Genomic DNA, 72089 nt, shown 5'->3' with positions numbered 1-72089 from the left:
CCTGGTCCTGGGCTCGTGAGCTCCATGCCCTTGGTTGAGTCAGTTAACATCTCTAAGCTACAGTTTTCTCATCAGTAAAATGAAGACATAATCAATATGGAAAAAAATCAGAATCTGAGGGGGACTAAATTTCTGGTTATTGAAGAGTATTTTAAATTTGAATTATACAACAAAGAACATCATACAATTTTTACTACTTCATAATTCTAAATGAGAGCTTCTACTATTAAAACTAATGCATGCACGTACACACAAACACAAGTGCAGACACACTGGCTCTGCTCCACATACATCCCCACGAGCACACACACAGAGTCATGTACCACACACACACCCATAACATACAACCACACACGTCCTCAGGCACGCACACACACACAACATACAGAACCACAAACACCCCAGTTGCGCGTGCGCACGCACACACACACAGTCATGTACCACACACGACCAAAGGTGCTTGCGTGCTCACACACACATCTTACACACTTTGGCGTTATTCTAAATCAATTTACAATTGAGGGTCACAGTGTCCATTGTTTTATCCACTCAGAAGTTCCTGATTTTGGAGAGTGAAGCAGGAGCCCTTCCTCTCTGGAGAGGGTCTTTACCACTTACAGTCTCAGTAGAGCCAACATAACTGCTCTGGACCTTTGGAAGTGCAGGGCCAGAGCATACCTGGGAGCTCACATCCTATACATGTAAACATGTTAAGTGCAGTAGGTTCTAAACTCCTGCCTTTACAAATATACATTCATTATAAGGGGGAAGGCCAGGTTCAAATTTAGAATTCCCAGACACAGGGGAGTCCAGCAAAGAAAGAGAGCATGTGGGGAGAGCTGATTCCCAGTCTCTGACCACTAGCCTGACCCTTTTCTTCCCAATGTTGTGTCCATCCCTTGCCACAAGGGGCCTTGGATGTGCACAGGGGGACACTCAGACCTCACGTCCAGGCTCTGCTCATACCCTCTATGCAAACAGCTGCCCTTTGGCCTCTCTGTGAGTTCTGGGAATCTGAACTCCGGAGAGAGCTGGTGCAGGCACTAGAAATGGGTCAGGGGCTGCTGAGGCAGGGGATTTGGGTTCCTAAGTTTCTAGAGCATGCGATGGAGCCAATGACCATGTCCCCTTGGCCCTGCAGACTCCACCCCATGGAGGGCGTGGCCAGAATAAGTGTCAGGGCCAGAGGGACCCTCTGTAGCCCAGGAACCAGGGCAGCGGGCCCCCTTGCTGTGATCTAAAGTCAGAAGCCCTAAGGAAAGGCCTGAGGAGACTGTAAGCTATCTTCATTCCCATTAATTAAAAAAAATAAAAGTATACCACAGGCGTGGGTGGAGAGGGTTTTGTTAGAACAAGGGAAGGCACTTGCCAAGGTCTGGCCATAGAGGGCTGGTGGGTTTGCCAGGTTCATGAGGAACCAAGAGGCCGTTAGTCTCCACTGGGTCTAAACACCTCCTGAATTCCTCTAGGTGACACTGAAATGCAGTGAGAAATGGAACTCTCTTAATTTGTTAAAATCTTCATGGCGAGACATTCAAATCTCTCCTCATTCTTGGCTATGAAAGCACGAAAAACACAGGCCAGAAACTCATCAGCCTGTTGGTTGTTTCACTATCAGTCTTGTGCTCCCTCTTGTAGGAGCCTTTATCACAACACCCAGGGCTGACCCGGCTCAGGATTATAGCTGATTTTCCGCAGGTGGCATCACCTGCTGGTGACACGAAGCAAGCACGTTAGCCGCCTCCCAAACACTGAGTCTCCTCCTGGGAGGAGCCTGCAGACCCCCAGTCTAGCCTCTGCACCACGATGCTCCTTAGTGCCACTCTCCTCTTGCTGCCCTGGCCTCTAGCTCTGGCCAGAACTTCGCCGGATTGTCGATAAATGTCACCCATATACCACGTCTAAGCTTGGGGTCCAGATGTGACCATGGTACTTATTTTCTTCCCATCGATGGATTGTTTGATATTTGTGTAATCATGTCGGCAGGAAGGCCAGTACCGCCCTCTTGAGGCATCCCCGAGCCACCTGTCTGTAACTGTCCTAGCGCCCCAGGGGATCGTGTCTAAAGCCTGGCACTGAGACACGATGGCAGCTGGAGAGACAAGAATCCACTCCTGCTGTGGCTTCTGCTGAGGCTCGGTGTGGCCATAAAAATGGATCCCACAAGCACTGACGTCACTTGATTCGCTGCAGGGATGCTCCCACATGGCCCCGTTCCCCCCAGAGACCGAGTGCTTTCTGCTTGTTCCCGAAGGCCCCACCCCCGTGGGGGCACTGGGTCCAGTGGAGCGTCCAGCCTGGTTCCCCGCCAGCCCTTAGGGCTTTGGTGGGGCCTGGAACATCAACTACCCTCCCCTTAGGGGCCCGTTTGTCCTTTCCAGCCAACAGACCTAGGTCATAAGCACTTTAACTCACCTGAGGGTGTTTTCCTCACTTCAGGGGCAGTGAGGACGGGGCTTCTTCACACTCCAAGTGCCCCCAGTCTGGATGCAGACAGCCTGGCTCTCCCCTCAGTCCTGCAGGTCCCGGCCACACCTCCTGCTTGTCACTGATTCTGTGCTGGGTTGGCTTCCAGGACAAGAGGTGCACTCTGCCCCCCGCCATGGCCCCTCCAGCGGTGACAGAGGCGGTGGACAGGCAGGTGAGCTGGGGCCTGACACCGGCCCGCAAATCAGTGCCCCAGAGGCTGCTGGTGACTAGAGGGACCACGGGGCAGAAGGCAGCATGGGATGGGAGGAGGAGGAAGGTTCAGGATAAGGAGATGAAAGGGGGAACGGATAGCACTGTGAGGACCTCGACCATGAAAGGGAAGAGAAAAGACAGTGACAGCTGGAGCAGTGTCGGCGTTAAAAGATGCGGGCTTTCTAAAAACTGACAACATAATGCCATTTGCAGCAACATGGATGCTCCTGGAGAATGTCATTCTAAGTGAAGTAAGCCAGAAAGAGAAAGAAAAATACCATATGAGATCGCTCATATGTGGAATCTAAAAAACAAAAACAAAAACAAACAAACAAACAAAAACAAAGTGTAAATAAAGGACAGAAATAGACTCACAGACAGAGAATACAGACTTGTGGTTACCAAGGGGGTGGAGGGTGGGAAGGGATAGACTGGGATTTCAAAATTGTAGAATAGACTACACTGTATAGCACAGGGAAATATACACAAAATGTTATGATAACTCACAGAGAAAAAAATGTGACAATGAGTGTGTATATGTCCATGAATAACTGAAAAATTGTGCTGAACATTGGAATTTGACACAACATTGTAAAATGATTATAAATCAATAAAAAATGTTAAAAAAAAAGATCTGGGCTTTCTCATTTAATTTTATTAATTACCATTACATATAGTGACATATACTTATTTGATTAAAGACTAGGTGCCATGTCAAATAACAGGATATAGTATGTTATTATTTATTAAATAATACATAATAATAGATATACTAGCATATTATGCTCTGTTTATTTATTATTAGATAGTATATAATACATATGTAGGTATTTATATACATAATATATAATTCATGCATCTATATAATATATAACACATAACAATTTAGGATTATGATTAATATATTTTATAACAAGATTACATAACAATAATGATGTAATATTACCCATTGTACGTCTTGGTTCATGACACATTCTCACCTTAGGTGCCTGTCAGAGGTATTTATGTATTAAAATTTATATTTTAAGAAACAGTTGTGAACCTTTCACCCAGCATCAGAACAGGACTATTGACAGTGACATACTGTGTCCTATCCTGCTCTTGGCCTCTTCTCACAGGAAGTAACCAGCATCCTGAATCCTGGCTTACACTTGCCTTGTGTTACTTTCACACACACAACATTTAAGATCAGTTAAAACAAGTGAACAGCAGGTACATGCAACGAAGTGGATGAATCACACACTCCATGTTAAATTGAAAAAGTAAGCCCTTGAAGGTAGCCGATAGTGTGCTATGCTTTTAACTGTGTATATATATGTCAACTAAACTCACTGAATTAAGAACAACTACAGCTAGCGTCCAGGTGGGAGAGGGAAAGAGAAAAGGTGAGGTGAGCAGATTTGCTGCAGGTGAGCGAGTTCCTTTCCAGTGACATGCCATTCTCTCTGAAGCAGGAGGCAAGGCCATCTGCTGGGAGTCAGGGAAGAGACAGAGGGAAGCTTAGAGGTGTGCAGAGAGCAGAGAACGTTGACACCACTGAGTGGTAAGTGGGGAAATGTGCTCACTAGAGAAATCCTGGAGGATTGCCTGGCAGTGGCAACATGGTGGGCATTGGTTTATTGTCTTGGAAATCTGTGCTGGGAGAGCCTGCTGCCTGCAGGCTCAGAACAAGTAGAGCTGGGTGAACCGAGATGGAAGTCGGCCTGGTGAAGAACTGAAAAGGTCAAGGCTCAAGGGGGTTTTGTCTGTCATAAAGAGAGTGCTGACTGTGGATGCAGAGCCGGAAGGTGGGGAAGTGGAAGTAAGAGGAATGTGGACAGGAAGGAAAGCAGACGAGTCAGCAATTGATGCCCCAGTGAGGGTGAAGGAGGACCAGGGAGGCTGGTGGAGAAGCAGCTGGACGGCTAGAGGTGGGCACTTAAAGGAGAGAGGCTGGACCTGGGGTGGAGACACGCCCGGGTATGAGCCCGGGGGTAGGGTGAATGGGGGGTGGCTGGCTCAGGCTGATGGAGAAGAAGACCCTAAAATGACCATACTGGGTGGAGGAGAGAGAATGAACTTTGGCGTCTTGTTGGTAGGAGGCAAGGCAATACAGAGCTGGTGGTCCAGGTGCTCCTGGCTGAGAGAGATGAGCAGGGAGGCAAGGGTGGCAGGCACTGCTAGGAAAGGATCTGGGTTTTCCATGTGCTCCTACGATGGTAGGAGCAATCATCTGAAGGGGGAAGGTGAGCACAAGGAGGCCAACCCAGCCTCCTGATCAAACGGGGGGGTGTGAGGGGGCAAAGTGTCAACTCCAGAGATGGTGGCCCAGGAAGCATGGACCACGGGTGAAGTGAGGGGACACTCAGAGAAGAGAGGGAGAAGAGTCTTCTGGGTGTAGGGGGAAGAGAGGCCCCAGGACAAAGGAGCACAGAGGCACAGTGATGAGGATGGACTGGCTCTATGGTGACAGTGCAGGGATGGCTGGATCTTTGTCCTGAGGGCTTAGATTGGGGGGACTACAGGCCTCATGAGGACTCCCCTCTCAGCAGCCTGGACAGACGCTCCCGCTCCTGAGAGCTGTGTGGCCACCACTGTTTCCGGAGGGGCTCTGCCCCCATCTTCTCTTATCAGACTTTCCTGCCCAGCCCCCGACTGCCAGAGAGGGAGCCTGGGCCTCGCAGCTCTTTCCTGTGGAGGGACACAGGCTTCTTGGAGAAGCAGGCTGATCTTTCTTTTCTCTGTAACCCAGGGCCTAGCTAAGCGCCAGCCCATGCGTGGGCCACGCTGAGGCTCGGATACTTACTAAACTAAGTAAAAGCAGTAGAATAGCAGAGCTGGAGGAAGTGACCACTGAGCTCACATAGTTCACTACCCACACCCCCATTCTACAGATGAGGAAACAGAGACCAAGCGGTGAAGCACCCTTGGCCAAGGTCATGCTGCTCCTTAATGCTGGCCTGTGTCGGGCATGCCAAGTGATGAGCTGCAGTGAAGGGCCTGAGAAGGGGCTCTGGGGCCAGACAGCTTGGGTTCAAGTCCCAGCTCTGCTATTTACTAGCTGTGTGATTAATGACTGTCCTTCCTGTAAAGTGCCACCTCATTGGTTTGTCATGAACACAGAGTTCCTGGAACAGCAGGACAGAGTTCTGTAAGGGTTTGCTGTTGCTTTAGTTACTATTATTATCACCAAGTGAACCCTGAAATGAAGAACAAAGACAGCAAGAATTTTTATTTTAAAGGATTTTAAAATCCGATGATGAATGTTTGATTTAGTCTATTCAAGTTTACATTTGACCCTTACTAACAACTACAGAATGGATGACTTTTGAGGAAATGTTGCTTCATGTCTTTAATTCTCACTAACGACACAGGCTATTCAACAGGAAGCAGTTTCTTTTCCAGGAAGAGGGACAAAATGTTAACAATATCTCTGTACCTCTCGGTCCCCATTGAGTTGGTTGTGACCTGTCAACCCAACTTTGGGGAAGTGCCCGCTCCCCCTGGGCTCACTGCACTGCCCCAAGGCCTCCAGGGGGCGCTGTACCCCCACACGAATCCAGTCTCTTGGTTCATATCTTTGCTTCAGATCCCTCAAGGACTGCCCAAGCCCCAGGGCCCCATCTGCCCCGCCAGCCTCGTCTGCTGGACTCCAGGATACCTTCCTGGGTCTCAACCATCCTCTGTTCCTACGCCCTCCCCACTACTCTTCAATTTGTCCTTCAAGTGTGGGATCCTGTGACTCGCCACCCAGCAGGGGTCTCGCCGTCCTCCACCTCGGGGAACTGCATCGTCCTGCACGGTGCCTAGCGAACCCGTGTGGAGGCAGGAAGAATACAGAACAACAGGTGCTCAGAGGGGCTGCCTTTCCCACTGCAGGGGCCCTGGAGAGCTTTCTCCCGGCTGGTTATTCACAGGCTCTGAAGCTGTGGAATCTCGATCTCACCAATTTAAAGGGCATCATCACTAATTTCAAAGGCAATCATTTTTTCAGTAGCAAAAGGAGAAAAGACATTGTGCCCCGCACCTCCAACTTTCTTCCTCTGCCTACAGAGGTGATTCTCACTCTCTGGGCAAGGGTAGAAAGCAACACACAGAATATTATTTTTCAATGTTTTTTTCCCACTGTGAAGATTGCTTTCCCAGAACCGATGAAGGCTAGGATGGTTTGGCTTCCCTGGACTGAGGATACAGAGGCACAGTGGGGAGGGGGTGGGGAGATAATTCAGCATAATTGAACCAAACAGAGACATTAAAAGGTTCTACTCTAAACAGAAAGGAAGCAGGATGCTATAGAATTGGGAAATCCATAGTTGAAAATGCAATAACGAGTTACAAGAGAAAAAACATGAATATGTAAAAAAGAAAAAAATTACATCAAAATACAAAAAGGTGGGAATGGGAGACGGTAGCAAGAAAAGATAGATTTTTTTCTTTCTTTTTTTTTTCTCATTATTCTTAGGATGTGTTGGAGCCTACGTGATTACCAGTCTATAGGAAATAGATATAGTAATGGGTTGATATACTTGAAAAATAAGGTAACCACAAATCGAAAGCATACAATAGAGTCGCAAAAAAAAAAAAAAAACAAAAAGAAACAAACTCAAAATGGCTTAAAGACTTAAACTTTAGACAAGACGCTATAAACCTCTCAGAAGAAAACATAGGCAAAACATTATTTGACATACATCTCAGCAACGTTTTCCTAGGGCAATCCACCCAAGAAACAGAAATAAAAGCCAAAATAAACAAATGGGACCTAATTAAACCTATCAACTTTTTCACAGCAATAGAAACCATAAGCAAAAAAAAAGACAACCTATGGAATGGGAGAAAATATTTGCAAAAGATGAGACTGAACATGGCTTAACTTCTAGACTATATAAATAGTTCATACAACTTAATAAGAAAAAAAATAAACAACCTAATCCAAAAATGGGCAGAACAACTAAACAAGCAATTCTCCTATGAAGATATACAAATGGCCAATAGGCATATGAAAAAAGGCTCAATATCGCTCATTATCAGAGAAATGCAAATCAAAACTACAATAACTTATCATCTCACGCAGGTCAGAATGGCCACCATTCAAAAATCCATAAACCATAAATGCTGGAGAGGCTGTGGAGAAACGGGAACACTCCTACATTTTTGGTGGGAATGTAATTTGGTGCAGCCACTGTGGAAAACAGTATGGAGATACCTCAAAAGCCTAAAAAAAGACTTATCATTTGATCCAGCAATCCCACTCCTGGGCATATATCCAGAGGAAACCTTCATTCCAATAGATACCTGCACCCCAATGTTCACAGCAACATTGTTTAAAATGGCCAAGACATAGAAGCAACCTAAAGGCCCACTGACAGATGACTGGATAAAGATGTAGTATTTAGATATAAAAGAATATTACTCAGTCATAACAAAGAAGGAATTTATGCCATTTACAGCAACATGGATGGACCTGGAGATTATCACACTAAAGTGAAATAACACAGACAGAGAAAGACAAGTATCATATGATATCACTTATATGTGGAATTTTTAAAAATGATACAAATGAACTTACTTACAAAACAAAAACAGGCTCACAGCCTTAGAAAACAAGCTTAGGAGTTTGGGATTAACAATTACAAACTACTATATTTAAAACAGACAAACAACAAGGATTCACTGTAGAACACAGGGGAAATTGTTCAGTATCTTGCAACCCATTATGGAAAAGAACCTGAAAAAGATTAGACTATGTATATGTACAACTGAATCACTATGCTGTATACCTGAAGCTAACAAAACAGCTGTATATCTGAAACTAACAAAACATGGTAAATCAACCACATTTCAATTAAAAAAAAAGATAAGCTCTAAATACCTTTATTCAAAGAAAATCTTCAAGTCTTACCTCTTACAAAAAGTAAAATGGGAAGCTTGAGCAGGACCAAATTATACTGAATGAGAGGTTACATACCTTCTCCAGCACGTGGCCCATGCGACACACACATTGTGTTTTCCTTCAGCTAAGAATGGCCCTTACTGCCCAGGGAGAGAGTCCTGCTGGGACAAGGCCTCTGTGGCAGTGGCCTCCTTGTCACCGCTCCATCTCACCAGGAGGCCAGGGTTTTAAGAGGGGAGGGAACACAGAGCTCATACACTTCAGATCTATTTCCTGAGAAAAACTGGAAAGATCAAATTCACCTGCAGTGTGGGAAACATGAGCAGGGCCCCTAAGCAGACTGACAAGCCTGAAGCAAGACGGCCCAATGTTCACATCGGAACCAGAACAACAACCGTCTGGCCCCAGTTAAATGATCATCATCTTACCTGCAATGAACTGTTCGTACTCAGTGTCAGGGATGTTTCTGTTGAGACTTGAGAGATCAAAAAGTCAGACCAGGGAATCCGGACCTGGTGGATGTCCAGGCTCTGCCAATGGTAGAGGCGGCCCCAAGGGGGTATCACCAGCACCGACTCCTCCATTTTCAGCAGGGTCTACAGGAGGAAGGCGATGTGGATACAGACGCTCCTACAGAGGCTGAAGCCCTCTAGAGGGTTGACGTCACACAGAAGGTAACTGGCAGGGAGCAAAGGAGATCGGGTCTTCAGGGCCAGGCCTCTGCACAGGAATCCTGGCTAAGATAGAACAGATACAACGGGAATCCCTGCACAGCACATGGCCTAGACTCAAGACACGTTCAGCAGCTTCTGGTTTGTATAGTGGAGGCACTGCCCACCCGTCTCCATGTGGCCAATTACTTCGAGTCCGGGAGCACATGCAGAAGACATCTTGACATCTGTCTAACAACGCTAAGCACCTGACTAGTACCTGAGCACCCGTTCTCCAGGAGCTCTCAAGCTTTTTGGCCTACAGACCCCTGTACACTCTTAATTACTGAGGACTCCAAAAGGCTGTTGTTTATGTGGGTTAAATCTATCAATAGTTCCTGTGTTAGAAGTTAAATAAGAACTTTAAAAAATGCTTATGAGTTCATTTAAAAGTAATAACAACCTACTACCTGTTACCATTAATACTCTTAAGCAAAAAATAAGTATATTTTTCTAAACAAATATCATTAATGAGAAGAATAGCAGTGATTTTAATTTCTGCAAATCTCTTTTGGACTGGTGAGAGCTGAATTCTTTCTGCTTCTACATTCCCTGTTTTGTGATATCACAGACCAGTTTTTCCCTGGAAAAGCCCACAGGAAACTCGAGAGTGCAAGAATGTGCAAAAGGAAGGTGACATACCGGCGTTTCTACGAAAATAGTCTTGCATTTCAGGGGCCTTGGACACACTTTGATAACTGCTGCCCTACCCTAGGCGAGACTCTCCTACACAAGAGCCAGGCAAGGGTCCTGGCTTCTTTAATGAGTTACCGCAGCAACACCCCTCCTTTCTATGTGTTAATGTTTCCCACAACCTCCATTAGTGCAGATGAGGATGTAATCCTCAACTGGGGCCTCTAATCCCAGAAGACTGCCAACCTTGAGAGGGAGGGCCCATCTACCATCCCTACAGCCCGCACAGTCTATTTTGAATCAAGCCCTAGATAACTGCTAATCGGCACTGACCCTTGTCTTATTCCTGAGGTTTATCGAAGGATCCAACAACTGGATGGAACTGAATTTCCCTGCAGATAAACAAGGCTGATAAACCCCACCGTTCCAACATCTGATTCTGGGGCTCTTCAAATCCCGGGTAAGGCCCCGCTTCATAAAAGACGGATCCTCCGCCTGCCCTTCCCGGGGGTTCTGGGAGGCCTCGGCCACCCAGGGCTACCCGGACTCGCAGTCCCAGCCCCAGCGCCCGAGGGGGAGGAAAGCCCGAGTCTGTGCCCCAGCCCTGTCCCCCCGTCCCAACCCGCTCCCCGGTACCACAGCCCCTCCCCGGCAGCCACACCAACCCGTATTGCACCCCGGTCGGTGTCCACCTGCCCCGCCAAAGGCGTGGCCGTATGTTTACCGTCTGTGGGACTCCGCCCCAAACAGGATGTCGGCCGCCGACGAACCAGGCCAGAACCAGTCGCCCGGCCGAGCAAGCCGCCATCCCCAGCAGCAAGCACCGCCATGGTCCCTGGCAGCTGCACACTTCCGGAGCCCGCTGCCCACCCCAGAAGCTCAGGCCGGCGGAGCGCGTCGCATGTAGCCCTGGCAACGCCGCGGGGCCCTCGCCTAGCGCTTGCGTCTGCGTCCTCCCGAGGCTAGACGTGCGAGGGCAGAACTTGCGGAGCCAATGGGAGCCAGGGCGATGCCAGGACGCGGGTGGGGGGAGGCTTATGGGGCAGCTGGGTGGGGCCGCGGTAGGCGGGGCCACACGGACGTCCTCACCTGCAGGTGACCCCGGCCGGAGGCTGGGGCGTTGCTGCCACCTGTGGGCAGGGCGGCGCAGCGGCGGGGCAGCGGGGCAGCGGGCAGCGGGGCAGCGGGGCGGGGCAGGGCACCCTCACCTGTCCATGTGCGGGGCTCAGCCTGGGCTCCGCGGCCTCCGCTTGCACCGGACGTGGACCCAGGCTGCCGGTGGGCAAGATAGAGGACTGAGCCCAGGCACGCACGGCTGGCCAGGTAGGGCACCTGAAGTGAAGATCCACCAGGCCCGCTGCCGGCCTTGAGTTCACGCTGCTGGGAAGTTTCCAAGGAGAAGGGATCTGTCCCAAGAGGGGAGGTAGGGCAGGGGTGCCAGAGGCCGGGTGGGGTGCGGTCTTACAGGAGAGCCATGGTGAGAGGGTGCAGAGCAGCCCCTGTGTTGGCGGGGCTAGGAATTTGGGGTATGGGGTGGGGATGGTGTGTGCCATGCTCTGTGGTCTCCCCAAGAACTCTCACCCCCAAGCAAGGGACCCTGCTCCCTCCACCCTTCACTGCATCCCCTGCCTTCCCCAGCACCACCGGCCCTGCCCCCGGAGTGTCCCATGACCTCTCCCCACACCGGGCACTGTCCCTGTTATAGGTACTGAGCTCCTGGTGGTTCTAGCCTGAGGGTGGTGGCTGTATGTGACCAGTTATTACACCTGGAGACTTTGTATGAAACCTCAGACCATAAGGCAGGCGTGCACAGAGGCCCCTCAAACAGGATTCCCTGCATGGCCCTCCCCACCAAGCACCCACAGCGCAGCTGCCACACCGAGCCAAGCCTGCCAGAGGACCGCTGGTCCCTCTCCTCCTGTCCCTGAGCAAGAGTGCACCGCCCACACTGCTGGGTATTTAGGGGGCCTTAGAAGAGCAGCTGGTATTTTCATAAGCAAATATTTGCTCTTTTGGGAAGATTTGAATGCAAAGGGATGTAGGGTATGCTTTTTCTGTTGCTCTGGAACTGGTGACTAGGATGCAACCTTAAGTCAAAGCAGTTTTTAGAGAGAGCCGCAAAATATCTAACCCAAAGATCACTGTTCCCCAGCAAAGGCAACACCACCTGGCCGGTGGGGTCCTGGTCCCTCTTTTTGGAGGTTGGGGCTTGCACCTTCCAGCTGTGACAGAGCCCGAAACAGCTCTGAACACGCTCCAACAGGCTTTCCCAGCAAAAACTGCCTTTACTTTGAATCTGGGTGAAGTAACCAGCTGAGAAACCTGGGAAAATCTTCCTGGGTGTAACCAGGCCGTTTATGCTGAATGAAAGAGCGGCTCTCCACATGCTAACATCTTAGGACTGAATGTGTGTTGAACCCTTCATGCATGTAGCGTGTTGGGAACAGCGTTTCATGGTGAGGGGAACTATATAACTTACATGTTTATGGGGAAGCCCTCACTCCAACAGGCTTTTACTGCGCAAACTGCCTTTATTTTGAAATTGGCTCTTGCTGAGAAATCTTGGTAAGCGTTCCTAGGTGTGACCATGCCCATTATGCTGGATGAAAGAGCGGCTCTCCACTTGTTCACATCTCAGAAATGAATGTGTGTTGAAGCCGTCATTCACGTAGCATGTTGGGAACACAGTTTTGTGGTGAGAAGAACTATGTGAAATAAATGTCTATGATGAAGCACTTGCTCGAACTGGGTATTTCAGCGCATACTGCCTTTATTCCAAAACTGGCTTCTCAGAAGACCTGCGGTCTCCACTGCAGGTCTGTCTCCAAGCCAGGAATGATCTGGGAGAGTTTTTATCAGTCTTTAAGGGAAAAAAAAACAAACAAATCTTTAGACAAATTACTGAAAGTAACTTCCAGCTTTCCCGGGAAAGCCCTCTTTCCAATGTTTAAGGCTAGCTGACAGGGTGTCAAGTTGCCTAACCACTCACATCTGAGCAAGTGCTACCTCTCTCTCCAGCTCCCCGCAACAGCCACCTGTGGCAACTTGGCCACAAGAGGGCAAGAAAGCTCTTTCCCCTCGCCAGCGCCAGCGTGGCTAGGGAAGCAGTGGATGCTGAGGGAAAGGGCCCCGCCCTGAGGTTTGGGGGGCCTGCAGCCACAGCCAGAGGAGCGGGGGTTTTCAGAGTGGCCCAGCAGGGAAACCAGGCAAAGCCGCCTGCCCCAAGTCTTCCCTGCTCAGAGAGCCCCATGAACTGCTTTTGGCCCCACTCCCCACTTGGGACCCCTGCAAAAAGGTACAACGGGAGCCACACCTGAGAAGGCAGAAGGACGGCCCTTTGGCCTGTGGTCCCATCAGATGTGTCCTGTGAGACCTGTGGCCACATACCTTCCTTGTCTCTTCAGGTCACTGAAGGGTCTGTGCTGGGCACCTTGGTGGTCAGGGACATGGGAACAACTCTAAACTCTGAAAAAGGACAGAGAGACTCTTTCTGGAAGCAGGGATTCCAGGGAGACGCCTTGCCCAGAACAGGGGGACTGTGTCCTGAGTAGACCCCTGGAGGCAATGTGGGGCTGTGGGGTCCTCTTCAGAGAAGGGAGCAGGTGTGCTTTCCGGGGGTGGGGTCCTGCTTTGTCCAGTCATGTCCTTGTTTAAGACTCTTTACAAACACCTCCCAGTCCACCTAGGGGTGGCCCCAGGGGTGGGGGAAGAGGAGGAGAGTGAAGGGTGCAGACTTAAGGCCGCCTGACCCACACAGGGAGCCAAGGGTCAGTGGGAAAATTTTGGGAGTCCAGTGCAAGGGTGGAGGACGAGCACTAAGAACATGTCAAGTCGTGCAATAAAGTGACCCATGACCACAAGACACAGGCGGCCATACACCAAAGAGGGAGACAGAAATTTTGACCCAGGCTCTGAGAATCTTGAGAGGGGCTGGAGGGTCCCAGGAGCCCTGAGGAACAGCTCTTCTAGGGTCACAGACATCCCAATACACACATTTCTCATGGATGCTTTTTGGGGTGCAGAGTGAGTAACCAGGATCCTGAACTTAGTATGGAATCCCACCCCCATTTCATCAAGGTTCCTGGACATGCACAGGGTAGCTGACTGTTGTGGGGGTCACTGCAGGACTACAATCTTCTGGTGTGGGCTCTGTGACCACAGAAACCCAGGGGGATTTCTTAACGGGAGCACCTGGAGACCATGCCTGCAAGGACCACCCTCATGGGATGGCCAAGGAGCCCGTGGTACCCAGGTCACCAAGTGACGAAGTTGTGAGGCTGCCTGGGGTATCCTGGGGGCATGTAGATTTCTGTGGTCAGCATGTGGGCCCAGCACTTCTGGATGGCCTGCACAAAGAGGGGCCTGCCCTCCTGATGATGACTTCTAACACCTGTAGGGAAACTGCTCCCAGAGCTCCTGGAGGTCCATATTGAGAGTGTCCTGCCAGCCATGTGGAGTCAACTTCCCCTGATGCAGAGGCAGACCTCTCCGTCTTGAGGCCCAGGGAACACGTGGCTCAGGTCCTACCCGTGTGCCCTGGACACACAGAGCCCCGAGCTCTGGCTCAGACTAGGGTGTGGTCGTGTCGGGGCAGGAAAGGCCCAGAGAGGAGGCTCATTTAGGGACAGAGGCCACTCTGCAGGGATGCTGGACCTGGCAGCGATGCACTGCTTCAGAACTCCTCTGGGCTGGGTTTCCAAGCTGTGGGATGGAAGGGCCCCTCCTTCCTGCGGTGCAGTGTGGGAACTAGATCCATCGTCAATGTCAGCCCTGAAAATGGAGGCTGTGCTACCTCCATTCCTGGAAAGAAAAATCAGGCCCCTCCAGTCCAGGTGACTCAGAAAGTCATTCAGCAATGTGCGGGGTCCCCAGTTAAGGCTTTGAATTAGAGCTGAGCGGCTCAGGAGGCCAGAACCCTGTCCGTCACTCCAGGAGTAGTCTTTCTGCTGGGGAACAGGATCCTCACAAACATCTGTGTCTTTCTGGGACACTCCCCTCTGACCAGCTGGGAGGCAGGGTGCAGTTGGGGGAAATCGTTTTTCCATGAGCAGAGGGCCACCAAGTGGTGGGGGCACAGGAGACTATGAGAATGAGTCCCACAGCCTTTCTGGAATCAAAATACTGGGAAATGTGAAAAAGTGCATAATTTGTTTTATTGAACAGGCTGCTTATGTACGTTTGGAGGGCCAGGTTCAAGGACTCTGCATCCCTCCAGGAGAATAGCCTCAAGAGAAGAACAGACAGAGCAGGAGGAGATCTGGGGTTTCTCCCAGGAATGAGGCAGAACAGGGATTTCTGCAGGTTTGCAAGGAGTCGCCAACCACTGAGCACGGGGTTACAACCCCACGTGACCCCTGTCGTATTTGGCTTGGGTCTGGGTCTGGCCTGCTCATATATTCTTCCAGCTGAATTCCAGAAACTCAGAGGGTGGACTTAGAGGGTCTGCGTTTGGAATCTAGTGAGGAGGTGGAGGGTCCTTTATCTTGAGTCCCTCCAGCCTAATCACCTTAGCTGAAGCCCAACACCCCCCAGGCCCCCAGGGTGGCCGTGGAGGGAGAGCAAGCCTGGCAGGTGACCTAGGGGTCCCACTGCTGTGTCCCTCCCTTGTCTTCATTCCCTTTCACCCTGGAAGGTGTGATTGTCTCGTGTCATGGTGGCCACCGCAGTGTCCCTCCCAGCAATCTCTCTTCTCCATCAGGTGGGGTTCCCACAACTGCTCAGCCTTCTCTCTGCATGGATGCTGAAGGACCAGGCCCACCTGAAGTTCTGAGCTTGAGCAGTAGGGTGGAAACAAAGAAACCAATGGAAACAAAGAAGCAAGTGATGGTGGCAAATCTCCCCACCACAGAGAAGCTGCCCTGAGTGGAAGGGAGGGTGTGGGCATGCCAATTTGTTTCCTGTCTCCCAGTGCTCTTAGCTTTCTTATTGCAGACCTGCATGGTTACAACAAAATGATCTGCAAAACTGAAAATATTTCCTCTCTCGCTTTTACAGAAAAGGCTGGCCAGCCTCTGGTCCCGGTACCAGGCAAGTGATTGGAGTTCCTTTCCAGCTTGGAAACATCTGGGCAGGCCCAGGTTTGCAAAAGTCTTTAAGAGTAGTTACGGAATTTTGCTTCTAAAATTCTTTACAGCTGTATATACTTCTGAGATGCGGTTGTGCTGTGTAATTCTGAGCCGGGATTTTCTCAAACTGTTTCTCACTTCTTATACCAGACATTCCTAAATTCCAAGGGGAATTGCATATTAAGGAAGCCATGGAATTTAGGAAAAGGATACAGATCTCATTTCCTTTTAAGCATCGATGTACCTGCATCACGGCAGTATTGGTTATGTGTTATTCATAGGGGAACTAAATAGTAACCAGATTAATAGAAAATAGGGGATTTTAGGTACACAGGTTCATCTTTTCAAAATTTTTTGTAATGTTTGCAGTTTAAGATGACCATTCCTGAGAAACAGGCAGCCTCTTAGAATGAAATAACATTTCCTCTGAATCATACTTAATTTTTATTTCATAGAGAGCAGGAAGTGTAATCACACATCACACACTTGGGGACCTCAAAGATAAAATTTAACTTTCTGGGAGCGCACTCCCCCGTCTCCCCCTGCTCTTTTCACTGTCCCATTCTCCCTGGAAGGCTCTTTCTTATCTTCTGCTCATGGCTCCAGTAACTCTTTCTTCCTCCTCGTCCCTCAGCTGGTAAGGTTACTTTTCTACTTTGAACAAGCAAACAAGCCAACAGAAAAGAAATTTTACAAGCAACTCCCAGCACATCCGCTCGCCTTCTGATGTCTGTGACCTCACTCTCTGTGCCCCACCTCTTATTACAAGTGACATCTAAAGCCAGATACTCCAAAAGTCCCCGGGGCCCCTTCCCTCCCATCTTCTCTGGGTTATCACTCCCAAAACCTTCCTCTCTCTCACAACCTCATCTATTTTGTTCTCCTGCTAGTTGGCTCCTATCAGTATATAAACGTCCATCCTCTTAAAAGGAACAAACAGCACTCCTTGAACCTAATTCACCCCCACCAACTGCCACCCTGTGTCTTTGCAGCAAATCTTTAAGGAGATGTTTAAACTCACTGTCTGCATGTTCTCTTGAGCCTTCCCCTTTACACCCAGTCTGGCTTTTCCCCTGATCCGTCGCTCTACGGAAACTGCCCTGTCAAGGCCATCAGTGACCCCACGTTGCTAAATATAATGGTCAATTTTCAGTCCTCATCATGCGTAGACCCTCGGCACCATTTGACCCAGCTCTTACATCCCTTCTCCCCCGTGTTCCTGCTTCAATTAACCTCCATCCATCGCTCTGTCTGCTTTCTGCTTTTGGTCTACTGGGTGGTCCTTTGCCAATGTCTCCTCTTTTTTCCAAACATATACTGTGTGTGTGCCCCAGGGTTGGTTCCTGGGCCTATCCTCTCTCTCTCTGCTATTCCTTTGGTGGAAACAACCCAGCCTTGGAAATTGGCATGCCATCAATTTCTCGATTTCTCCAAAAATCCCTGATTTGCCCTTTCCATCTGGACCTTTATCCCTGAGACTCACATTCTTTTTCTTTCATTCATCTTGCTTTCACATTCATACATATGTTCTACTATGTAATTACTTTGACAAATTTTGAATCACTACATATATATCATGTAAAATACTCAAATCTGTATTATTTCCACTAAGATGCTTATTCTACCTTAGAACCTTTCTGCATTTCTGTATTTATTTGAATAAAGTGAATAGTATTTCTACAAGCCTCATAGTTAAACAGTGTGTTTGTTTGGGGCTGTTATGTAACATGAAATAATAATACATCAACACAGTCCTTTTTCATTTATTTTTATGTAACACCGAAAAGAGGTTTTTGCACTGAAGACTGGTTTTATTGAAATTTTACCTACGTTATAGACAGTCAGTTTATGTGAAAGCCCTCATTTCTCCCCTTTTCTGATATATTTTCCATTTGGCTATTATAACATATAACTTGGCATGAAACAAAATTCCCAAATCATTCACATGATGCAGTTAATACATTTAATTTATATTTTTTAAATGTTAAAAAGAAAAAGAAAACAGACTACTCTACCTATTAGGCATTTCTGTGGCAATATGTAATACACCCCTTAACCATGACATTGAAGAACTGAGCTGATACCAGCCCCTTTCCACCTGCTCAGCCCCACCTTGTCCCATACCCTGTAGATGGAGAGGACATCCCTCCCATTGTCCAGGTCCAGATGTTGGAACCATGTCCTTTCTCTCTCTTTCTCTTACACACACAGACAGAAAATCCAGCTTGTTAGAAAATTCTGGATACTCTGTCTTCATTAACCACCAGCTCCCTGCTCCCCACCCTCCTAAGAGCCACCTTCAGCCTTTCCTGGACACCAATAGCCTCCTGTTTCCATCTTTACTTTCATATAATCTCTCATCCACACAGAGTCATAGGGAGCCTGTAAAAGCATATATTGAGGGGGTGGGTGTAGCTCAGTGGTAGGGCACATGCTTAGCATGCATGAGATCCTGGGTTCAATCCCCAGTACCTTCATTAAAATAAATAAATTACCTCCCACAAAAAAACACAAACACAAAAGCATAAGTTGGACTACATCACCCCTCCCCTCAAAATTCACTAAACGGGTCACCATTCCATTAGGAGCCAAAGCCGTCACAAAGGCCTCAGGACCCAGAATGCTCTGCCTCTCTGCCCACACTCTCCCCCTCACTCTGGGGGCCTCTGGCTCCGGCTCTTCCTTCTTCCTCTGGATCTATTCTGCTTCAAGTTCTTTACTCCGTGAGATCTGCCAGGATTGCCTTATTCACTCCTGCTTGCCTCCCACCCCACCGCCATCACCCGAATTTGCTCATATCACTCATTTTTTTAAGTTTTTCCAAGCTCTTGCTACCCCCAACATGCTGCCTGTTTCCTCTGCTAAAACTCTGAGCCCCCAGTGATGGGGAGTCATGTCTATTTTGTTGACTGATAAAGCCCGAGAGCCTTGGGAACGGGTCTAGTTAGGAGATTCCCATATGTAGTAGGAGCTTATACACATTTGCTGAATGAATGTAGATGCCCTGGTCCAATCCGATGGAGCACTTCTGTGTCCTGCTCAAACAATAACTTTCCTTTCCACCTAAGAGGGTGTGACAACTTCCTTGGTGATCAAAGGCAAGATCTTTTTGCTTTATGCTTAGGCGGGGAGACTGGGGGATCTTCATATATATTTTTAAATTTGGTTCACTCTGCAGTTTGTCTTTAGTCTCTGTGTAATTTTGAGAAACTCTTTACGAGTGACCATTCTTCCATCAGATTGAACAGGGTACAGGGGGAAGTACCAAGCCTGTCTCATCGGCCATCCTGTGTGTCATGTCCTGGGACCCAGTGGATGCTCAGCACGTAAGTGAATCGACAGGATTGAGTGAAGAGATGGGAGCATATCCTTATTGTGGTGGCTGCTTTCTGTCCGATGCCTTGAGATTTGGGGAAGGGTTTACAAGTGCCGAGGGGAGAGGTCAGGTCCTCTGTGCTCTTCCTGAGTGCCCTGGCATTACCCATTCCCCCAGTCCCCTGTGGGCAGCCAAGCCAAGGAGCTGGGCCACTGGGCGTTGTGCTGATCAATAATCCACCTTCACCCCAAGTACGGGGGGGTAGGTACACGTGGTTGTAGACTCTGGAGTCAGGTCCTTGGAGGAATTCCTCACCGAACTATGTTTTGGACATTTTATTTTCCTCTATAACCTCCAGCTGAAGAAGAAGATTGTCTTAGACACATGAAATTTGAGGACGCCTACTGTCCCCTCTGAACCCAGGTGGGGCTGAGAGTCTGCTGTTTGTATAGCCAGTGGGCTCTTGTTGCTTTGGACGTCTCTATGCCTGAATTCCTGCAGTACACTCGGTGGTAAGGACGGGGGTGCCTGGCAGGGAGGGAAGTGGGTCGGGAGACTGCACAGCTGGGGAGATTTTACCCTGGGGTGAGTGGGAGCCTGCTGATGCATGGCATCTCAGTGCAGGGAACTCTTCACACTCAGAGGGGTTCCCACTCCCACAAGGGCTCTTTGATCAGGGAGCTGGGCTGTCAGGGGACCACAGGGGTCCCAGTGAGGATTAAGGTGCCTTCAGGCAATGGGAAGTGAGGGATCCAGCGGCACTTAAATTAAAAGTGCACCCAAACCCAGCCCCCACCTCTTTCAGCCTGTTTCCTAATCTGCAAAACTGGAATGATATTAACCATCCCGCGGGGTGGTTGATAGGCTGGGAAAGACTAGACAGTCAGGAGCTGGAATTCCTCTGTCCCATGATTGTTTTCCTTCTTTCTGACTATTTGCTCTCACAAGCTCAGTCTCTCTGTCTCTCTCTCTTTCACTTCTAACTTTCTCTCATGCTCTGGTTTCATTTGATTTCCAACCACCGCCCTTCCCCTCGCCAATCGCTAGATGAATGAACTTGATTTCTGTGTGTAAGTTCCAAATTCCCAGGAAAGATGCTCTCTCTCCCTCTGGGTCTGTTGTCCAACCCATCAGTTGTGGCCAGAGGAGCGAGTCCCTCTGGGACCAGCAGCGGGTCTCTGCCCAGCCCCCCAGCCACCACTGTGGGAGCACATAGCTCTCCGAGGAGGAGGTACTGGCTGTGACCTTGTGTCAATCAGTATGAATTTATGTCTCCTCTTGCCCCACCTTCATCCTCCTAAACAAAGATGAAAATTAAACACTCATGTGATTTGTGTCATGGAACACTCAGGGTGGGGGCTAAGGGGGCTGGAATCTCTGCTGTATGTAAGGGGCTACAGTGAATCCCCAACGAGAGCCTGCAAAGGGAACACCACCGGCCCCACCTGGCACTTACGGTGCTGAGTCTGCGTGATGTGCTAGGCTTCTGACCACAACTCGGGGGTCTGGTCTGACCAGTTAGCCTTTGAAATCAACCAGCTTTGTATTCCTCAATCCCTCCCTGAGGATTTACCTGAACCACCAGCTTCTGTATCTCTGAAGACAGATGATGGAGACCCTTCACGTAAGCCGTTCACACAGCCCTTTGTGCTGCATGGTCTGCCCGGCGAGCTGACCGAGGTTGGTATTTTGCTGATGTTAGAAATAGTCTGGTTTCCCGATGCACTGTTCCACTGAACAAGCAACAGAAGCCACTTCTCGCTGATAAAAGCAAAAAATGGAATTAATGAGAAGATACTGGGAGGGTGTGTGGAGTGGCCAGGACTGGAGCCAACCCAGTAGCTGTAGGAGGTGTTAGGGAACCCCAGGCACCAGGCCAGGCGGGGTGCTGCTGGGCCCCCTGCCACCCCAGCAGGGACCCCCCTCCACCTGACCCTCCACCTCACTCACTGCAGGTTCACATCCCGGCAGGGCCAGGTCACACTGAAGCCACCAGCACACACCTCAATGGGGGAGTTGACCCCATCTCAGCTGAGGGCGTGCCCGGTGTGGGGAGAGGCCCAGTTAGAGGAAGGCGGTTCTCCTACTGTTCCGAGTTAAGGTGTAAGTCAGTGCCCATCACTCAGGAGAGCCAGGCTGCACGGACCTCATTGTGGTGACTAGGCCGTCTGAGTTCACTTATTACTTTCTATGTTTGAAGGCCCTGGAGGGAGAATAAGTGAAGGTTCTAGTACTTATTTTGTGTTTTCCACATACCAGGTGCAGTAACCAAGCCACTTCAGACAAGGCCCAGAGCAACCACGTTAATAGGCCACGAAGCAAGTCATGCAGTCAGGCCTCTGTGGTCCCAAAACACGTGTCCCCATCGGCTCCGTAGTTACCAGTGGAAACTGGGGGGAATTATGGGACTGTGTGCTCCTGTAGGGGCTGGGATGTGTGTGTTTAAATCCACATCTTCAGAAACTCGGCCAGAAGCACAGCCACTGATTGCACGGAGGCAGAGGAGGGGAGCTGGTCCAGCTCGTGTGGAGCTCAGAAGTTTCTCCTTCTGTCCTGAAAACAACACCAGGGCTGAGGGAGCTGCAAACCCACTGCTCTTCTTAGATCCCAGAAAACTGAGGGGAAAATCTGCTCCCAACACAGAGAGTTAGCCGGGCAGGCTTGGAGAGTCACAGCTCCCAGGGCAGAACCCACTTTTGTAAGAACCCCGGGGGCAGGCAGATTTAACAGGTTCCTGAGGCCAGCGGGAGGCTCAGCATGGGGAAGTCTGAGTGTGACAACTCCAGGGGGACAGTCAGAGGGGCCTCATGCTGTTTTTCATGCATTTCACCTCCAGGACCATGCCGTGTTCTCAGAATGAAGGTCAGAGAAAAACCCCTCATGCTTCCTGCCTGGAAAGGAGAAAATAACTCTATTGAAATATACCCAGAACATTCTGTTTCATTGGGGGAAGTTGTTTTTTGTTTCTTTGTTTTTTTAATGAGAAATTATTTTACCAGAGCCTAACCAACCTGGGGGAAGGGAAATACCTTCTGTGTCGCCCAAATTGGGGTTGGGGGGAAAGAGACACACTTGTGGAAGTCACAGCTCAGGGCACAGCCTCAATGAGAACTAATCACAGGACTACAGATGCTCCCCTCTGTCCCACCACCCCATCACCTTACCTCCATGTCAGTAGGGCCCCTGTATAATAACAGGAATAAAACTGAAAGAAGTAAATGTCTCAGGAGTGCTTAGGGAAAACCCAAAGACAGCGGGGTAATGAAAACAAGGACACACAGGCTGTTTTAGCCTCTCACACCAATAGCTGTAGCAAATTATACACAACCCAGTCCCAGCAGATAAATAGAAAATCTCACAGAAGAAACTATTTATTTTGGTTCTCTTACCCAGGGCATCCCACGTTGCATGCTCGCCTAGTATTTAATGGAAGCAAGTCCATCTCAGAAGGGACATAACTGAAGAGGGATGGCTTTCCAGACTCTGAGGGGCAGAGAGAGAAGCAGCCTGGTGAGAGCATGGTGAGGGGTGGGGTAGGGGCTGGGCTGCCTTCTTCCCCAAATAAGGAAACTTCCTGAGGCCAGCACAGTGGGAAGGAGGGCCATGGGGTGGAAGCATCCAGACTTCTTCCTGAGAACTGATGGGATGCCTCCAAGGGACCATTCAGTTGTCCAAACTGGGCCCTGAGGGTAGGAGCCAGTCTGTCAGCCTCAGAGCCCAGGACTGAGTTGGGTGCACAGCAGGTCTTACTTGGCAGGGTCCATTTCACTTCCGTGAAGTCCTGTGTAAAACATGAATCGTGGACGGCCTTGTGAGCACAGCTCTGCACTCAAGAGCGGTTTCAACTCCTCTTTTCCTGGAAAACAGTATCTGGGAGCCCGTCCTGGTTGACGTCACAGAGATCACCCTAGTGGCCCAGCCTAGTGGCAGAGAACAAATACTTTCTGGCAGGCAACCCCAGAGGTCCACTGATGCATCATGTGCTGGCAAGGATATGAGTCCCTGCACGCTGGTGCAACAGCAGAGGCTCTGCCACAGGCCCAAGAGGTGGTGTGTGGGACATGCAGGGGTGCAGGGGTGTATGTGGTGCAAGGTGAAAATTGTGCCAGGGGTGCACGGGCTGTGGCGGGTGCAGGCAGTTCAGGGGCACAGGGAGTGCAGGGGTGCAGGAGTGCAGGGATTGCAGAGGTTCAAGAGTGCATGCAGTGCAGGGGATGCTGGGGTTGCAGGGGTGTAGGGGTGCAGGGAGGTGCTTAGGCTTGTGGCCAGAATCAGAAGGCAGGTGCACATGCTCACAGTCAGCCTGACCCCTGGAGGCAGATGTGGTGCGTTTGGGGTGGCGGCGGCGGGAGGGGGCTGCCCAGGCAAGCCGGTTGTTTCCTTCTCTTCCCCGCAGCCTGGCCTGGAGGAGGCCTTGGCCGCAGGAGATTCCCCGGAAGTCGGACTCCAGGTGAGCTTGCTCCTGGGAGGTGGGGCGGTTCGGTCAGGGGCAGCCGCAGCGGCAGCGGCAGCGGAGGGGAGCAGCACTGCCCCTGGCGAGCTGGTGGATTAGCTCCCGTCTCCCTGGAGGCCGGGCCTGGGGGCGGCCTCTGCTGCCCGAGAAGCCGGACGCCCGTCTCCAGGTGAGCTTGCTGCTGGGGGGCGGGCGCGGTGCGGTCAGGGGGCTGGTAAGCTGGCGCAAATAGTTTCTCTCTATGGCTTCTCTTTTCATTTGCTTAGCAGTGTTTTGAAGAGCTTTGAAGAGTCTTCATTTTGATAAAGTTCACTCTATCAATTACTTTTTAAAATAGATTATACTTTTGGTGTCATAGCAAAGAAATGTTTGCCAAACCCAAGGTCATATTGCTTAAGCCTATGCTTTTCCTCCTAGCTGTTTTATAGTTTTGGATTTCCTATTAAGATCTATGATCCATTTTGAATTAATTTTTCTGTATTTTGTGAGGTATGGGTCAAAGTTCATTTTTCTCTTTTTGCATATGGATATCTAATTGTTCCAGCACGACTTGCTGAAAAGATCCTTTCTCCACTGCATCCTTACTGAGATTCAATTGTCCATCTAAGTGTTGATTTATTTCAGAACATTCTATTCTGTTCCATTATTCTATTTTCCTGTTTTACAACAATACCGTACTTTCTGATTACTGTAGCTTTATTTTTAAAAGTCTGAAAATCAGATAGTGTAAGTCTTCAAAATTTTTCTTGTCCAAAGTTGTTTTGGATATTTGTGATGTTTTGCATTTTTATATGAATTTTAGAATTACTTTTAAAATTCCTTACGTCCTGTTCTGTCAAATTTCCACCCATGTCTTTGGCCATCTTCAAAGCTACATTTTCTGAAGAAGTTTCTCTGGATCCCAGGTGAAAGGAATTTTTCTTCTTCTGTGCTCCATACACACTTCATAATATTTGATTGCATTTATTCATATTTAGCTGTATTTGTCTGATCTTTCCTGCCATATAGTAAACCTCTCAAGATTAGAAATCTTGACTTGGTTCCCTCTATCTGCTGAGAAAACTAGTTCTGTGCTTTGCAGGAGTGAGCCCTGCAGTCAGAGGCATCTGCAGCACACATCTAGCTCATCAATTGCATATTGTCAAGGAATCCTTCAGATTTAGAATTGTTTATTATTTGTTATCTCCAAAACAGCTCAGTGTTTATTACTTCTATTGCTACTGCTGCATTTTCAAAGAGCAATGGGCTAATTATTTTCCAAATATCAAAACTTGCTACAATTGACTTGTGATGCTAGTTATGTACTGCTGTGTCTTAACAAACTGCTCAGTGTTCATAGGCTCCTTCACTCACCAAACTTTTGGTAGGATGTCTTTGGCTACTTGAGCAGCACTATCTGAACTGACTCCTCCTGTATTTCTAGTGTCCCCTCGATCCCTCCTCCAGCCCTCCCTGGGGGACCAGTAGTTCTGCCCTCAAAAAGCCTATTGTTTCTCAGGAAGAGTTTCCTGTGAAATATAATCATGTCCCTCTTGTGGGGACGTTCAGTCCAGAGATTTGGCGGCAGGGGAAAATGTTTAGTCTGCTTTTGGTAGAGCCTAAACTGTTCCATAATTATTAGAAGCAAATCCAATGAGGAAACTGTGTTGGCATCTAACAAATCAGCATAAATGTCTGATGAGGAAGATCAGCTTCCCTGTCCCACTCAGGCGTCATGTTGATGTGACACTCACCTTGGCTAACGTGTTCTCCTGTGTGCAACGTAAGTTTGAAGACATTATGAATGGCTTTTTGTTTTTCTTCCTTAGTCTTTCTACATTCAGTGTGTCTGGTGAAATTATATGAATCCTACTTATTTGCAGCCCAGCACTAACCTTTTTTTTTTTTTTTTTTTTTTTTTTTTTTTAAGAATCGCGTGCTTAAAAGGCTAGTGGACAATTTGTTAGAAGATAGAAGTCCTCTTAGATTTTGGTCCTAAATTCAAATCTTGGTTACTGGTGAATGAAAATTCCCCTTAAAATTTAAAATACAGTGATATAAAGTTTTAAAAATAGTTAAATTTTAGTCAATTTCATTAAACACTATAACATTTATTTACCTTTAACCTGTTTCTGGGGCAATTTTGCAATGATTCCCTCTCTTCATTGATTCTCTCTTTGTCAGAGTCCTTGAGAGGCCCCTATCATCACTGTCAGTATCATCATCATCATCATCATGATGGAACGGATTCCTCTGGAAGATTCTAGGAAAATAAAGAGATGGATGGGGAGACACGTAGGTGAGTGTGTGTGTATACACTGAGAAGAATTATTAGACGTTAGATGCACAATATCCATTCCATTTAGAGAAGAATGTGGTCATGAAATCCTGATGTGGTGAATGAAGGAAGTGGTGGGAACAGGATGGTCAATGGAAGGGAGAAGGAAGTGAGCAAATCTGGGAGCATAGATCCTCTGTTAGAGACCAGCACATTGGTGTGAATGAAGGGACTGTGGTGGCAGAACAATGTGTCCCCCACCCCCACAGGGAAGTCACCTGTGACATGTTACTGTAGACAGTAAAGGGATGACAGGCATTTTAGGACAAAAATCTTAAAAAATCTTAGAGGATTTTCCTTCTAAATTGGCTATTAGCCTTTTAAACCCATAATACGTTGTTAAAGATTAGTGCCAGGTTACAAATAAACAGGATTTGTATAATCTCACCAGACGTACTGAATGTGGAAAGACTAAGGAAGAAAATCAAATAGCCGTTCACAAATGTCTTGAACCTTTAATTGCTCACGAGAAGAAATGTTACCCACGGTGAGTGTCACAGCCACATACATAATGCCTGAGTGGGATGGGACAAGGGGATCCTGAGATGAGGTGATAGGGAGAGTAGCCTGGATTTTCCAGGTGGGCCCAGTGTAATCACAGGGGTCTTTACAAGCATAGGACATTTCCCATCTGAGTTTAGGATCAGAGGGAGGTGCAGCCATGGAGCGATGTTCAGGAAGGCTGCTGGCCATGAAGATGAAGGAAGTCGTGGGGCACAAGCTAAGGAAGGTGGGTGACCACTGGAAACTGGAAAAAAACAAACAAGGAAACATTTTCTTCTAGACCCTCTAGAAGGAAGGCACCCTGCTGGTACCTTGAATTTAACCCAATGAGAACTGTGTTGGATCTCTGACCTCCACAGCCATAAGCTGATAAATCTGTGCTGGTTTAAGCTATTAAGCTTATGGAAATTTGTTACAGTGGTAATAGAATAATAACATAGTGAGCGGTATTGTAAGGGATTAAAGGTCTAGGATGGGGTGTGGAGAGGATTCTGACATTTACACCTAAAAAACAACCAGGTGAAGTGGGAAGGTGTTTTAAGGAAGACCTACCTGGCAGGGCTGTTGAGCAGACTGTTTGGAGTGAGGAGAGCATTGGAGTAGAGGAATCAGTTAAATCTCTACCAGAAAAATAAGGAATAAAATGTAACAGGGCTTCAGTGTTAGTGGATGTAGGAATGGAAATGGGCAGAGAGATATAAACATTACTTTGAAATTAGCTACAGGTTTGATGACTGCATGTTGGGGAGAGTTAGGCGATGTGTGGACTGAATGTTTGCATCCCCTCAAAATCCATATGTCGAAACCCCATCTCCCAGGGTGATGGTATTGGGAGGCGGGGCCTTTGGGAGATGATTAGTAGGATAAAATGAAGTCAAGAGAATAGAGCCCTCATGAATGGGATTAGGGCACTTATAAGGGGCCCCAGAGGGCTTGCTTCTCTCTGCTCTCCACCTCATGAAGATAGTGGGAAGACAGCCATCTTCAAGCCATGAAGGCAATCCTCTCCCAGATACCTTGATCTTGAATGTCTCAGCCTCCAAAACTTGAGGAATATGCTGGTTGTTTAAGCCACCTGACCCATGGTAATTTTTTACAGCATCCCAGACTGACTTAGACAGTGGAGAATGCCTCCGGGTGTGAAACTGATTGCCTGGAGAATGCTGAAACCCAGGGAAGTGGGCAGCACAGACGTTAAATCACTTAATCCTGCCAGCACAGTAGGAGTTAGAGTCTACATATTCCTCACCATTTAAAGGTTAGGAAAAAGAGGCACAAATGAGTAAAATAACAACAACAACAACAACAACAATAATAATAATAAAAATTTCTCCAAGATTCACACAGAACCCCCCAGAGGCAGAGTGAGAATTTATACTCAGGCAGGTTGGCACCGGAGACCCTGCTCATAACTACTAAATCAAATGGCCTGGCTTATGTGGATCTTTTTTTTTCAACTGTGATATGACGGTACTATGTCCAGTAACTTATAACTTCAAAATACCTCACTATAAGGGAATCATTAGTCACGGGCATTACAAACCACAGAAAGCTAGACATAAAAAAATAACCTGTTAGGGCAAGAAAACCACTAATGTTTCTAAACATCATACGTGCTGAGCCTTTGCTGTAAAATGTTTATTTATAATTCTGCCTGGCTACAGAATAACTTCATATTTCTGCATGTGGCTGGTGGCTCACATGTTGGACAGCACGGGCCTAGAGAACTTAAATGACTTGCCGAGCCTCACCCAGGAAGCTCATGGTGGAATCAGATCTACAATCTGGGACTTTTCCTTCTTATCCAGCAAGTCCTTCATGGAGGCTTAGAAGCTTCTCCTTTGGTGCCCAGCTGTTTATCCATGCTTATGACATCTTGTCAGGTGTCCCAGCCTGCTCCTGAATATCAGCCGGTACACACTTCTGCTCTTTTCTGACCATGTAATATCTCTTAGAAATTTTGGTGACATCAGTTCTTATCTGGAAGGGTAGTGGCTAGAGATGTAAATGTGTCCACAAGAGCAGACTGACAGATTTTTCATAAACATAGCAGGAGTGGTCAAGAAAAGAAAAAGTCAGGAAGAAAGACCAGCAGAAGCAAGTCATTTAATATACCAAATGAATACTTTCAATGTTTGGTTGTGTTACTGAGTCCAAACTCATTCTGCTCACTGCAGGACAGGCCAATAAATTGGAAGACCACATTCTGTGGCAAGAAATAGCGTCTTTAATTGGAAAGCCAGCTGACTGAAGAGATGGCAGAGTAATTGTCCTGGAGAACCATCATCCCCTAGTCACAAATCAGGCTCCTTTTATATTAAAAATGGGAAGGGGGTGTTCTTGGTTGTTGCAAACATCTTGGTGTAGGAATCCTTTGTTGTTAGAATCCTTTGTTGTTGCAGCTGTCCACCTGGGTCAGATCCCTGTAAACCTCCAACAAAACAAATGTTATTTTCTGTTCTGCAACATGTTATCTTTATAAGAATGGAAAAGTGTTAATATCCTTAAAGGTCAAAGCCTTGAGAATAGGTTCTCCTGTGTATTTCAGGCTCTAGGCAACATTGTTTTATAAAAGGTGCAGAACCAACAAGACTAAGCCTCGGGACCAGAGCACAGGGTTAAAGTCAAAGAAAAAGATGTAATATGGAGTCAGATTTGTTCTTTCCTATTTCAATAGTGCCATGGAGAAACCACTTTGGGCAGCTTTTTGTGGGGCCATGGAGGCTTTCTCTCTCTGCCTCTGGGCATCTCTGTTGAAAACCCTTCCTAGCTGTCTGGCCTGCTGGAAACCCATTCCACCTGGTTTGCCCTGAAGATGTGTTCTGTTTATAACTCATTTATACTGCTTGGAAAACAACTCAATTAAATCTCAATTGGTTTTCCACCAGCTCCCCTGGGCAGGGGTCAGTGATAGCATGTTATTATTTTATAAAAAATATACACAATAAATGAAGTCATAAAACAGCACTGGGCACATAGGAGAGAGTCAATAAATGCTTCCTGGCTTAAAGCAAAAGTGATGGCTCAGTTTTCCGTGGCTCCTGTACTTGCTGAGCTAATTTCTCCTTCCCTCCATTACACTTTTTTTTTAACTGAAAAAGAAACCCATGCATATGGTAAAAAAAATTCAAACAGCACAAAAATACACAAGGGAAAGGTTTCCCTCATCCTTTGTTCTCTCAGCCCTCCCTGGAGATGCCACTGTTTACAATCTTTTGTGAGCTTTTCCAAATATTTTATGCATATTTCAACCTATGTATGGAAATTCCTTTAAAGTTTTACTTATTTTTAACCTAAAATGATTTAAATCCTCAAGTGGCTTCTGCCTCGATAATAGCAAAGAACACATCAGACTCTGTATTAGATCTGTTCCTTTGACTTTAACCCTGTGCTCTGTTTCCTAGGCTTAATCTTGCTGGTTCTGCACCTTCTGTAAAACAATGTTGCCTAGAGCCTGAAATAGACAGGAGAGCCTATTCGGAAGGCTCTGACCTTTAAGGACATTAACATTTTTCCATTCATATAAAGATAACAAGTTACAGAATAGAAAGTAACATTTGTTTTGTTGGAAGTTTACAGGGATCTGACCCAGGTGGATAGCTGCAAGAACAAAGAATTCTAACAACAAAAAATTCCTACACCAAGATGTTTGCAACAACCAAGCAAGTAGGAAAGGAGCCTGAATTCTGACTTGGGGAGATGGTTTTCCAGGACATTAGTTTGCCATCTAGGTCTACAGAAACTTGCTATTCCATGCCCCAACACCTTGTCTCCTGATTTATTGGCCTGTCCTGCATTGAGGAGAATGAGTTTGGACTCGAGAACACTCCTATCTACATAGCAAGCTGGGCACTGGAACTGAGGACAGCTCTCCCACACCCAGGGACCTACTGTGAGCCCTTCATTGTTCCACTAGAGTGGAAAGTGGTTTACCTAGGAGAGATGGGGACTATGCACCGACACTCGGGCAGTCTGCTCTGTCTGGGTCTCTGAACTTGTACCTCCCACTCCCTGCCAGCCCAAAACCTGGGACAGTGCAGCTAAGGCAAAGATCATGCCTGCCTCAGTTTCCCAGCCTGTAAAAGGGGAATTTATACTCTTCCCAAGGTAGTTCTAAGCGACAATGCCTGTGGGTGTTTGGTTCCGGGAGCAACAGGAAGACCAGCTCCTCTTGGGGGCAACAGGTGTGATCCCTGTAGGGGTTCTGCAGGGCCTTGGCTGGAGGGCTTGACCAGGGATGTGAAATTTGAGCTTCTGGCCTTGGGGGGCTAGAGAAGAGCATGGAGGCAGGACTGGCGCCTCATTGGGGGTGCCCTTGAAGGTAAAGTTTTTCTCTTCATCTTGGCTACTCCCCTCCCCCTTCTCCCTCTAGATCTCTCGCTTCTCCTTTCTCCTCCTCAGTCCATCTCTCTCCCTCCAATTTTCGCTTCCTCTCCTACTCCTCCCATCTTCTCCCCCTCCCATCTTCTCCCTCCCTCGATTCCCCAGTGTATCTCGCAGAACCCAGAGCCCAGAGCAGATCGCTGGCCCTCCCGCGCATGCCCACGGTTGGATGCCAGCTGGACCGCGGGACTGAAGCTCCAGCTCCGAGCCAGGGATCAGCCCCTGTGGCTGCTCGGCTCTGTCGCCTGGTAGGCCTTTGGCTCCTGCCCCGGGTCGGGGCCTCCAGCTGTGTAAGTGGAAGTTTGGGGGCTCTGGGAAATGGGGTCTCCATGTCACAGCCTGCGAGGGCTCGAGTCAGCACGTGTCCAGCTGAGGGGCTCGTGCCAGCCCCCTCTGCCTGCGCCACCTGCCCTGGCGCCCAGGCCACACCTGTCCAGGGCCGGGAACGCACCTGCCAGGGACATGGCCACCCCCTTCCATACCGCGGCTCGCACCTGCCACCTCTCGCCCTAGCCGGGCTCCCCTGAGTCGGCGGCCGGCGCCCCCTTCCACTCTCCTGCCCCCGAGTCCCCTCCTCCCGGGCTTCCTCTCCTCGGCCGCAGACCCCGCCCCGCCCCTGGGCGGTCTTTGTCCGGGGCCGGCGGGGTCTGCGGAACCGGGCATGGGCGGGGCAGTGGCTGGGACTGGCCTCCGAGCGGGGCTGCAGCCCGCGTCCCTGCCGCTTTCCCTGCCCCGCCTCCCCTAGACTGCACTCCTCTCCCTTTCCCTGTCCCTGAGGTCCAGCTCAGTGGCATGGACGCTGTTCCCTGGGGCTGAGATCCTCTGGCTGTAAAACCCAGCTTCTCCTGGCAGAGACTTGGGAAAAGAGAGCTCCAACACTGAGCATGCTTCTTTCTCCTCCCTCAGTGTTTCTGCCCCAGGTAAATAGCCTTAATACTTTTTCTGGTGTTAGGATGGGGGGTGCTTGTTGATGTCACGTGTTTTTATGGTGAGCGTGATCACAGTGTTGAAAGCAGGGCTTGGTTCATTTAAAAGTGAGCTGAGGAGTAGGGGCAGGGCTATACTTAATATGTTTGAGTTGTTCTGCAGGAGCTAAGGCCCCCACCCAGGTGGAGGATGGTAACTTCAGGCTGAGCACGAGATTCCTGGAACACGGCCCTATTACCTACCACCAACTAGTCAGAAGAAAGTCACACACCTGGAAGCCCTCAAGCCTCATTTTGCCTATTAAAAGCTTTACCCTAAAAAAAAAAAAAGAAAAGAAAAAAATTCACCTCAAAAACCATCAGAGTTCAGGGTTTTTGAGCATGAGCCACTGTTCTTGTTTGGCCCTGCAGTAAAAAACTTTCTCTTCTCAAAATAAAGGGATGAGGGCATGAGGCTGTGACATTCTCCATCCTCCCCTCTCCCAGAGTGAAACATGTGACCATCGATTTTAAAAAGATATAGTCCTTAACTAGTCCAGCCCTACTAGTGTGTGTTAACAAAAGCAGAACCATCAGAGGCATTTTGGAGACCCAGGAACATTGCAGTCCTAAAGATCTGGCAAATTTTTGTTTGGTTTTGTTTTTTTGTTTTTCTTAAATTGTGGGGCAGACTAGTAATATAGAGGGAAAAATAGTGGTCCAGAAATATTTTTTCGTAGAACAGCTTTATTGCGATATTGTTCACACACTGTGAAGTCCACCCATTTAAATGGTACAATTCAGCGGCTTTTAGTATATTCACAGTGGTGCAACCATTATTATTCCAGAACATTTTCATCACTTCAGAAAGAACAGTGGAAATGAATGATCCATCCACGCTCCCCAGTGGTGGTTCTAAAGAAGTTTCTTGGCTGTTCCTGACCCTAAATTAACTTGTTACATTCCATAAAAAATCTGGTAGGAATTCTAATCAGAATTACATTGAATCTACATATCAGAACAGGAAGAATTAATGTCTTTATGGCATAAACTTTTTCTACCCATAAATGTATCTGGGACCCTATGTTTTCGTCTGTCCAGAGGCTAGCCTATGGAAAGTCTTCACTAATTTGTTGGGTCTGTGAATAATGAGATTATATATAACGTTGGTTGCAACTGTAGCTTTTCACGAAAGAGAAAATAAACTCAGTGAAGCCAATTGACTCCCTAATGGTCAGAAAGAGTGACAGCCATTGCTGGAGTGATCGAGTGGACTTGATGCTTGCAATCAGTGTTCTCCACCACCTACAGCTAAGGGGATTACAGTGTTCTTTTATTTATTTATTTATTTTTAAAATTCTTATTTTTTAGTAAAGTGTAATCAGTTTACAATATTAGTTTCAGGTGTACAGCAGAGATTCAGTTATATATATGCATATGTACATGTATATTTTTCAGATTGTTTTCTGTACAACTCATTACAAGAAATTGAATATAGTTCCCTGTGCTATACAGTAGGTCCTTGTCATTTATTTATTTTATATATAGTAATGTGTATCTGATCATACTAAACTCCTAAACTGTCCCTCCCCCTTTCCCACCTGCTGACCACAGTTGGCTATGTCCATGAGTATTTCTAGCAGCATCCTTTTTGCTAGTAATATATGCTGGTTAGCTGCCTTCATTTTCAGTAATTCCATCTTATCTGTGGGCGTTTTTCTTCTGGTGGGCCTGCATGTGATTTGTACACGTGTTCATAGAGATCTGTATTTGGGAGAACTCCAGGCCTTGTGTAGTGCCTGGCACGGAGCTCCCACTGAGCTCATGCTTGAACTGGGAAAAACCATATAAAATTTGGAATTTCCACTGTGGTTGAGACTTCCAGGTTTCTATAACCTATTTAGCCCACCTTAATGGTGGCTCCCATATTGGATAATTTGGTGGAACTGCATGGTACGACGGTGTAGAGAGAGGGCTTGTATGTTTCTTCTCTTTCCTTTTTCTAACACTCATTCTCCTGGGCCTCCCACATCCTTCCCCAGCAGTGCCCAGGGCTGGCTTGGTGCTGCGCTGAGGAAAGATTTGTAAATAAGGCCCTTTCCTCATCTCTTCTGAGCCTCCGTTTCCTTCTCTGCACAATGAGGGCTTAGACTAGATAATTGCTTTTTGGTTTCTTTTAAACCCATGTCTCCTTTTGAGAAACAGAGAACTCAAAACTCTGCTCCAACCCTAATTCTTCAGATTTTCATACGTCCTCCAAGGGGTGACACAGCATTTTGTGGAAAGATATTGTGACTTTGGTTCTTTCCAGGCAGCACAGAAAAGACTTAAGAGATTTACTGCAGGGAGGGGGCAGGTGGGGGGCAGTATTTCACACTTTCTAGTGTGAGAACTGCAGCAGGGGCTTGGATTTAAATACAGCCTCTGACGTGGCTTCTCTCTAATCTTGCACAATGTGATAAACCTCTCTTTTCCTCTGTTTCTTCATGTGTCAATTTGGAGTGGTATTATTTTAGGTTTTCGTGAAACAATATACACATAAGCCATTTGTGTCTCAGTAGAAATCTGACCTGCTAGAAAATCAGGGGTTTCTTCAAAAAAAAAAAAAAATCTAGTCCATAGCAATCTGTCTATGTGTAATTTGAATTTCCTGGAGTGTGTGGGTTGAGACTAAATTTCATCATGGGACAGGTGGCCCCTGGGTCTGGGGACCCCAGTTTCCTCCTCCTCCCCAGTCCTCTTCCTCAGTCCAGTATGCAGTTCCTGCCATTAAAATTACACAGACTTCTTGTGGATATGGCTTTTAATTTTATGGTTTCACTGGGAGGGCTGCTGTCATGATTTCTGTGGTCAGGTTTTGGTGACCTGAAGGCTATGCAATTGGGTATTCCTATTTAAGTATAAGAAAACAAAGTTACAAATACAAAATTAGACCTAGGGGTGGAGGCAGGGGCTCTTAGAAGTGGGGACCATTAGCTTTGTGAGCTTCAGGTGCAGTGGCCTCTGGCCATGAGGACCCATCCTTGTGCTCTGGAGTTGGAGGGACCAGTAGGTTCAGTGGGAATGTTTACTGAGTGTATATCATAGGCTGTGCATTGTCCTATTTGTACTGTGTGTTCCTTATTTAAGACAGTGAGCTCATTTAATCTCAATAGCCTCTTTAAAAAATTAGACTTTTTATCTTGACATGTAATGAAGATTCCCATGCAGTTGTAAGAGCTGATACAGAGACAGCCTATGTACTCTTTGCCCAATTTTCCTTAATGTTTCCATCTTGCGAGGTTGGGGTACAATTCATTATTGACTCACTAAACCTTTGAGGTTTGTGTTATTACTCCCATTTCTATTCGTGAATAAACTGGAGTTTAGAGAAGCACACAGGCCTGCCCAGGTCACCCACATGGTTAGTGTGGAGTCGGGTGGAACGTGGGCTAAGGATTTCCAGGCAGTACCATTGTGATCGTCTGTGACAGGGGCAGCATTCACTTGCGTGTTTATTCATTCATTCAACAAACATTTATTGAGTAATCTCTGTGGGTCAGATGCTATCATAGGGTTATCTGATTCTTCAGCAGTACTGAGAATCAGGTAATGTTTTTTTTTTTTTTAATCTGAGGAATTTAGCTCTGAGAGGTTATAACCCCCCGCAAAGGAAATGCAGCTCATAAAGGAGGGATAGTACATGTGTACAGTCCTCCAATTTTTATGCAGATTGTACCCTAGGCATTTTACATTTGCAAACTTCCATAATCCAGATATATTGTTGTAAGGCAAGGATTTATTTTTTAATTGAAGTATAGTCATTTACAATATTGTGTCAATTGCAAGGTCTTTTTTTGAATTTTGAAATAAAAAAGTTAATATTTGATGTGGGGTAATTAGGTTTATCTATTTGTTTCACTTTTTTTAATGGAGGTACTGGAGATTGAACCCAGGACCTCATACATGCTAAGCATGGGCTCTGCCACTGAACTGTACCCTCCTCCCCAAGGAAAGTTTTCTTATCCATTTTTCTGCAGCTTAGGAGTTCAAGTAAATTGGAGTTGAAATCCAGATCTTTTGATCCCACTGTGGTTCTTTTCTTTATATTCTGCTCAAGGGGTGAGGAAAGCAGTTCCTTTGTTCATTCTTGTATTCAGCATTTTTGAGCACTGACTTTGCATTAGGGCCAGGCTAGGTGTTGGAAACTGAAAACAAGAAATGACCCTTTACTGCAGGGGCTGGAAGCCTAGACCAAAAGATGGGTAATGTGATCCGAGCTATGGTAACTATGTGCTGACGCTGAGGACAAACTGTACCCCTGGCTTTGCTTGGGCTTCCCTGCCTTACGGCTGCTACACACCAGGTCACTGCATCCCAGAAGGGTCTGCAGCCCACAGCAGAGTGTGTACCTCAGTCTCCTCTCCCCTCACAGCAGAGCCTGCAACATGAGCATCCCAACTATGTGCAGTGTGCTGAGGACAACCAGAATCTCCCCGTGGTGGTCCAACCTGTTGGGGATCGTCTCAGAGGAGAATTTCTTTTGCATATATAAATGAATCTCCTCGGTGTGCCAGATCAGCCCGTGAGGCTCCCAGTGCACACTCTGTATCCACTACAGTCACCACTACGGGCCCAAGAATGGGTGGAGCGACTTCCAGACCCACTACAAGGTCATGGGCCTTGTCACCATTACCGACTGCCTCTTCGTCAAGACCTTCTAGAAGCTCCACATGCAGAGGAGCTGTATGGCTCCACGCTCTACGACCCTCAGCTCTTTGCCTTTGGGTCTGCATGGGGAGGTGGTCAAGCAACCGCCCACTGATGTGGCCTTCAACCTACAAGGACTGCAGAGTAGTGGAGAAGAGGGTCGAGGACATCATCGAGTCACTCTTCATCGTGCTCATGTCCAAGAGCCTGCATGGGGCCCCCGATAATTCTAGGGACAAGATCCCCCTCCCCTGCATCCCATTTGAGAAGAAGGACTTGGTGCGACTGGACACAGACAGCAGATAAGCCTACCTGGAGGCCCAGCTGCCCTGGCTGTGTGCCACGTTGCTTCCCTACAACCAGAAAGGGATTGTCAAGGAGGAGGGCTGTCTTGTAGCCAAGGGGGGAAGGAGGTGCAGCCCGCCAGTTTTCAGACGTTTAAAAGTGAATCCGCCTTTGTTTCAGAGAGATCCTTTTAGGGTTAGTGTGGACACTTACTCTCCCTTTTCAGCCAGGACCCCTGGTGGGACCCCTGGAGTCGCTGTCCAATAGAGTAGCCACAGCCCCTGAGGCTAGGAGCACTGTGGGTTTCTAATTTTTGCTTGTTCCTCTTTTTCTTTCTCCTTTTTCCATTTTCTCTCGGACCTCCCTGTGAGCGTGTTGTTGGGTCTGAAAATGTGGGCTGTGCACACCCTGCGTTGGAAATAGCGAGATTGCCCTCCGTGCTGCCTCCATCGCTTTAAGAACCAAAAACTTACGTTTAATAACATTTTTTATTGATTTATAATCATTTTACAATGTTGTGTCAAATTCCAGTGTTCAGCAAAATTTTTCAGTCATTCATGGACATATACACACTCATTGTCACATTTTTTTCTCTGTGAGTTATCATAACATTTTGTATATATTTCTCTGTGCTATACAGTGTAATCTTGTTTATCTATTCTACAATTTTGAAATCCCAGTCTATCCCTTCCCACCCTCCACCCCCCTAAAAAGCAAAAACTTAATGGTTGCTTTGATTCATGTATTATCTCAGTTATGTTTTTATTTTCTATTTTTTTGGAAAGTTTTTTGTTAGCATGTCACCTGCTGGTGTTTGATACCTGGTAGAATCCTTGCTTTGAGAAACATGTTTGGTCCTCCTTACATTTGGTGACAAATGAGCCCTTATTAATTTTGTTTGTTTTGAGGAGGTGAAATGCGAATTGAATTAGGCGGCTTCTGAGGGATGTTTTTCATGGGTATTTTCACTTGGGAAGTCAAAGTCTGCAGCACCTTGCTTGATTCTGGCTTTTACACAAACGTGCTTGGCACGTGGTTCCTGGCTGTCACTGTGTGACGTGCGTGATGGCGCTTCCACGCTGGCGGTCACTGGTGAGGAAGTGGCCGGCTCGGGGGTGAGCAGCTGCAGGGGACGCTGTTGGAGGAAGCAGTCACTGAGTTTGCTTTTGCTTTTGCCTTCCCCATGCCATTTACTTTACTTTGTCCTCATAAAAGGGCAGAAGCGGGTCTAAAATCCATGTCACTCTTTTACTCCCTTTACAAGGCTGGCTTTTCTGAGTATCAGGACAACATGGCCTTCTCCTAAGTAGCTGGCTCACCTGGATCTGGTGGACACAGGGACCGCTAAAGGGGACCGTAGCTTCCTCTCTGCTTCAGCCAGTGGGCATTCAGAGCCAGGTCTGTGGTTTGCCTCAGCAGCCGTGCATGCCTCCCTGCACCGGCCTTTACTTTTAACCCATGTTGGCAGTAAATAGCTGACTCTGTCTATTGCAGCTGACTTCCACCACTGATGGCCGTGTCATTAGTTTGTGGTAGTGAGACTCCAACACCCAAGTCAACCGTGAAGGTAGATGCTTTGACCGACCTAGGACCTTGCATTTTCACCCCCCAAGCTGGTTCATCTCACCCGGGAGAAGGGTTTGGCCACCAACTTCATGCTGGTCATGAGACCTAGTTTCTCCTTTCATGCTCTGGTCCAAATGTGGACACTTCATCCTTCACTGACTTGGTCTCACTTCAGACAGGCCAGACATTCTGAAAGAGTCCATCACAGTCTGGGAGGGAACAGAACAGAAGTTAAGTGTCACAAGTAGAAGGAGTCTAGGCTGTCCGGGTTGGGAAATGCAGGCTGGGATCTGTGATGGCTGGGCTGTGCCCTGGACACAGGTCTTTTCCGTGGCTCCTTAGAGCCCAGGGGTCGGAGTGAGAACAGACTTGCCTGGGTTCCTACATCCTCATCTGCTCACTGGCAAGTGTGTATGCTAACAAGAAGCTCCCCCAGACCTCATGCCCTTCGAAGTTCAGACCATGAGAGAACCTTGAGTCCCATCTCCTGGGCCTCCTTTGTGAGAATCCAGTGCCTTCTGAGGTGACCTGTGCCAGGAGATGCCTCCCCCTCCAGGGAGCTCCCTTCAGAGGACTGTGACTCAGTGCACCTTGCTGTGAGCCTGTGGGGTTCCGGTCGTGGTCTTTGCAGAACCAGACTTGAGATGGGCTTAGCGACGGAAATGACAGGACCGATTCCAGGGCAGGGCTGGGGTGAGGGAACAGTGGAAATTGAATGTGACCTCAAACACCTATGTGGGTGCTGGGGCTGTTACTAAAATGGGAACCCGGTAGTTACCTGCAAGGGGTTGAATTCCATAGTAAATGGTGGACATGAGGCAATTTAAGATGCCATTTGTCATCCGAGTTATGAATTCAAACAGGCACTCCGGTCTATGAGACTGGGGCTCAGGTGAAGGAGCCATACTAGATTTACTCGTTGGGAGTCGTCATTCTTAGCTGGTGTTCACAGCCTTGCATGTGGATGAGCTCATCTCGAGATGTACAGTCTGAGGCTGAGGGAGGGCAGGGCTGTGCCTGGGCTGGAGGAAAGCCCTGACCATGCTGCTTTGGTGTGTCAGTCAACAGCACTTGGGATTTTCAGAGCAATGCCATTTATCCTCAAAGGGCTGGGGAGGGGGGGTGCCGCCCAGGAAGAAATCAGAAGGGAGGGTCGTGACCACATGTGCATCTCAGGAAGATGCGGAAGCCGCAAGATCTGGGCGGGACACCTCCTCAGAAGCTGGAATTGCAGTGGGGAGTGGGGAGAAGGTAGTCACACTCATCTGTGAGGGAGGGAGGGAGGCTTGGGGAGCCCCCACCCCAGCGGACTTGCTTTCTGCTTTCCACGTACAGAACGCAATCATACAGAGGATCTGAGGTGAGAGAGGATGGGGGTTGGGAGGGGACCTAACCTGGAGAATGGTGGCTGGACAGTTCTCGAATATTCTCCTTGCCAAGTAGACTTAAAAAAAAAAAAAAAAGAAACTCTTAAGAACACGGATAGTGATTAGGGAGGAGGCAGTCCTTTTTCTGGTCTCCTAAGGGTAAGGCATGTATCCGGGGATACACAAAAGAATCGGGCATTCTGTCCCGGGGACTTGACCCTTACCGGGGTAAAGTGCAAGTTTAAATGGGGAGAAGGGCAACATAAGGAAACTAGCCAGGCCCCGTGTCAGGTACCAGTCGGCCACCCTACTTGTGTGTTGCATTCACACCCATGCCTCCCAGGTGGGCGGTGGCAGCCCCCTTTTGCAGATTGGGAAGCCTTCTCAGAGGGGTTAAGGTATTGGTCCATTTAGCGGCCAGTAAATGCTGTAGCAGGATTGAAGCAGGGCCTTGTCAAACTTCAAGGGCATGTTTTCTCTACTAATTCCGGTACCTCCCTGTTGTACGTGGAATGGTGAAGTGGGTCAGTTTTGGAGCCTTTCAGAAAAAGTGTGATTTAAGTGTCTCAGAACTGTTTCACAAAGCTCAGTGATCTTCGATGGTTCGGAAGCAACGCAGTACTTTACGCCCCACAGAGGTAAGATCTTACTCCTTTGACGATGACGTGGTTGCAAATGACGTACAGGTGCAAAACCAGACTTAGCAGCTTCTGAAGAGAAACTCTCCAGTTCTCCCTTGATCGGCTTTCTTCCACGGGATGTAACTGTGCTGCAGCATAGGCCTGAGTTTTCTCTATGGAGTGAGGATTTGGTATCCAATGTTAGCATAAAATGATCAGATGGAGAAAATCAACGTTGACAATTTATTTTTGGGTTTCATTAGACAAGATGCACTATCAGTTAATGGCCCAAATAGCATATGAAATTGAGTAGAGAACATTGCATTTCTTACTTTCTATTTAGAGTTCTCTTACAGCATAATGTTGCCTGCTTTGGAACATCAGCTCCACCACCAGGGCTCCTGTCAGTGTGTTGGTGTGATTGCATTTATACAGTGCATGTAATCTGGGCTTCCTTGGTCTCAGATACTCCAGTGCAGAATCAAGGGCTATAGTCATCACTTAGTCATGCAAATACTTCTAAAACTAAATGATGCCAAAAAAAAAAAAAAAAAAAAGGAGACAGAGGGAAATTACCTTTATCAAAGTTCCTTTGGATTCTAACTGTAAACTTTTGTTGAGCAGCTCTGGTTTCCTTTGGACATGAGTGCATACATTTCTTTGCATGTAACTTGGTTTTTGGACTAGAACACCAAGCTCTGGCTTTCCACAAGCCACAAAAATAGTAGCCAAATTGCACACGTATGAAATATTTTATTCTTTTTTCTGAGAAAGTCTCCTTGAATTTGGGACTTGGGCTGTGATTTTTGCTTTTTGATTCTCCCACCCCTCTTATCATCCCTCACTCCTTCTTCCCACGTGGTCTTCAAGAGTTCGTGTTCTCCAAGGAGCAGGTGGACAAACACCCAGTTGGTCATTATGCAATGCTGCTGTAGAGGGACCCCAGCCAAGAGCTAAAGGACATTATCAGAGAGGACTTCCTAGAGGAAATGGACTCTACATTCAGTTGTGAGGACAGAGTAAGAATCAGCCAGGAGAAGGGGTCAAGACGGTGGCTCAGGTGGCAGGAGCAGCCCGGGCAGACGCCTGGAGGCTTGTGGGTGGGGACTCGGGGAGAGTGCCCTGTGCAGTCCAGGGTGGAGGTTGCCCCTGCTGGGGAGGACACTGGAGAAGGCCTGGGGTGGAGGGCTTTGGGGGAGCTTGCTTTTTACTAGAATTGACGGGGCGGTGAAGTTTGTCAGAAGGAAGTGACCCTCAGGAGAGGTACTCCTGGTTTTGCTTCTGATGTTCTACAGAAAGGTGTCGGGACGGGTGAGAGCAAGACTGTCTGTCCGTTTGAGACCCACCCCTTCATTCATTTATTTATAACATGCTCACTTCTAAGTGTCTAGAGGAGAGGGGTGAACCGACAGTAGTAAGCAAAATGTACTTGCTTCTTGCGAGCTTAGCAGTGTCAGAAGTTGATTTAGCTTGGAATGTTCTAGGAACACAGCAGGGAAACCTAAACCAAAGTGCGGGGATTGGAGGCAGGGGAGGTTTCCTTGAGAAACAGAATCAGAATGAGCCCGGAGGCAGGTGGGAAGTAGCTAGGCATCAGGTCAGGGGCCCCCTGAGGTCACTGGGGACCTGGGTACTGCGGTGAGGCTGGCTGATGAGAGGCAGGGGCGGGGGTGGGGCTAGAACTGTACCAGCGAACCTCCGAAGTGTTTCAGTGGAGGAGTGATGTAATCAAATTTGTGCTTTGGGAGAGCTGCCCCTGCTCTCTCTCACTCTCTCGCTCTCTCACTCTGGCTCTTGCTCTCTTTCGTGTGTGTGTGTGTGTGTGTGTGTGTGTGTGTGTGTGTGTGTGAATGTGTAGAGGGGAGAAGGGGGTGGGTGCCACTGAGTGGGAGGGTCATTAGAAGACCACTCACAGGCTGGGAGGTGACCAGTGGGAGAGGGGCGTCAGGGCTGCGTGGGGACAACAGGGACAGGGTGGATGTAGTATATCCTTATGGGGAGGGCTTGTTAGTGGGGCTGCCCTCGCGGTGCCTTGTGGCGGGAAGAAAGCAGATGGTGGCAGCCAGCCTGACTTTCCTCATCTGTCCTTCCTTGCCTTGTGTGATGGTCTTAGCTCAGCCAATATTTGGAAGAGAAGAGCTAAATTCCAGGGTAGCCCAGGACTTTGTTGAGCTCGTTCAAGTGAGATCTGATAGGATTTAAGTTTGTGTTGAGATCTGCACGTTCATTTAGCTAGAAATTCACCGTATTTTGCATTTCCATAAAGGTATTTATTCTTGATAAAGATTGCTTTCTTGGTGAAAGGAAATTGAATATAGCTGCTGTTTTTCTCAAAAATATCTTATCTTTAAAGAAATTTAATATTCAAAAGAATAGGAATATTCTGAAATGATAAAGTAAGGCTTCAGTGTAGTTTCTTTGGTTTCGGAGTTGACACGGAATTAGAGCCTTTGCATTACTTAATAGCACATCCTTGTCAGTATTTAAAGAGCTGTTAGTGAGCTCCCCAGGCCCCAGGTCTCAAAGCATCATTAAAGCTTGCTCTGAAAGTGTGAATTTGTAAAGATCTTGTTTGCAGAATCGAAACAGTTGGTTTATAATATGCAGCATAGCTCTTTTTATAAAATAATAGGTTAAAAGTTAAGAAAGTAGAAGATAGATATTAAAGCTGAAACATAAACATTCTTGTGCTAATGTTGTGATTGGAAATTTTGAAAAGAAAAAATCCTTCTGTAATGTCATCTACATGAGATATTTATATGTCTATGACATTTGAAAAATAACTACGCAGTGTTTTTCAAAGTCAGGGCCATTCCAGCTCAGATACTGGCAGTGATGGTTGCTGGTTTTCAATTGTAGAGTCTAAATTTGCCTTGTTTGCTTTTTGGGTTTTTTTGGTTTTTTTTTGTAGTGAGAGGGTTGAGTAGTGCTTTGCCAGCATGCTTTCGGGGCAATTTTGAGGCAGACGTCGTCCGCCAGCAGTGAGACATTTCTGTGCATTTTACTTTCTGGACATCACCAGGGCGCATGCGGAAACACGAGGGGGTTTGTGCCTGCAGGCCGGGATGCTTCAGGGCTCCCTGGTCCATCACCATTTGTTCTGGAGCTGCTCCGGTCAGTGAATGACTTTCTGTGGCTTGGAGGTAAGGTGGTCTGATGGAGGTGATCAGATGTGTAGTTAAAGTGCTGTTACTTGAAATAAGAGAAAACCTTGAAATACAGCTCTAAAAATACAGGATGAGGGAGGAGAATTGTCTGAGCTGCTTGCAGTGGGGAGTCTTCTCAGGTGACTCCCTCACCGTGATTCCTGCCAATATCCGCCCCAGCCCTGCACGGTAGTCTTGCCGAAGCAAGCATGCCCTTTGCTCAGAAACGCGCTGAATTTCCTTGTGCCTCTGTGTGTTGGCTTTTTTAAAGCACATCTTGCCCTTTGCTTCGAATGGAATTCTTGTTAGGAACCTCTTACACTCATTCTTCCAAACCTTATCCATATGTAGCGGCTGAGTGGATGAACAGAATACAATATCTCCATGTAGTGGAATATTATTCAGACATAAGAATGAATAAAAAAGAAAAAAAGGGGGGGAGATGAAAAAGGCCACCTGCTCTGGGAAGTCCACCCTGATGGCTCAACCCGCCCTTTTCCCTTTGAAACCCCACCCCTTATACTCCTCTCTATTTGATAGTGCTTACCACCTAATGAACTATAGCTTTTAAAAAAAATAAGATGCTAATACCACTTTGAAATGGACAACCGTTAATAACAGCATGTTAAGTAAAAGGAGCCAGACACAAAAGGCCACATATTGTTGATTTCAGTGATCTGAAATGTGCAGAATAGGCACATGCAGAGGCAGAGGGCAGATGATGCTAGTGAGGGGCTGGTTGGACAGGGGTATGGGGAGTGACTGCTAATGGACAGGGGATTTCTTTTGGGGTGGAGTGTTCTGGAAACAGATGATGGTAAGGGCTGCACAACCGTGAATATACAGAAAGCTGCTGAATCGTACCCCTTTAAGTGGGTGAGTTTTATTATATGTGAATTATATCTCAATTATAAAACACTGGAAAAAAAAAAAACTCAAAGGACAGCCTCTCCTGGGCCTGCCCCGCAGTGAGGTCTGTCAGTCTCCCTCTGTGCTTGAGATGCTTGCGACATGGTTTTCTCCTGCAGGGACTGTCTCCTGGAGGTGGGAGCGGGAGGCAAGGTCCATGTGTCTCCATCATCTAGCATGTTGTAGATGTTCCCTAAATGCTTGTTAATAAATGCCCTGGGAGTAAGGACTAAAACGGGGCTCTTTCCTGGAAGAAGCTGTCAGCTCAGAGGGCCTGCCAGCCACTTAGGATAAGTACCGGTCAGAGTGAAGTAACAAAATTCTCTGATAGAATTTTAACAACCAGCTGTAGTACACACTAAGTAGAAGAGATTCTTGAATGGACTTACATTTCCTAATATGGCTTCTTAAAGAGTAGAGAGAAATAAAAGTGAGAAAGAAGAAATCAATGCAAAAGAAAAGAGAAAACATGTAAAAATAATTAAGCTGAATGAGAAAAGGAAATGATGGTAGCTTGAGTACGTTGTATTGAAGGAGAAGACTGTAAATCCTCATGACTGATGGCTGGAGGGTAGCTGTGAGATTGGGCACTTCTCCAGGATGAGAACCCACCCGGGACCCTGACCTACATCATGGTGACGGGCTGTCAGCTTCCTGCAGAGAACGGGGTCCTGGGTTGTTGGCCTCTCACCTTCAGTCCATTGGAAAGGTACAGTGGAGCTTCCCGGGGGCTCCAAGACGTGTGACACCACAGCAGACGGAGGGCAGAAGAGCTTGTGGGGACCCGGCTCACTTGTGTTGAGCCAGACGGTAAGGAAATTTGTAGAACCGTAAAACGAGGCCACTCTTCTGGAATTTGTTTTGGAAAATAGTTATCCTTCATAAAAATTTAACATTTAATGTGTTTATTATTTTGATAGGAATGAATACATAAAGTTTTAAATCCTTCTCTATTTTTCTTCATTTTTTTTAATGGAGGTACTGGGGATTGAACCCAGGACCTCTTGCATGCTAAGCATGTGCTCTATCCCTGAGCCATATCCCTCTCCCCTAGTTTTACTTTTGAATATGGTAAGTATCTGTAAGTGTAACCTGCACACACACACAGAAGCACTCTTTGAGATCCTCAGTGGTTTTCCAGAGTGTCAGGGAGATCTAAGACCAAAAAGTTGGAGGCCTGCAGAGCTAAAGAATACAGATTAAGACTGTAGCCCAGCTTGTCAGGCGTGTGGCTGCGTAAGGTTCTCAGGGTGGAACTGCCAGTGAGAGGAGAGAAAACGGTTGTAGCTACTAACTGTGGCTGACTTTGAGAAGGAGGCAGGCCAGTTAGATATTTATTCCAGGTGGGACAGATGAATTTAGGGTGAAGGAGGTGGAAAGGTATTCTGGTCCTGCTTCAGGTGGTATTATTTTAAAACACTTTCATTTCGGGGGTCCTTCCTGCTCAATCCATCTCTCTGCAGTGGCAGCATCTGGCCCAGAGCCTGCCACAGAGCGCACATTAGATTCTTGCTTAAATGAGGGACTGGATGGCCTGTTTCACGTGTGGGCTCAGTCCCTCAGTGGAACCCTGAGCATCGTGAGATTCTTCCGTGTTGCCAGCCTTGACACGGGCGTGCAGAGCAGAAAAGGTGGCGTGTTCCTGTTTGTAACAGAACCAGAGATCTGTGGGTTTGATCTTTGGGGGAAAAATTGGCATTTCCACATAATCAGACTGTCCAAATCATTCTTAGTCACTGCAGTCTGAGATGAGGATGGGCCATAATTTTGTTCAATGTACTTTCATTTTAACGCCCAGCTGAGCCTGAGGGGCTGTGTTCGGCCTCTGTCATCTGTCACTGTCCTGCTGAGACTGGTTGCCAAGCTGGGGCTCAGAGGTTCCAGGGCAGCTCACTTCCTGCCGAGGCAGCTAACAGACACCGCCCAGGTAAACTCTGCCCGTGCCTCTGTTCTGGGCTCATTGGCAGTCCTTCAGAAAGCAGGAGTAATTTGTTATTTTCTCCTCTGAGTTAAGCTTGACTAATGTTTAAATAAAGTATAAAATCCGTTGCGTCAAGAATCCTACACATGAGACATTTTCTTCTGATTTTACTGAATATGCATTGATCTTATTGAGTCTAATTGAATGATAATAATGGATTACAGTCATTGGTTGGTTTCTGGAACAGATACATAACATTTCATGGTAGATCGACCTTGAACTTCTGGGTTCTTTTCATCCTGTGTATTTGCTGATGTTAATCCCAGATGTCAGTTTTAACAGCTGATTCAGGGCCTGGGAGCTGCTGCTTTTTTTCCTGGTTGACGAATTTCTCTTACTAAATGAAGTTAGACTTGGTTATGTTCATTAGCAGCTGCAGACAGCAAAGAATTTTTTTCAGGAGATGAACTGCAAATGATCACTGAATGACTTTGACCCTTTGGGCCCCTAATGAATGAAATTGCCTTAAAAGTTTCAGAACATAGCTGTCATATCGCACATGTTGCAAAGGTAATAACAGAATGTGGAGATCCAGGTGGGACACAGAGCTGCCAGGTGATTTTTGCTCCATGAGTTTTTATTTATTTTTTTTATGGATTATTCCCTCCAAGGAGAAAGCCTCTGGTAGTAGATGTGTATTAGATGAGGAAATGCCTTAAATTTCCTTCTCCCTGATTTATTCCATCCCCCCCCACCACCAAGTGGTGCAGAGAACAGAAGCCGTGTGGCCTGAACATGGGTGCACTCTTTGTACCCAATGAATCTGATGGTTCTTGAAGATAGTTCATCATTCTTCCTCAGGCCGTTCTATTGGTCTCAGTGGGGTCTCAGCTACTGGAGAGGGAAGAGGCAGCCTGAGATGTGACAGAGGAGATCAGGTCTAGATGTCTCTGTTCCCCCTTTCCTGGGCTTGATTCTGACCTGAGTTCCCTCCCGTCAGTGTTCCCCCCACTGTGTTTATCCCTTGCCGTCGTCTCTGCTGTCTGTGGGAGGATGTTCCAGCTTTCTAAGCCCCCGGTCCTCTGCTCCCTCTCTCTGGGAGTGCCTGTTGCTGTGGGTGGCTTTGTTGTGTTGTCACTCTGCAATGTGAAGGGTCCTCATATGCTGAGGCCGTTCTACTCATGTGAGCAGTGAGGCTCATAGATTTTTGCAGTCATGTTTCTTTTTCCCCCTTGCTGAGTGTACGTGAAAAATGTTTAAGCTAGAGAAAGTGCTCTGTCTGCAGAAATGTCCTTATTTAGCTTTGCATGGTGTAAAAAAACTTGAGAGCTTTTTAATCATTGAAGACAGTCTGTGGGGGAAACAGTCAGTGAAGCCCAGGTGAGACCTGGAAGAGCCGCACTTCCCTCACTGCCACGGGTGGTGACTTCACCCCCCTTCAGGCAGTAAAGGGCCCAGAACAGTGAACGGAGGTGACATCATGAATACGTATGTGTATCCACTGCTTCACCTTGGGTGTTAATTTCAAGCTGAGGCAGTTTGTGGCGGCAGCCTCATCCTACATCAGGAATTTATGAGGAAGACCAGACAGACTTGATTAGTGCAGTATGAAGTTTTCATGAAATTAATGTCATTCTAGTAAGATAGGGACTAGTTAAAGTGTCTTAAGCAGACAACCTTGAAGATTATTTACATGAATGTGCATTTTTAAAACTCAGAATTCGTATTGCCATGTAACCATCCACTAGAACTTTTAAATTTGAAGGAATCTGACCAGAACCATTAATTTAGAAAAAATCAACATTAAATATTTTCAGGGAATAACCTTATCTCTTTTGTGATTGAAGAAAATCTTGATTTTTTTTCTGTATTCTTAATAGGTTTTTAAATATCAAAACATTGATTTGACATGTCACTTTTTAAATAGAGAGAATAAAGTTCAAGCTGTCTTAATATGTAATTAAATATTTTTGTATTTCAGCAAACTGGTGTGATTTCCTGACTCTTTGTGAAGTATTTTGCAAGACACTTAGATTACCTATGTTGGAAAAATACAGAAGTGACTTTAATGAATATAGGACTAGTACAGATCTGTTGGTTTTTGATATAGTGCAAGACATGAGGACTAGGAGAACTTTGCTGCTGATTGCCAGAAGGACAGATGCCGGGTCTTAGTCTCCTTTCCTGTAAAATTAAGAGGCTTAACTGGATTTTTTCCACTACTAAGCTGAGTTTCCATGAGCCTATGTCTTTTGTTTATATTCAGGAGTATTACCAATTTCAGATTAAATGCTGAATACCACTCCCTTCCCCGAAGCAGAATTCAGTGTGTGCTAGATAAGCATTTAGTTATCTGATTCTTCTTTCTTTTTTTAAAATTTTATTTTACTGAGTTATAGTCATTTACAATGTTGTGTCAATTTCCAGTGTAGAGCACAATTTTTCAGTTATACATGAACATGCATATATTCATTGTAACATTGTCTTTCACTGTGAGCTACTACAATATCTTGTATATATTTCCCTGTGCAATGCAGCTTGTTCTTTTTTATCTATCCTATATATACCTGTCAGTATCTACAAATTTCAAACTCCCCGTCTATCCCTTCCCACGCCCCTCCTCCCTGGCAACCAGAAGTTTGCAATCATTGTTTATGAGTCTGTTTCTGTTTTGTATTTACATTCATTTGTCCTTTTCTTTTCTTTTTAGATTCCACATATGAGTGATCTCATATGGTATTTTTCTGTCTTTTTCTGGATTACTTTGCTTAGAATTACATTCTCCAGGAATATCCATATTGCTGCAAATGGCATTATGTTGTCATATTTATGCCTGAATAGTATTCCATTGTATAAATATATCACATCTTCTTTATCCACTCATATGTTGATGGGCATTTAGACTGTTTCCCTGTCTGGGCTATTGTAAATAGTGCTGCTATGAACATTGGGGGCAAGTGTCTTTTTGAAGTAGGGTTCCTTCCAGATATATGCCCAGGAGTGGGATTCCTGGGTCATATGGTAAGTCGATTCTTAGTCTTTTGAGGAATCTCAATACTGTTTTCCACACTGGCCACACAAATCTGTATTCCCACCAGCAGTGTAGGAGGATTCCCTTTTCTCCACAGCCTCTCCAACATTTGTCATTTGTGGACTTTTCAATGATGGCCATTCTGGCTGGTGTGAGGTGATACCTCATTGTAGTTTTGATTTGCATTTCTCTGATAATTAGTGAAATTGAGCTTTTTTCATGTGTCTATTGATCATTTGTATTTCTTCCTTGGAGAATTGGTTGTTTATGTCTTCTGCCGATTTTTGGTTTTTTTTTTTTTTTAAATTAATCCATATGACCTGCTTATATATTCTGGAGATCAAGCCTTTGTCGGTTTCATCATTGCAAAAATTTCTCCCATTCCGTAGGTTTTCATTTTGTTTTGCTTATGCTTTCCTTTGCTGTGCAGAAGCTTGTACGTTTAATTAGGTCCCATTTGTTTATTCTTGCTTTTATTTCTATTGCTTGGGTAGACTGCCCTAGGAGAACATTTTTGAGATGTATGTCAGACAATGCATTGCCTAGGTTTTCTTCTAGGAGGTTTATTGTATTTGTCTTATGTTTAAGTCTTTGATCCATTTTGAGGTTATTTTTGTGTATGGTGTAAGGGAGTGTTCTAGCTTCATTGCTTTACATGCTGTTGTCCAGTATTCCCAACACCATTTGCTGAAGAGGCTGTCTTTGTTCCATTGTATGTTCTTGCCTCCGTTGTCGAAGATTAGTTAATAAAAAGTGTGTGGGTTCATTTCTGGGCTCTCTATTCTGTTCCATTGGTCCATATGTCTGTTTTTGTACCAATACTATGCTGTTTTGATTACTGTAGCTCTATAGTATTGTCTGAAGCCTGGGAGGGTTCTTCCTCCATCTTCTTTCTTTTTCTTCAGTGATGCTTTGTCAATTCTAGGTCTTTTGTGGTTCCATATAAATTTTATTATGATTTGCTGTACTTCTGTGAAATATGTCTCGGGTAATTTGATACGGGTTACATTAAATCTGTAGATTGCCTTGGGCAGTGTGACCATTTTAACAATATTGATTCTTCCAATCCAGGAACATGGGATATCTTTTGTTTTTATTTATTTTAGGCTCTATTGGGCTTAACATTCCTTGATTGCTTTTCCCCAAACCTATAGCAGGCAGGTAGCCTTGATGTGCCATCATTGCTTGGCTTATTTGACTAGATTGGGAGAGGAATGTAAATTTTAGATTTCCATTGTTTTAATAAGTCTTTCCCCCATAGATTTATCAGCAAGTCAGCAATATAAAGTTGTATCTTAGCTGTCTGACCATCAGGGCCTCGACAATCAAGGATCAGACTGCTACATTTTAATCCCTGGGTTCTCCCTAGACCCACAACATCAATATTTGCTGGCTGTGTTGGCCATCGGCTCAGCAGTGAGTAGAATTAATGATAGAAATGTCCGCTCCAGAATCAAAAAGCCTCTGAAAGATTTTTATTCTATTTTCTCATTACAGACAGGATGAGAATCCAGAATCTTTTTGGTTAAAAACACCCCCACCTTTCCTGTCCTTCCAAACCCTTCGTTTCCTCGCACATTGTTGCTGACTCCTGCAGGGTAGTGTGGCAGCAGCGGCAGCTGAGCGGTTTTATTTCCTTTTTCTGCTTCTCATGGCTTTGTAGATGACATCATAACCTTAATTTCTCCTGTATAGTCACTATCTGTCACCCCAGTATGAACCCGGACACCTTGAGAAGTTAAAGTCAATCTTCCTAATAACAGGCCCACTGTCCCAGGAGGAAGAGGTCCATACATTTCTGTTTCTATTAATGATGGCTCCTCTCCTGGCATAAGAATAAGTGAATTTAAACAGGGGATATCGATGGAGGCACTCCCTGCGATTGCTGGGGATAATTCCATGACATTGTGCTGTAAACTTTGTTCGCGCTGGCATGTACAGGGAACGCTCCCTTTTGTCACAGGGCTGGGAGCAAGCCCTTTTTGAAGCTTTCCTGAAGCATTGTCCAATCTTTATGCAACACAGACCTACATTGATTTGCCCAGTGATTTCCTTTTTCACATCTTGGACAGACTCCAGGAGATTTTTCCTTTTTATTTCTCATAAGATTTTCTGGTGCAGCCTTTTGTTTTGTATTTCTTCATTCCTTTTTTGTATGACCAATTTTTCCACAATTAAAACATTTGCCTTGAAAAGTTTTTCCTAATTTCAATCCTGCCATGGCTTGCAACATCATATTGGCCTTAAAACTTTCTGTTCCCACTCTCTGGCACAATTTCATATATTCAGTCAATGGAGCCTTCCCTTTAAATGGACCGATAGCCTTTTTGCATTCCTCCTTAGCATTTTCATAAGCAAGAAGTTGAAGAATTGTGTTCATAGAATCCAGGCTTGTCTGAGTGGGAGATGGGAGCAAGATGACCAGAGCAGAGTATACTGGGAAGGTCCCATATTCCTGCCTCTGTCACTACCATACCCCCAGGCCCCTGACCTCACCACACAAGCCTCCTGGGAGCAATCTAACCAGGAGAATTGCATCCCTTGAACCTGGGGAAGCAGATGCTGCCCCCAAGGCAGGCCTCAGGGGAGATGGAAACCAATCCAGGAGCTCACACCCCACTTCTTATGCACATACTGAGAGTCCCTGCTGTGTTAATGATGACAGTGGGGGTTGGAGGTGCCCAAGACAATACTGGGCACAGTACTCAGTAATTACTTCATTTACTTTAACCCTCACAAGCCCTTTATGAAGTTGGTGCCTTTACTGTTTCCCTATTTGACAGACAAGGAAGCTGAAGTTGGAAGAGGAGTGACTTTTCTAATACTAATTACCGATGATGGAGGTGGGGCCCAGGTCATCCATCTCCAAAGCACAAAGATCTTAACACACAGAGGATCTAGGAAAATGGGCATAGAATCTGATGGGAGACCCTTTTCCACTTGGTTATTTCTTCATCTGGTTTACCAAGGTGTTTTCACGTTCTTACTCGAAATGTTGAGACTATATTGACCTCTTTGCAAATTACCAACTGGATAGAAGAAGGTCAGACACCAGATGGTCCCGAGGTCCCTCTGACTCAGTGACATTGTGAACTGCTATAAATAACAGCCAGATACCCTTCAATCTTTCACTTCAAAAGGATAAGCCTGCATGTTATGTTCAGTCATTGACTTCTGAAAGTATAGGCTGTCTTCTCCCAGCTGACCTCCCCTTTGGTGGATATGTACAAAAATAATGTACATCCAAAACCAGGAGCTTGGGCTCCAATAATGACATACCTTATATGAATAGTATTTACATATTTTACATGCATTTCAGTAAACTGGTGAGTTTCCTAAACTCCAGGTGGTAGAAATGAAAACTTGCAACATAATGAAAAACTTTGGCACTGAAAAGTTGACTAACACTCCCCATCCTACATAAAATTCTGTGCTGCTCAGGAGACGATGAGGAAAACTGATGATGCAATAAGTGTAGTTCCTTCCCTGAAATCACTTGTGAATTCATCGATGAGATCACATATATAGAAGAAAGCAAAAAGCCAGCGTTAATACGTGAGTGCTGTGATAAGATCTGTAGGGATTGTCTCAGGCTGAGCTCCCCAGGAAGCAGATCCTCAGACAAAAATATGTGTGCGAACCTGTTTCGGGTATGTTCTTAGGAAGCTCCTGGGGAGAGGCAAAGTGAAAAGTGCTATTTCAATTGGAAACAAAAAAAAATTCACTATCCTCCACTTAAACCATGTGGGCTGGCAGAAAAAGCCACCTTTCATATGATTTCATTCATAGGGAATATCCAGGAGAGGTAAAAACAGGCAGAGAGGAAGAGGACTTGGGGTTGTCAGGGACTGGGGAGGAAGGAAGCGGAGTGTGTGCTTTTGATCCAGGGTTTTACTTTGAGGAAAGAAATAGTGAGAAACTAGATAGTAGTGATGGTCGCACAGCATTGTGAATGCACCTAATCCTCCTGAATTGCACAATTCAAAAGGGAAAAGTCTATATTTTATTGCAAGAAACTAAAAACATAAAAATAAAGGATATCATAGAAGATGTGAAAGAAACAAAGGAAACTAAAGAAAAAACAAACGAAAACAACTCCAGGGGAAGGGAAGTCAACTTTGGGTGGGGGAGGGGATTGACCGTGGGAATTTGGAGAAGAAGGTGTGGCTGGGGGCAGAGGGGGCTCAGACCTAGGGGGTTGTGATGTCTGAACTGGTTCTCCGTTGCCCAGCATTCCAGGTTTAGGTTCTGGAGGAGCAGTAGGAGCTGCAAGCTGGAGCTTGGGGTCTCCAGGTGGGCCAAGATCATCCTTTGTTTGGTCTCTGGCATCTTCCCCTACCCCGCCTGCTCTGGATCTGCAACTGTTAGACTTGGAGAGAGCTTTGAGTCTTGTGGAAATGCTGAAGCTGTGACAGAAAAACAATTTACCCACGTGCCTCCCTTTCCATGTGCCTTTTCAAGAACAGAAATCTTCCTAGAGCTTTTCAGACACGTCTCACCCAGGAAGTGCCCACAGGATGTGTTCTGTGACTGAATTCTTCCAGACAGGTGGTCTGAGGCCAGTGTTTGCTCTGGTCCCAACAGCAGCCTCTGGGGATGACTCCATGTGTGGCCCAGCCCTCGGCCCTCCCTCACCTACACACATGCACCCTGCTCTGCCCTTCTCACTTTCAGGCTAGGCCTCTGTGGGCTCCTGGTCCTCCACCTGACCCATAGGGAGGAGGGCATGGTGCTCCAGGTCAGAGCCGGGTGTGCTGAGCTGCCCGTCAGCCCCGGGCAGGACCCTGGTGAGAGGCCTGGGTGATGTCTGGGCAGGAGGCCTGCCCTGTTCACCTATGGGCCGTGGTAGTGGGGACACCTCCATGTCCAGATCCACCCGGAGCCTGTGCTGGCCCTCAGAAGTGTGGCGCGCCAGCCCTTCACTCGGGGATGTGGAATGGGTGTCCTTGTCCACCAGCTCCTTTGGTGTCTGGCTCTGCAATGACAGTGACCAGCAGCCACCCTGGCCCAGAGGTCTCAGAGCCCTGCCCGGCCAGGACCACCCCTGCTTCTGCCCACTCGACCCTCTGCTGCCACATCAGACTGGGACCTTGTTCAGCTCAGTCACCTGGGAGGGAAGAGACACACCCAGAGGGCATGGGCTCCACCTCGGGCATCAGGGCCCTGCCCTGGCTCTCCACATCCCAGCCAGCCATCTTGGACCCGAGTTGTGGATGTGACCGGCCTCACAGGCCTCTGACTCTTCCTCAGCCTGCTCTTGCTTGAGGCAGGACCCTCCCACCCCAACATGACGGCCCCATCTGCACCAGCCAGGAAAGGGCTGTGGGGCTACCCAGGTGGGATCTGAGTGGTCGCACAGCCTCGGTAAGCCTGCCCTGGGGCTCCCTGTTTTACCTTTGGGTCCCTCTGGCCAAAAGGCCAGAGGCGCCTGGGGTGAAGATTCACCCAGTGTCAGCATCGATGATACAGTCCCTTGTTGCAAACATTCCACAGGCCGCGCCTCGGGTGTTGAGATGCAGCAGAACATCTCTGAGTTGCGCTGAGTTGACCAACCAAGTGAGCTGAGTAGGGGGCTCCTCTACAAAGTCGGTGTCTTGGAACTTGGAACTAGGTTCCAAGTTCTGTTGAGCTCTATTGTGAGGTCACTTCCTGGGGTCCCCTTCCCCAAGCTTCCTCCTGACACAAAGCTCCCCAAGGGCATTTCTGTGCTTTGGATGGCTCACTTCCCACCCCATGCCATGTCCACACACAGTGACACCAACTCAGCTCAGCCCTTAGCCCTGGGGAGACCTGGATGCAGCCAGGACACCAGCTCTGGACACACCTCTCAGGACACAGCTGGGTTCAGATCCGGCTCCTCTGTCACCAGTGCTGTCACCCTGGACAAGCCACGTGCCTTTCAGTGTCTCCCCAGTCCCCCATCAGTGCAGAGGGCATCATTCAGGCCCCTGATTCCTAGGTAAGCCATAAGACTGTAGACACATAAATGTCCACTGCATATGTCACTCCCATGGGCTGGGATCACAGGGAGCTTGTGCACAGGCCTAGCAAATGAAGGACACCACACAGGGCTGGCAGAGCACAGAGCACACACTACACAGGCTGGGGTCTGCCCTGAGGAATGGGGAAAGTCACCCTTCTTGCTGCCTGCTTCCCAGCTCCCTGTCCCCATGTTGAAATTAAATACAATTCTGAAATTGTCCACTCTGGCATACAACCTCCTAAGTCATTCTTTCATGTTCAGATTCAGGCTCAGTGTCTCATCTGGGCCTCTAGGGTCAGCTGCCCCACAGTGTCTCCCTGCTTGTTTGCCTTCTGTTCACACGTCCTTGTGTGATCCCCACACCCTCCCCTGCAGGGTGGATGGACATTGGGACCAGGTTCTGACATGTAGACTGACTTGTGAAAACGTGTATGAATTCCACACATTCCCAGCTCCAGTGTTCATTCTTTCTCTGTCTCTCAGTGATTCTCTGTCTGTTTTGTCTCTGTTTCTCTGTCTCCCTCTGCCTCTCTGTGTTTCATCCTGTCTGTCTTTTTCCTGTATGTATGTGTGCATATGTTTACGTGTATATGTGTGTATTCATGTGTGTTTTTTAGGACCCAGGGCAGATCACTTCTGAAAATGCCTTGATGACATATTATGTGGTATTCATGTTACTGAAAAAAAAAAATCTTTGAAAGTTGTGCAAACACTTTGGTGGGATCAGCTCTAAGGATCAGTACCGCTGGGGAAGGGATGCACCTGTGGCCCTTTGATGCGTCCTGCACACTGTTCCCCCAAAGAGGAGCGTCTGTTCGCTCTTCCCTCCAGGGGGCCTGCTGGGGACTCTGCCTCCTCATGTTGTCACAAGGCTAAAGACATGCCAGTGCGATGGTGACCAGTGCTGCCTCCACAGTGTGTCCGTCTGCCTGTGTCCTCACCTGAGAGGTTGAGCATCTCGAGCACACTGGCCACCTGCACTCCCTCTCATTGGAACTGCCTGTGTGAGTTCTCTTTCTTTTTAGAACCCTGGGTTTCATGAGGTTTTTGGCCCACAGGGATATGAAATCTTTCTCTGACCTTGGGTCATGAGGAAAGCTTTTTCCAAGTTGTGGTTTGGCTTTCCAGCTGTCTTTCTTGGCCTTTGTTTGTTTTTTGGTTTTGTTTGATTTGTTTCACCACAGGAAGGGCGAAGCATCTCCCTTTTGGCTCTGGTTTCATAATTAGAACAGAAGTGCCTACCCCCAGATAATGCACAGAGTTATCAAAAGGGCTTTATTTTGTACATATCATCTTTAATTCATCTGAATTTTTCCTTTCAAAATACAAACATGCTAATTCATGTAAACACACACACAAAAAATCACCAGTCCCCTCTTAAGTTATGTGGGCACACACAAAAAGTCACCTTTTATATGATTTTATTAACAGGGAACCTCTAGGATAGGTTAAGACACAGAAAGAGAAAGGGGGTTGGGGTTTTTCATGGGCTAGGGGAGGGAGGATGTGGGCTGTGCTTTGAATACAAGTTTTTAATTTGAGGAAGGAAATAGCCTGAAACCAAACAGTGGTGTTGGTCTCACAGCATTATGAGTGCACTTAATGCTCCTTAACTGCAGAATTTTAAATGGGAAAAGGCTAAACTTTATTCTTGTAAACTTAAAACATATAACTAGATGTTACTCTAATAGAAAAGAACAAACCTGACTCCATATTAGATCTGTTCTTTTGTCTTTAACCCTGTACCCTGTCTTCTAGGCTCAGTCTTGCTGGCTCTGCACCTTTTGTAAAACAATGTTGCATTTAGCCTTTCTGGTAAATGAAAGAGATTGTTCTCAAGGCTCTGACCTTTAAGCATATTAACACTTTTGCACTGATATAAAGACAATAAGTTGCCAAATAGAAAATAACTTGTTTTGTTAGATGTTTTGCAGGGACGGCATGACCTGACCCACGTGGACAGCTATAGACCAAGAAAATGGTAGACTACGTCCTGGAGAACCATCTTCCCCATGTCAGACTTCAGGTTCCTTTTCTATTGAAAAGGGGAGGGGCTGTGGTTCGTTGCTGCAAACTTCTTGGCGTAGGATTTCTTTGTTCTTGGAATCCTTTGCAGCGGTCCACGTGGGTCGGATCATGGTATCCCTGTAAAACCTCGAAGAAAGCAAAGGTTATGTTCTATCCTGCAACTTGTTATCTTTATAGGAGGGCAAAAGTGTTAATATCCTTAAAGGTCAGAGCCTTGAGACTAGGCTCTCATGCATATTTCAGGCTAAAGGCAACATTGTTTTACAAAAGGTGCAGAGCAGGCAAGAATAAGCCTAGATAACAGAAGACAGGTTTAAAGGAAAAGGAACAGACCTAATATGGATTCAGATCTGTTCTTTTCTATTACAGTGCCTTTTGTTGAGAGGTAAGAGGATGTTTTCAGGTGGGTCCTCCTCTGCGCCAGGCTGGGGTTCAGGCAGGAGTCCTTCCAGGTTCACCATGAATGTGGACTTGATCTCCTGCAGAGAAAGTAACAATTATTGGTGATTAAAATTGCAGTGAAAGTCCCTTCAATTGCCTGTAAACCATACCATGGCAAGAGACATCTCATAGTCCAGTCAACGGTCAGTCTCCCCTGATGCAAGGGACCAGCAACATGGCGGGTTCTATAGTGGCCTGGCCATCGAAGCTGCCTGCTTTGTTCTCCAGCCTTGGCTTCCTAACATGAACACTTTAAAAGCTCCCTTCCCTCTTCCCTTTGGCCCAGTGTGAATGAACAAGGTCCCTGCATCCACATGGGCTGAGCCCACGTCATGCACACAGCCCTGTGCACACAGCCAACTGCCTGCTCTCCATCTCTGGGCTTAGCTGCAACCTCCAAACTCCCCAATCCCTGCAGGTCCGCATTCCCAGTGCTTCTGCCCTAGGGGTCTGGATCACCATCAGGACCATCAACCACCCCAGGTCCACAGGCGAGTTGCGGGCAGCCAGAGATCACCCTGACACTCAGACTCAGATGAGGCACAGCACGCAGGGTTCAGGACACCAGGGTGGGAATTGTATCTGCCTCCAGCTCGGCCCACCTTGCCCTGTAGCCTCAGACACTAGCTATGCAGGTGCACACTAGGCCAGAACCCTCGCTGGTGGCAGTCACCATGGGGACTGGAGTCCGGACTACCAAACCCCAACCACGGGGTGAGTGGTGAGAGAGTCATCTCCAGGTAGGGATGCACTAGGAGTGAGGGGGGAACCCGCGGTGAAGGGGATACAGGCTGAGAGGTGACGGTCTGCTCAGAAGGAACTGACCCAATTGAGGGGTGAGGGGGACCACTTCGGGATGTTGGAGGTCCTGTGGTGAGGCATGAGGGGTGAAGTTGGGGTGTAGGGGCCATAACTTAGGACCTAGCAGGATGGAGTATGTGGCAGGGACCTCAGTGTGAGGAGAAGGAGCCCCATCTTCGGGGTCTGGTGGGAGACTGGGCCTGTCCAGGATAGGAGGATAGTATCGGGAAGGGAGAGGCTAGCAAGGGAAGTGGGGCTGGGGCTGTGGCCCAGCCCAGGGCGGTCGTGGTTTTGAGCGCCAGGACCCCATTGGTGGCGGTATGGGGGCACTGGGGATGGAGATCTGGGGAATGGCAGGCAGTGGTGTGGCGGGCAGGAGGGTAGGCCCGCAGGAGAGTGGGCCTGCAGAAGGGTGGTGTCCCAGCCCACCACCCAACCGCAGGGCCCCACCCAGGTCCTCCTGGCCCCAGGTGCCCCTTCCGGTACAGCAGGAGCCCCAGCTGAAAGTCCCCGATGCCGGCGGGACGGGGTGGGGGAGGGCACGCATGCGCAAACGCACAGACGCGCGGACAGCGGAACCCGCGCAGAGCGTGTGGCAGCCAGGTGGGAGCAGGGTGTTCCTGGAGCAGCTCCCTGAAAAGGAGCGCGGCCTGGAGTCTGGGCCAACGCTTACAGTCTCCTCCGCTGCCGCCGCCTGGGAGGTGAAGGGGCGCTGGATGGGGCACGGAGCCGGCGAATGCGGTCTGAGCTGCGCAGCTGGGGAGGCGCATGGGTAGGGGTGCTTAGTTGAGTCCCGGGCCACGGGGCCCATTAGGACCCTGAGGAGGGTCTGAGGCCGCCGCCTGGTTCGTGGTGCTGTCCCCTCTCCTTAGTAGTCCCTGAACCCTGCGTCTGCCCTGACTCTTATTCCCGGGTTTGGGAAAGCGGGTGTGGCCCCGGAACATCTCCAACCGGCCCTCAGACCTTGGCCTGCTCCCTGGATGCTGGTGCGGTGCAGTCAGTGGGCGGCGGCTGAGAGGAGGGGTGCCTGTCCTCAGGGGGAGCACGTGGACTTGCTCCCATCTCCTCCAGGGCCTGTTCTCGGGGTGGCCTCTGCTGCTCCGGGTTCGGAGACACATATTCATGCCAGCCCGCTCCTGGTATGAGGGTGCAGTGCTGTGTAGGGCAGCATCAACAGCGGGCAAGGACTTGTGGAGGACCGGGCTCTAGCCCAGGGTAACTCACTCTCCTTTCTTCTCTTGCTTCCTCAGGTGGTGGCAGTAGCGGCTTTTCCAGTATAGGTTATTGCTAGATATTGAATGTAAGTTTCTGTGCTATAGAGAAGAAACATTTTTTTAAAATCTATTTTCATATATAGTGGCTAACATTTGTAAGTCTCAAACTCCTAAATTTATCCCTTCCCACCCCCTTTCCCTGGTAACCATGAGATTGTTAACTATGTGTACGAGTCTGTTTCTGTATTGTAGATGAATTCATAGTGACCTTGTTTCTTTCTTCTTTTTCTTTAAGATTCCACATGATATCATGTGGAGTGATATCATGTGGTATTTTTCTTTCCCCTTTTGGTTTGCTTCACTTAGAGTGATATTCTCTGGGTCTATCCATCTTGCTGCAAACAGCATTATTTCATCCTTTATTTAATGGCAGAGTAGTATTCCAATGCATAAATATACCACAATTTCTTTATCCTGTCATCTGTTGCTACATTATAGGATGCTTCTATGTCTTGAATGTTGTATATAGTGGTGTTGTGAATATTAGGGTACAGGTCCCTTTTCGAATTGGAGTTCCCTCTGGATATATACCCAGAAGTGGGATTGCTGATTCATAGTGTAAGTCTATTTTTAGTTTTTTGAGGCATTTCCATACTGTTTTCCATAATGGCTATACCAAACTGCATTTCCCAGTGATAGTGTAGGAGGCTTTCTTTTCCTCCACAACCTCTCCAGCATTTCTCATTCATGATGGCCATTCTGACTGGTGTGAGGTTATACTTCATTGTAGTGTTGATTTGCATTTCTCTGATAATGAGAAGTATTGAGCATTTTTTCATGTGCCCATTGGCCTTATGTCTTCATTGGAGAAATGCTTGTTTATATCTTCTGCCCATTTTTGGATTGGGTTGCTTGTTTTGTGTTATGAACTTGTGTGAGCTGTGTATATACTCAGGAAATTAGGCCTTTGTCAGTCGCATCATGGGCAGATATTTTCTCCCATCCCATAGGTTGCCATTTTGTTTGCTTAAGGAATCATTTGCTGTGCAAAAGCCTGTAAGTTCAATTGGGTCCCGTTTGTTTATTTTTTGCTTTTATTTGCATTGCTTGAGTAGACTTCCCTAGGAGAACATTGCTGAGAAGTATGTGAGAGAATGGTTTGCTTATGTTTTCTTCTAAGAGGCTTGTACTGTCTTGTCTTATATTTAAGTCTTTAAGCCATTTTGGATTTGTTTTTGTGTGTGGTGTGGGGGAGTGTCCTAACATCATTGATTTGCATGCAGCTGTCCAGTTTTCCCTGCACCATTTGCAGAAGAGACTGTCTTTACTGCAGTGTGTGTGCCTGCCTCCTGTGCTGAAGACTAATTTACTGTAGGTCTGTGTTTATTTCTGGGCTCCGTGTTCTGTTCCATTGATCTATATGTCTGGTTTCATGCCAGTACCACACTGTTTTGATTATTGTATCTCTGTAGATTCATCTGAAGTTGTGGAAGTTCATTCCTCCAGCTTTATTCTTTTTCTCCAATATTGATTTGGCAATTTTGGGTCTTTATGAGTCCATAGGAATTTTAGGATTATTTGTTCTAGTTCTGTGAAAAATGTCCTGGGTAACTCGATAGGGATTCCATTAAATCCGTCGATTGCCTTGAACAGTATGGCCATTTTAACAATATTGATTCTTCCAATCCAAGAGCATAGTATTTCTTTCCATTTCTTTAAGTCATCTTTAATTTCTTTAATCAGTATTTTGTAGTTCTCCATTTATAAGTCTTTCACCTGCTTGGTCAGATTTATTCGTAAGTATTTTATCATTTATTGGTTGTGATTTTAAAGGGGATTGTTTCTTTACTTTCTTTTCTTACTATTTCATTGTTAGTGTAAAAAATGCAACTGATTTGTTCATGCTAATGATGTATCCTGCCACCTTGCTACATGTTTTTGTAGTTCTTCTCTGTCCTTCTTTCATACTCTTCCCTTATGGGTAGTTGATTTTCTTTATTGTTAAATTTGTGCTTCTCACTTGTTTTTGCATATCTAATGTAGGTTTTTGATTTATGGACACCATGAGGTTCATATAAGTTGCTTTGTTACAATATCTGATTGTTTTAAAGTGATTGTCATTTAAGGTTATATAAGTTCAAAAAAGATCTGCTCTTTTACTCCCTCTCCACTCCTTTTTTGATTGTATTTTTTCCATCTTCATATGCATCATATAAGTGTTTATTGTAAGTATAGTTTTTACAAATTTTGTCTTTTAGTCTTTGTAGTAGCTTGTTTAAGTGTTTGATTCACAGCCATTGCTCCATTTTTGCCTTTAAAGTGGGATTTCCCCCTTCACATAACTTCTTCTTGTTCTTTTTCACATAATGAAAACTTTTTAATACTTCTTGTAATGTCAGTTTAGGAATGATGAACTCTTAGTTTTTGCTCATCTGAGATGATTTTTAATTCTCTTTCAATTCTGATTAATAGCTTTGCTAAGTAGGTGGCCTAGATTCCAGGTTTTTTCCTTTGAGTACTTTAAATATATCATGGCTGTTCCTTCTGGCCTGCAGTGGCTCTGCTGAAAGCCAGCTGATAGGCTTCCACTATTTACCTCTCCTCATGACTACAGTGAAACCACAACTGACTGCTAAACAAGCATCAACAACAACAACAAAAAAAGACTGGATCCTAGCAAAAGAAGATCTTCAGTGGAAACACAGAGATGGAACCACAGCAGGATGGTAGGAGGGGCATTCTCATGATATAGGTGGACCCCATATCCCTCACTGTGGGCAACTCACAAGGTGAAGAATAAGTCACAACGAACCTCCAACAGGAGTGGGAATTATAAGCCCAGCATCAGGTTCCCCAGCCTAGGGTTCTGGCATTGGGAGGAGTAGGGGACCCCAGGAAAACTGTTTCTTTTTTTTTTTTAAATTCTTTTTGTTTTATTTTTTTATTGAGTTATACTCAGTTTACAATGTTGTGTCAATTTCAAGCATAGAGCACAATTTTTCAATCATACGCTTATTCATTGTCACATCCTTTTCCACCATGAGCTACCACAAGAACTCGTATATATTTCCATGTGTTATGCAGTATAAACTTGTTTATCTATTCTATATATACCTGTCAGTATGTACAAAATTTGAACTCCCAGTCTGTCCCTTCCCACCCTCCTCTTCCCTGGCAATCACAAGTTTGTAATCTATGGCTGTGAGTCTATTTCTGTTTTACATTTAAGTTTATTTGTTTTTTGTTTTTTTAAGATTCCACATATGAGCAACATATGGTATTTTTCTTTCTCTTTCTGGCTTACTTCATTTAGAATGACATTATCCAGGGACATTCATGTTGCTGTAAATGGCATTATATTGTCATTTTCATGTCTGAATAGTACACCAAGGAATAGGTATATCACATCTTCTTTGTCCGGTCATCTTTCTATGGACATTTATGCTGTTTCCATGTCTTGGCTATTGTAAAGAGTGCTGCTGTTAACATTGGGGTGCAGGTGTCTTTTTGATGTCAGGTTCCTTCTGGATATATACCCAAGAATGGGATTCCTGGGTCATATGTTAAGTCAGTTCCTAGTCTTTTGAGAAATCTCCATACTGTTTTCCACAGTGGCTGCACCAAACTGTATTCCCACCAGCAGTGTAAGAGGGTTCCTTTTTCTCCACAGCCTTTCCAGCATTTGTCATTTGTGGACTTTTGAATAATAGCCATACTGACTGGTGTGAGGTGATACCTCACTGCAGTTTTGATTTGCAAATCTCTGATAATTAGTGATATTGAGCATTTTTTCATGTGTCTATTGATCATTTGTATTTCTTCTTTGGAGAATTACTTGTTTAGGTCTTCTGCCCATTTTTGGATGGGATTGTTTGTTTTTTTTCATATTAAGTCGTATGAGCTGCTTATATATTCTGGAGATCAAGCCTTTGTCAGTTTCATTTTTGCAAAACTTTTCTCCCATTCTGTAGGTTGTAGTTTTGTTTTGCTTATGGTTTCCCTTGCTGTGCAAGAGCTTGTAAGTTTACTTAGGTCCCATTTTTTTATTCTTGTTTTATTTCTATTGCTTGGGTAGACTGCCCAAGGAGAACATTTTGAGATGTATGAGAGATAATGCTTTGCCTAGGTTTTCTTCTAGGAGGTTTACGGTATCTTGTCTTATGTTTAAGTCTTTGATCCATTTTGAGTTTATTTTTGTGTATGGTGTAAGGGAGTGTTCTAGCTTCAGTGATTTACATGCTGCTGTCCAGTTTTCCCAACACCATTTGCTGAAGAGCCTGTCTTTGTTTCATTATATGTTCTTGCCTCCTTTGTCAAAGATTAGTTAATGAAAAGTTTGTGGGTTCATTTCTGGGCTTTCTACTCTGTTCCATTGGTTCATATGTCTGTTTTTGTACCAATATCATGCTATTTTGATTACTGTAACTGTAAAGTATTGTCTGAAATCTGGGAGGGTTATTTCTCCAGCTTCTTTCTTTTCCTTCAGTAATGCTTTGTCAATTCTAGGTCTTTTGTGCTTCCATATAAATTTTATTATGATTTGTTGTAGTTCTGTGAAATATGTCCTGGATAATTTAATAGGGATTGCATTAAATCTGTAGATTGCTTTGAGCAGGGTGGCCATTTTAACAATATTGATTCTTCTACTCCACGAGCATGGGATATTTTTTCCATTTTTTTAAGTCTTCTTTAATTTCCTTAATCAGTGTTTGTATAGTTTTCCATGTATAAGTCTTTCACCTCCTTAGTTAGATTTACTTCTGATAGTTTATTAATTTGGTTGCCATTTTAAAGGGAATTGTTTCTTTACTTTCTTTTTCTGTTGATTCACCATTAGTGTAAAGAAATGCAACTGATTTTTGAATGTTAATCTTGTAACCTGCTACCTTGCTGAATTCTTCGATTATTTCGAGTAGTTTTTGTGTGGACCTTTTAGGGTTTTCTATATGTGGTATCATGTCATATGCATATACTGACACTTTTATCTCTTCTTTTCCAATCTGGGTCCCTTTTATTTCTCTCTCTTGCCTGATTGCTGTAGATAGGACTTCCAAGACTATATTGAATAGGAGTGGTGATAGTGGCCAGCCTTGTCTTGTCCCAGATTTTAGTGGGAAGATTTTGGGCTATTCACCGTTGAGTACTATGGTGGCTGTAGCTTTTACTATGTTGAGATATGTTCCCTCTATACCCACAATGGTGAGAGTTTTTATCATAAATAGGTGTTGAATTTTATCAAAAGCTTTTTCTGAATCTATTGAGAAGATCATTTTTGTTCCTTCCTTTTGTTGATGTGAGTATTACATTGATTGATTTGAGTATGCTGAACCATCCTTGTGCCCCTGGGATGAACCCCACTTGATCATGATGTGTACTCTTTTTAATGTGCTGTTGGATTCTATTTGCTAGTATTTTGGTATGGATTTTTGCATCTATGTTAATCAGTGATAATGGCCTGTAATTCTATTTTATTTTTGGTGGTGGCATTGCCTGGTTTTGGTATCAGGGTGATGGTGGCTTTATAGAATGAGTTTGGGAATACTCCCTCTTGTTCAGTCTTCTGAAAGAGTTTGAGGAGGACTGGTATTAGTTCCTCTTTGTATGTTTGTTAGAATTCCATTTTGAAGCTGTCTGGTCCTGGACATTTATTTGTAGGGAGGTTTTTTTATTGTTAATTCAATTTCATTTCTAGTGATCAGTTTCTTCAAGTGGTTAGTCTCTTTTGATTCAATCTTGGTGGACTGTATGTTTCCAGAAACTTGTCCATCTCCTGTAGGTTATCCATTTTGGTTCCATACAGTTTTTCATAATATTCTCGTATGATACTCTGTATTTCCATGTTTATTGGTTGTAATTTCTCCATTTTCCTTTCTTATTTTGCTTATTTGTGCTCTCTCTTTTTTCTTCTTTTAAGTTTGGCCAGAGATTTCTCAATTTTATTTACTCTTTCAAAAAACCAGCCTTTGGTTTGATTGAATTTTTTCTATTTTTTAATCTCTATTTTATTTATTTTCTCCCTGAGTTTTATTATTTCCTTCCTTCTTCTGAGTTTTGGGTGTTTTTGGTCTTCTTTTTCTAGTCCTTTTAGCAGGTGGGTTATATTGTTTATTTGAGATTGTTCTTCTTTTTTAAGGAAGGCCTGTATTGCTGTAAATTTCCCTCTTAGCATTGACATTGCTGCGTCCCATAAGTTTTGTGTGGTTGTGTTTTCATTTTCATTTGTCTCAAGGTATTTTTTAATTTCAACTTTGATTTCCTCAGTGATCCATTGGTTTTTTAATAGCATGTTGTTTAATTTCCATGCTTTCCTCTTTTTCTTCTTTGTTTCTCTGTAGTTGATTTATAGTTTCAATGGCATTGTGGTCAGTAAAGATGCTTGAGATAATTTCTTAAAGTCGTTGAGGCTTCTTTTGTGCCCAAGTACATGATGAGTCCTAGAAAATGTTCCATGTTAACTTGAAAAGAATGTATATCCTATTTTTGGGGAGTGCAATACTCTGAAAATACCCAACAAATCTAATTTTTCTATTGTATCATTTAATTTCTCTGTTGCCTTCTTTATTTTCTGTCTGGAAGATCTGTCTAGTGATTTAATGTGGTGTTAAAATATTCCAACAATGATTGTATTCTCATCAATTTCCTCCTTTATCTCTGTTAGTAGTTGTTTTACGTACTTAGGTACTCCTACGTTGGGTGCGTGTATATTAATGATTGTAATGTCCTCATCTTGTATTACTCCTTTAATCATTATAATATGTCCTTTTTATCTTTCTTTATGGCCTTTGTTTTAAAGTCTATTTTGTCTGAAATCAGTACTGCAACACCTGCTTTTTTTGGCTTTTCCATTTGCATGGAATACCCTTTCCATCCTTTCACTCTCAATCTATATGTGTCCTTCTCCCAAAAGTGTGTCTCTTATATGCAGCATATTGAAGATTCTTGCTTTATTATCCAGTCTGCCACTCTACGTCGTTTGACTGGAGCATTTAGTCCATTAACATTTACAGTAATTAATGATAGGTGAGTATTTATTACCATTTTTAACTTATTTTTGCATTTGATTTAGCATTTTCTCTTTGTTACTTTCTTCTTCCTTTTGTGATTTGGTAAGTTTCCTGTGTATTATCTTGGATTTCATTTAGTTTGTTTGACTCACTTGTAAGCTTTTGGCTTGTGGTTACCCTTTTTTGTAAGTCTATTAACCTATTACTGTAAATGTTTGTACTAAACAGATAGTAATATTAGCTCAAACCCATCCTACCGAGAACACATATTTTTTTAAAGAAGAAAGAAAAACAAAATACTGTGTTTTCTTTCTTCCCTCTCCCACTCTTAATGATTTAGATGTCTTCTTTTACAATTTTGTATTTATTCTATTTGTAATTCATGGCAGTCATCTCTTTTCCAGTTCTGAGTTTCTCATTTTTGTAGCATCCTGCTTCTTTTCTATTTAGAGTCGACCTGTCAATATTTCTTTTAGCATGGGTTTAGCGTTGTTAAACTCTTAGTTTTTGCTCATCTGTGAAGTTCTTTATCTCTCCTTCTATTCTAAAGGATAGCCTTGCTGGATAGAGTATCCTAGGCTGCATATTTTTTCATTCAGGAATTTGAATATATCTTGCCACTCCCTCCTGGCCTGTAGTGTTTGTGTAGAGAAATCAACTGAGAGCTTTATGGAGGTTCCCTTATAACTCACATTTGTTTTTTCTCTTGCTGCCTTTAGGATCATTTCTTTATCCTTGACTCTGGCCATATTGATTAGGATGTGTCTTGGTGTGAGTCTGTTTGGGTTCTTCCTGTTTGGGACCCTCTGAGCCTCCTGTACTTAGATATCTGATTCCTTCTTTAGGTTTGGGAAGTTTTCAGTCATGATCTCTTCAAATACCTTTTCAATCCCGTTTGTTCTTTCTTCCCCTTCTGGAAACTCTATTATGCATAGATTAGCGTGCTTTGTATTATCCCATATGTCCCTTTATTGTTTCCATTGATTTTTATTTATTTTTCTCTCAGCTGTTCTGATTGGGTGGTTTCTGTTGTCCTGTCTTCTAGGTCACTTATTCATTCCTCTGCATTATCTAGCCTGCTATGTACAGCTTTTAGATCACTTCTCATTTCAGCCAATGAGTTTACCAAGTATACTTGGTTCTCTTTATAGTTTCTATTACATTTTTGACATATTTTGTATCTCTAAACACTATCTCTTTTAGTTCCTTCAGTACTTTGATCACTTCTTTCTTTGAAATCTTGATCTAGTAGGCCATCAATGTCTATTTCCTTGATTGTGCTTTCAGGGGATTTCTCTTGCTCTTTTAATTGGGAATGGTTCCTCTGCTTCTTCATATTGCTCACACCTCTCTGGCACTGTGACTTAAGGAGTATCAGTTATCTATTTTGGTCCATAAGGAGTGTATTTACTTATCTACCTAAAGCCTATGCAGGAATAAAACAGATTATTTCACTTCTTTGTCTTTCAAAGAAGGTGATGTTCTGTCTGCATTAAGCAGGTGCTCTGGTTGGCTGAGTGGGTCCGTAGATGTGAGTTTTGGTGTATTTGTTGGAGAGAGTGAGCTACGAGCATTCTTCCACTCCTCCATCTTGCTTCTAAACTCCAATATCATGTGTTTTTATAGCGAGAGGTATTACAGTGTTGAAAGCAGGGCTTGGTTCAGTTAAAAATGAGCTGAGGGCATGAGGGATGAGACATCCTCCATCCTCTCCCCTCCTAGGGTGAAACATATGACTGTCAATTTTGAAAAGATAGTCACAGTCCCTAACTAGCCCAGCTCATCTAGTGTATATTAACAGGAGCAACACCACCAGAGGCATTGGAGACCCAAGAATATTGCAGTCTTAAAGATCTCTTGGAAAATTTTTGTTGTTTTGTTTTTTTGTTTTTCTTAAAATGTGGGGCATACTACTAGTATAGAGGGAAAAATAGTTGTCAGGTAACGTTTTTTTCATATAACAGTTTCATTGCAATTTTGTTCACACACCATGAAGTCCACCCATTTAAATGGTACAATTTCACGGCTTTTAGCATATTCACAGTGGTGCAACCATCATTATTCCAGAATGTTTTCATTGCTTCCAAAAGAGCTGTGGAAATGAATGACCCATCCAGCCCTCCCCAGTTCTAAAGAAGTTTCTTGGCTGTTCCTGAGCATATATTAACTTGTTACATTCCATGAAAAATCTGGGGGGAATTCTAATCAGAATTGCATTGAATCTGTATATTAGAATGGGGAGAATTAATGTCTTTATGACATAAACTTTTTCTATCCATGAGTATATCTGGGACCCTATCTTTTTATCTCTGTAGAGCGTGGCTCATGGGAAGTCCTTACTAATTGTTGGGTCTGTGAATGATGAGATTATATACATCATTAGTTGTGACTGTAGCCTTTCACAGAAGAGAAAACTAACCTCAGTGAAGCCAAGTGCCTCCCTGATGGTCAGAAAGAGTGACAGCCAGTGCTGGAGTGATCCAGTGGACTTGGTGCTTGCAACCATTGTTCTCTCCCTCCTACAGCTAAGGAGATTACAGAGTTCTTTTATTTTTTTTAATGGTGTTGCTTTTATTTTTATTTATTTATTTGTTTCTTAAATTCTTATTTTTTATTGAAGTGCAGCCAATTTATAATGTTTGTTTCAGGAGTACAGCAGTGATTCAGTTATATTTATGCATATGTACACATATAATTTTCAGAGTGTTTTTAGTACAACTCATTACAAGAAATTGAATATAGTTCCCTGTGTTATACAGTAGGTCCTTGTCATTTATTTATTTTATATATGGTTATGTGTATCTGTTAATCCTAAACTCCTAATCTGTCCTTCCCCTCTTTCCCACCTGCTGACCACAGTTTGCTATGCCCATGAGTATTTCTAGCAGCATCCTTTTTGCTAGTAATATATGCTGGTTGACTGCCTTCACTTTCATTAATTCCACCTTATCTGTAGGTGTTTTTCTTCTGGTGGACCTGCATGTGGTTTGCACACGTGTTCATAGAGCTCTGTATTTGGAAGAACTCCAGGCCTCTTGTAGTGCCTGGCACGGAGCTCCCGCTGAGCTTATGCTTCAACTGGGAAAAAACATAGTGAAGTTTGGAATTTCCAGTACAATTTAGACTTCTGGGTTTCTGTAACCTATGCTTAGCCCACCTTAATGTTGGCTGCACCTGTAGTGGATCATTTGATAGAACTTCATGTTATGGCAGTGTAGAGACAGGGCTTCCTTTTTTCTAACACTCACTCTCCTGGGCCTCCCAGATCCTCCCCCAGCAGCGCTCAAGGCTGGCTTGGTGCTGCACTGAGGCAATATTTGTTAATAAGTCCCTTTCCTCATCTCTTCTGAGACTCCAGTTCCTTCTCTACACAGTGAGAGCTTGGAGTAGATAAGTGCTTTTTGGTTTCTTTTAAATCCATGTCTCCTTTTGAGAAACCAAGAACTCAAATCCCTCCCCCACCCTAACTCTTCAGATTTTGATAAGTCCTCCAAGGGGTGACACAGCTATTTGTGGAAAGTTGATGTGATTTTGGTTCTTTCCAAGTGGTGCAGAAAAGACTTCAGAGATTTATTTCAGGGAGGGGGCAGGAGAGGGACAGTGTGTCAAACTTTTTGGTATAAGCGCTGGAGCAGGGGCTTTGGTTTAAATACAGCCTCTGACGTGGCTTCTCTCTAATCTTGCACAATGTGATAAACCTCTTTTCCTCCGTTTCTTCATGTGTCAAGTTGGAATGTTATTATTTTAGGGTTTTCATGAAACAATATACACGGAAGTCATTAGTTTCTCAGTAGAAACATGACCTGTTAGGGAGTCAGGGATTTCTTTAAAAAAAAAAAAAACCTTGTCCATAGCATGATGTCGATGTGTATTTTGAAGTTCCTGGAGGGTGAGGGTTGAGTCTAAAGTCCATCATGGGACAGGTGGCCCCTGGGTCTGTCTGCCCCAGATTGCCCCCTCCTCCCCAGTCCTCTTCCTCTCAGTCCAGGGTGAAGTTCCTGCCATTAAAATTACACAAAGTTCTTGTGGATATGGTTTTTAATTTTATTGTTTCACTGGGAGGGCTGCTGTCATGATTTCCATGGTCAGGTTTTGGTGACCTGAAGGCTATGCAATAGGGGGTTCGTATTTAAGAAAAAGAAAACAAAGTTACAAATACAACATTAGACCTAGGGTGGTGGCAGGGGCTCTTGGAAGTGGGGACAATTATTTCTGTTAGCTTCAGGTGCAGTGGCCTCTGGCCATGAGGACCCATCCTTGTGCTCTGGAATTGGAGGGACCAGTAGGTTCATTGGGAATGTTTACTGAGTGTATATCATAGGCTGCACATTGTCCTATTTGTACTGTGTGTTCCTTATTTAAGACAGTGAGCTCATTTAATCTCAATAGCCTCTTTAAAAAATTAGACTTTTTATCTTGAGATGTAATGAAGATTCCCATGCAGTTGTAAGAGCTGATACGGAGACAGCCTATGTACTCTTTGCCCAATTTTCCTTAATGTTTCCATCTTGCAAGGTTGGGGTACAATTCATTATTGACTCACTAACCCTTTGAGGTTTGTGTTATTACTCCCATTTCTATTCGTGATTAAAGTGGGGTTTAGAGAAGCATGCAGGCCTGCCCAGGTCACCCACATGGTTAGAGTAGAGTCGGAAGGGACAAGGGCTTGGGATTTACAGACAATACCATTATGATTGTGGCAGGGAGCAGCATTCACTTGCTTGTTTATTCATTCATTCAACAAACATTTATTGAGTACACTCTGTGGGTCAGATGCTTTCATACGGTTATCTAATTCTTCAACACTACTGAGAATCAGCTAACGTTTTCTTTTTTCATCTGTGAAAATTAACTATCAGATGTCATAAAACCTCCCAAAGGAAACACAGCTCATAAAGGAGGGATTAGTAAATTTGTACATCCCCCCTTTTTATGCAGGTGGTAACCTAGGCGTTTTGCATTTGCAATCTGCCTTGATCTAGATATATTCTTGTAAGGCAAGGTTTGTTTTTTGTTTTGTTTTGTTTTGTTTTTAATTGAAGTATAGTCAAGTTTAGAATGTTGTGTTAATTGCAATGTTTTTTCTTTTTAATTTTTAATTAATTTTTATGGGGTAATTAAGTTTATTTTTTGTTTCATTTTTTTATTGGAGATACTTGAGATTGAACCCAGGACTTCGTGCATGCTAACTATGTGCTCTACCCCTGAACTGTACCCTCCTCCCTAGGGCGAGTTTTCTTATCCATT

This window comes from Camelus bactrianus, chromosome 28 (assembly GCF_048773025.1).
Source record: "Camelus bactrianus isolate YW-2024 breed Bactrian camel chromosome 28, ASM4877302v1, whole genome shotgun sequence".
Classification (NCBI taxonomy): domain Eukaryota; kingdom Metazoa; phylum Chordata; class Mammalia; order Artiodactyla; family Camelidae; genus Camelus; species Camelus bactrianus.
The sequence above is the reverse complement of the archived record's forward strand: the minus strand, read 5'-3'. Positions refer to the sequence as shown.